Genomic DNA, 72089 nt, shown 5'->3' on the forward strand with positions numbered 1-72089 from the left:
TGGTAAAAGGTTGAAGAAATCGCCCTTCTAGCCGTCTCCGATGTCTCAAAATCGCACTTTGCTCTCCAAAATCCTAACCCTTGTTCTTCAAATTGAGTGCAGTATTTATAGAAGTCATGGGCCTGACCCATCAAAATCGCGCCGCGCCTTGTATAATGGCGTGCCGCGATTTCCTCTTTACAGGAAGTGTGTAATTTTGCTTCAAAAATCGCAGCACGGCTTGAAATTGGCGTGGCGCGATTTCCTTCGAACAGACTTCAAATTTTAAGCTTTTTGCACTCCAGAATAGTATAAATTGCATGAGAACTCTATCAAAATGTCACAATAAGTCCCTAATATTACGTAATGACAGGATGTCATCACAACCCCAAACTTAAACCATTCCTTGTCCTCAAGGAATTTGCTTGCAACAGTGACAAATGACAGTAAAATAACAGTTACCTGACAAAACGATAGTACCCAAAAGTTCATTCTCCTTCTAGCTAAAGATGAGCTAGTTTGACTTGTTCGCATCCACCAATTCACAACTCCTCGCATCAAATTGAAATAGGGTTCTACCAGTCGACATGCAGGTCTACATATTACCATACGCTTGAAAAGTTTCTAAACATCAATCAAAGTCAATATCATTACACACTTTTGAGGTCTTTAGGGTTATAACGGGGCTTAGGTGAAAGGTGGGATATATTTGGATAAGTAGGCTACACAAAATTTGAGTTAGGCATTCCTACGGAAATTAAAGCACAAAATTCAATCCTTCAATCATTCACCTTGTGGAATAACAATCAATGCAAAGGTACTAGAGAATATTTTTAACATTTAGGGACAATCGAGTTTGAAGTTACTCGGATTTTCAATGTTTTGTCCCTTTTTCATCATTCAATTTCCTTTTTTTTTTTTGATACACCATTTTTGTGTGTATTTTGCATGACAATTTCATATTTCTTTCATTTTTGTTCTCTTATTCTCTAGTACCCCCACCCCAAACTTAGTTGGTTGCAAATTCCAATAGCAACCCCAAACTTAATCTTTAGCAACATTCTACAATGCCTTAACTCAGAAAATACATTAAGGGACAAATCCTAAAAGTCTCTAGGTTTGTAATGTAGTTTGTCACCGAACAAAAAGTTCTAATCCTACCGGCTCACAATTGGTTAAGAAAGGATAAATTCAATTAATATCAGGGTAGGCTTCAAAAAGGCTCACAGGACCAAGCACTTTTGCCTCAGTGTGTAATTGACAAAGACCAATCAATAATAGAGAAACAATGCAAGTTCTAGAAATGTAGTTGCATGGAAAACTAATCTAAATATAAGTAAATTGAAAAACAAATTTGGCAATGAACCTTATGGCTGAGATTTCTGGGAGTATGTGACTACCTAGCAACGCCGTATACTTCGCCTTTGAATCAAGTCACCCCTCCTTTAGAACTTTTGGAATACCGTTTCATCAAACAACTGTTACTAAACTGGAATAGGTCACATGAAACAAAACAAATTCATTAATAAAACAAGTGCAGGAGCAATTACAATAGGGAAATAGTTCAATGGACTTCGACATTAAAAAGAAAATAAAGAAAATACATCAAAAGAAAAATGACTGAAAATAAAATACAAAGCAGAAAATGCTAATCCATCAGTAGATCAGCCCATGTTCACATCATCATGGTAACATCTCAGCATAGGTAAGCATCCGGGACTTTTTCCAAGTCGACCCAGGCCTACACATCGTGGTAATGATGTCTTCAAATGTATCCTCTGTCATACCAAATCTCTCCCTCCTCAGTTTCTCAACCCAACACTCCTCCGGTAGTTGAACATTCAGCCATTCATTAAGCGCTTCAGGGCTGAAATCAATGGTCTTGCCCCAAACAAAAGATTGAAAGGGTGTATCGGAAACCCGTGCATTTCCAAAGAATTCAACGATCACGGTTTTGTTGTTCGCTTCTTCGATCACCTCATTCAACTTCGTCCACCCTCTCCTTCGTAATTCAGCCTCAAAGAACGGATACTTAACAAGCCTTGTGAAGTCAAACTTTCTCTCCCCCACAACTTCAAAACTTTTCATGGATTGGTGGAACTCTTGGGCTTGGTCATTGATGAAATGAATGGCGTTTTCGGGTGGTTCGGATGCGGCACGAGGGCGTTTGGATTTGCTTGTGGATGGTTTTGGGTTGGTGGTTTTCTTTGAGCGGGTGTTTCTTTGGTTAGAGGCCATTTGTGGTTTAGGAAGATGGTGAAAGGGAAGTTTTGTGAAGTTTGGGAAAGTTGGGAATGATGGTGGTTTGGTGGTGGTTTGGATTGATGAATTGATGATAGGATTGTGGGTAGATGATGTTTAGGAAGTGAAAAAGGAGATGAAGATGAGAAAAATTTGTGAATGGAAAGTTTAGGGAAGTTTTGGTAGAGAAAGGTAGGAAGAATGGAATGGGAAAAATGGTGGAAAAGCTGGGTTTTTATAGACTGGTAGGCAAAATCGCGGCACGCCATATAACAAGGCGCGGCGCGATTTTGATCAAACAGGGAGCATGCTTTGCTTCCTCAGGCCAAAAATTTTGTTTTCTTGAAAAATGCCTGAGTTCATTGAATTTTTGAAAAACTTTTGAGGAAAGAATCATGCAAGACATCAGTACCTTGCATGATTTTCTTTGCAGGAGGTATACTTGAACAAATTTTTTAAAACTTTCCTGCCTCGTATTAAAAAGAAAAGAAAAATATTTTTGTATTTTTGTATTTGAAAGCAATAAAATCATACCTGAAAAATAAATAGTGGGTTGCCTCCCACCAAGCGCTTTCTTTTACGTCATTGAGCTTGACGCTTCAACCACTGTTAGGGTGGCAAATATGTCAGAAAGAACACATCATCCTTCTTCTTCCTCTTGTTTGGTAGGAATTCCATGAATTTGTAGCAAAGAAGTAGATGCTCCCATGCTCTCACTGTTAAACCTTTAGAGTTTAAGCTCTCCCACCGTAAAGAAGGACGTGCATCCATCTGCACACGAGTGATTTCCTCAACCTCCGTTGGTTCAGACTTCGGGAAAATGTCAACACTCCTTACTTTGGGATTTTCTTCCACAACAACCTTGTGACATTCAGTCTCCATCTGAACTAGCTTCCTCTGAGACTCATGTGCTTTCTCAACAAGATCACCACACTGAACATCAAACTTCTCAAATGAAACTTGATTTGACACCAAGAAATCATCTAAAATATTCTGAAGTTGAGTATTGTAATCGATGTTGATCACCTCTTTCTTCCCTTCACCATCACTACCTGGTTGATTCACCTCATAATGACCACAACTCGAGATTTTGTTGTCCAAAATTTTGATCTTAAAAGATAGCATATATTTTTCATACTGCAACTTAGCAATCTCTTCGGTGTCATAGAGGAGTAACCTGTCTATCATAGCTGCAAAACTTGGATAAACTTTTCAGTAGCACAGTACAATGAGAAGAAAACAAAGAGCATAATATTTTTTTTTTTATAAATATATATACAGAAATATAAATGACAGAAATCCTAAATAAAAACGTAATTGCCAAATTGAAATGACTCAACAGTCCCCGGCAACGGCGCCAAAAACTTGATAGACGTTTGGCAAGTGCACCAAATACTATCGAAGTAGTAAAAATATCGATCCCACGAGGACTGTTTTAACTTCAATAATTCAATCGCGTTATAAGAATAGGATGTGTAAAAGTTTATTTTGATTTGCCACTAGGCGGTAAATTTGGTTTGATTTTAATTAAATCAACTAACAGAAAATAAAGATTTGGTTAAGAAAATATGAGAGAAAGATGAGATCAGATCCTTCGAATCCTCTAAGTTCCCCTAATTGGTCTACTGCACCTATTTGTTATGAACCCTCTTCTAGTTTACGATGATTAACAAATTAGCCCTAATCAATCCCTTGAGTTAGGACCCTCTTCTTAAACTACAGCCCCTAATTCCTTAGGTGGTCTAATAATTCTTGAAGGTTTTACCGAACGTTAACCTATTATCACTAACAAACGATTATCTATTCCTAGACTAACCCTGTTTATTAGAACAATTCAATTAGGTCTAAGTTGAAAGCCATGGTCAGTGGTCATTCATTCTCACGAAATCAAGTTATATGTGATCAAGATATAAAAAGCATTAAGAACAATTGAATTGAATAAAATAGAATTGAATTCATAAACAAAATAGAGTTTCACAGCAACATGTGTCAATTAGGGTTACAAAGATTCATCTCGGATCTAATCTCTAAGAGATTTAGCTACTCATAATCGAGTTTACAAATAGCATAATCAATGAAATAATTAAAACATACATGAATTGGTAAAAGGTTGAAGAAATCGCCCTTCTAGCCGTCTCCGATGTCTCAAAATCGCACTTTGCTCTCCAAAATCCTAACCCTTGTTCTTCAAATTGAGTGCAGTATTTATAGAAGTCATGGGCCTGACCCATCAAAATCGCGCCGCACCTTGTATAATGGCGTGCCGCGATTTCCTCTTTACAGGAAGTGTGTAATTTTGCTTCAAAAATCGCAGCACGGCTTGAAATTGGCGTGGCGCGATTTCCTTCGAACAGACTTCAAATTTTAAGCTTTTTGCACTCCAGAATAGTATAAATTGCATGAGAACTCTATCAAAATGTCACAATAAGTCCCTAATATTACGTAATGACAGGATGTCATCATCTTTCACCAATGATCTTTTGCCTGATTTGGTTGTTGTCCTATGAAGAACAAATTTGAAATCCATTCCTTATCCAAAGGAACATCTATGCAGGCGTAACCGTATTCTGGAGCTGTTTTCTTGTCTTGTAGCGTGGACACAAAACAGAGTAGTGGAGAACGTGGTTGTACAATTCGTACAAAGTACAATGTCAACGCTTTCGTCCAAATTGCAAGCACAAGCCTTCAAACACCTTTGAAATGACCGTTGCAAAATTCCACTAATCCTTTGTTTGTGTTTTCGAATCCAATAGACAGCTTTTGCATTGATAATTCTTCAATTCTTGAATCTTTTGCAAATCCAGTTTGAGATTCAGCTTCTGGTGAAATAGCTTCTGATGAGGCAGCTTCTGATGATGCAGCTTCTGATGATATGACTTCTGCAGCTTCTGATGATGCAGCTTCTGATGATATGACTTCTGGACTTCTTGTCTTCAGGAGCACTATCCTTACTTCAGAAGCGACTTAACTTCAGGAGCGCTTTTTCTCTTCAGTAACAAGTTGCCTTCAGGAGCGTCCAAGCTTCAAATTTTTGTTGTTTCCTTTGCTCTTTATTTGCTCATTCAGAACCAATGATGATGTAACTTTATAATTATGGTCCTGTACACCTGAACAAATATTAGCTAGTCCAATTTACAATTTTTGATACCTTGTTATCATCAAAACTCTTTAAGGTTCATTGTTAAACACATTTTGTTCCAACAGAGCCAACCAACCTACAAGCCATCATTACCTGCAAGTTACCCATACGATGGGCAACATTTTCAAGCAGAAGGGGAGAGAAACACATTCAATAATAATAATATATAATTCATCAAAATAATGAAACAACAACATCTCATAGCAAGCATCATTAAGAATGTATATAAACGTATACATATAGCACAACATAATCATCTTCAACAACAACAGCAACAACTTCGTGATCAACAACGACACCGACAACTCGACAATGCGACAACGACAACAACTAATGCATCATGCATGTGGTACCAATCTACGTGCGTTGAATGCTAAGTATTCCAGGGCATAAGCCCCCAACAATTTGGATGGTTAAAGCATCCCAGGGCATAAGCCCCCAACAGGTGAATGATAAACATTCCAGGGCATAAGCCCCCAACGGTTTGAATGATGAACATTCCAGGGCATAAGCCCCCAACAAAACATGAGTATGCATATGGACTCAACTTGTGTATATCAACATACAACTTCAACAACGACTACAACAACAACATATGTGCCTACAACAATTATGACACACTCCCCAACTTCGACATTAGACGATACATCAACGTCAACAACGAAAATCAACAACATAGCAAATATATAAATCAATTACATTCATCTCAAAGTCCAAAACATCCTTCAAAAGCAATTAAGTTTGGATCAATAGGACATAAGCCAAATACCCATGAAACACCTCAACTAAATCCCTAACACTTAAGTTTGAAGTTGGGAAACCAACCATAAGTTTTTGGACTAACTTGGGATTAGTTATGCTAAGTTTTCTTAAAGTTTTCTGAATACCCACTTTGACTATTTTCATCATAACTCAAAATCTACAAATAATTTTCTATTCACTCCAAAGCCATTAGAAAGCTAACTCAATTATCTACAACTTTCATGTTTACACCGAAAGCTAATTCAAAACAGAAACGGGCGAAAAAGTGAGTGTTTTCCAGTTTTGGCTGACAGGAAATCGGGGCCCGATTTCGGCAGTTCAGGGCCCGATTTTTGTCGAACCAAAGCTGAAAAATCAGCTCAGAATTCGGGGCCCGATTTCGGCAGTTCGGGGCCCGATTTTGGACACTCATAGCTTACGGGAAAGACCAGTTTTCACTCCAAAAACCCAATTTTTGATCCCCCAATCACCCAAAATGAATTAGAACAATGTTTACAGGTTCTATATACAACATAACAACCAAAACCACATAGAAACATGCATCAAACAACACAATTCATCATATTTTCCTCAATTAACCTAAAACTTCTAAAACCTAAAACCAAGAACACAACAATTCATCAAATTTCAGAATTATACATATTATTAGTGAAAGGAATCCCACCCTTACCTTAATTCAGCAAAACGAAACGAAAATCTACAGCAATTGATTCCTTCCTAGCTCTCTTGGTTCTTCTCCTCCTTATCTCAAAAACTCACCTTTTTCTCAATTGTACGTGAAAACAGTTTTTGTCTGACGTTCTTTCTTTTACTCAAAACTATAACCTCTCCTTTTCTCACTTAACTCCCACTAAACTCACATAATTACTACTTAATTCCCATTAACCAAAATAAATATATTTCTATATTATTTCTATTTTATTAAATAACAAAACAACATATATTTAAATAAAACACATCACACCCAAAAGTCATATATTTCACATAAAATCATATATATAACCAATCAAGTCATATAAAAATATTCACACATCTACTAAAAATAATAGAATAAAAAATGGGGCGTTACATGCTTGAGCATAGAAGTCTCTTGATTGTGTTCTTGAGCATAGGAAGACTCTTGCAAAGTGTGCTTGAGCAAAGGAAGTCTCTTGCTGTGTGCTTGAGCAATTGTAATCAGATATTATATTTTAGTGAACTCTCCTTGGAAGTGAAAGGGGGACAGGACTACTTCCGGTTTGTGGAAGGAACCTGTATAATTGCTTTGTGTCTTTCTTCTTCTCTCTCTCTGTATTTATCCGCTGCATTCAGATTATGAATATCACTTCAGAAGCTGTCTCACTTAGCTTCTGATCAGTGTGTTCAGTTTAGGAGAATTGAAGAATTTTTTAAAAACACAATTCAACCCCCCTTCTTGTGTTTTTCTCACCTTCAAAACCCTCGGTAAATATTTGGAGGTATTGCTTGTCGATGAATTCATGGTTAGGACATCTCTTTAGAAGCAAGTTGAATCGCTCCCAAGCATCATATAATGACTCACTCTCCCCTTGCCTGAAGTTTGATATCTCTTGCTTTTTGTCAAGATATTTGGCCATAGGAAAGTACTTCTCTAGAAATTTTAGATCCAGTTCATCCCATGTCTGAATTGTTCTAGTTGGCAAAGATAACAACCAATCATTGGCTCTTCTGGTTAAGGCGAATGGAAACAACCTAAGTCTTTTCTGACTCTCCGTAACATTAGCTGGAGGTACACAAAACTCGCATGTTTCGGCAAAGTGACTCAAGTGTTCATGAGGACTCATGATGTCGGTCCCATCAAACCGTTTCTCCTTCAACCCATTCTGAACAGATGTCTTGATATCAAAAGCCACAGGATTTGCAGGTTGAAAAGTATGAGTTAGGCGACCACGGTGAGTAGCTAAACCATAGTCTCCCAACTTTGGTCTCGGTGGTTCAGGTTCTCCCATAGTTGTAGATTTAGGAGAAGAGATTGTTTCAGATTCAGTAGGTGTCGGCTCCGGTATCGGTTCCCGTGCACTCGGTGGAACGGATTGAGACAACCTTTGCAACAGGACAGCTTTCCAACGTGCTCTAGCAGTCATTTCCATTTTCGGATCGCACTCTAAGTCGTCATAGCTCTGTTTGTAACAGCCCGATTTTCGCTAGTTTTATTTTATTATTTATTTGTGTGTATTATATGTGCTCATGTGTGATTATTTGCCTCTGTGTGTATTTTTGGTTGGGAATTGTAGAATTCGGTGTTAGAAGGGTATTTTAGTCATTTTGGACTTGGGGGCATTTTGGTCATTTTGAGAGTAAGGGTAATTTTGTAATTTTGGTTGAGGATTATTTTTAGTGCTTAGTGAGAGTTATTATTTCACCAAGTTACTAGAGAGGGTGTAGTAATTATTTTATTTACCAGTAAGTGACCGTTTGTGTGATGTTTTACCGTTAAGTGAGTTAAACCATTTTTGGGTGTTAGAATAGAAATGGGTTAGGCCCATTAAGGTGTGGTGAGTTAAGCCCAATTAAGGGAGCCTATATAAACTAATGTTAGTAGAGGAATGGGGTTTTACCACATTTGTTCATTTGAGAAGAGAAGAGATAGAGGCTAGAGAGAAGAACAATAACAAGGGTTAGAGCTAGAAGAGAGGATTCATCATCTAGGAGCTAAATTGAAGCTTGGGTTAGAGATTCATGGTGCTGGAGGTAAGAGGGTTAGGCTTTACTCATAATTTCATAATTTTTCCTTTTTACCCATTTTGTGAAATTGATGAATTGAATCTAAATGTTGTAAATTCGTGCATGATTGTTGTTGTTATGTTTGAGAACATGATTTGTATGATAATTGTATGTTAGGATGTGAATTAACATGTTGAAATGCATAATTGTTGGTAAATTGTGTTCTTGAACAAATTTGATGAAAAATGAAGTTGTGGTGATGATTTGTGCATGAATCCGTGTTCATTAGTTGTTGTTGATGATTGTTGAACTGTTAGAATCGAATTGGTGTAACTGGAATCGTTGTTTATGGATTCATGAGGAGATTTGTGGTTATGTTGGTATTTTGAGAAAATTTTGTGATTTTGATGAAATGAGCTATGTTGTTGTTCCTAATGCTTGAATCGTGTTTGTTTAAGTGTATTGAACCTCTTTTGACCCATAAACACTTTCTGGAACTTGGTTTGGGAGTTGGGGGATTTGAAAAATGGGATTTTGGGTGAAAATGGTGTGAAAACCCGTAACTGCTGAAGAAATTCGCCAGAATTTCGCTAATAGCGAAACTTTCTGGAGTTTTTTTGCTAATAGCGAAAATTGAGCTAATAGCGAAATTGCCCAGAAACAGTTTTTCTGTTTTGTTTATTTTGAGCTTTTGGGGACCAATCCAATACTTCTAAAATGTTTCTTTGGACTTAATTAACATCTGTTTATACCTTTAATCCTACTGGAACATGATTTGAATTAGTTTGGACTTGAATTTGTGAAAATCGTCTAACTTTTATAAAAACGGTCCAAACGTCGATTTTTTCGAAAACTCGTTTTTCTCTGGAGTTTGAGGTGGGATTAAAGTTGTATATTGTTCATATGATTTCTAAAATTGGTTGTGATTGGTGTCATCAAGTAGTAACTTGTTTTGCTTTGAAAATGAGAATTTTTGTGAAAAGTGATAAAGTGAGACGAAATTTGAGTTTTTCATGAACTCATCGTATTTGGCCGATGAAATGCTTATGTAACCTCTACTGCACATATATGTGACTTGTGAGAACACATGGCATAGGCAATTGAGCTTGTTTACTTGGTTTTGACTTAAATGCTCGATTACTTGAAATATTTTGACTTTGAGAGACGAATTTGATTAAAAATGATTTTTGAGAGCCTATTGCTTATCAACCTTTTATGAATGGATTAATATGATTATGAGATGATGTATGAATGGTTGTTGAGTGAGGAATATGATGTTTATGATCATATGTTGTATTTGTTCCTTTATTTGGATTGTAAGGAATTATGTGGAAATGTGGCAACTATATGTTGATTTATGTGAAGATGATTGTTGGTGTATTTATGTGACAACTACATGTTGCTTGTGTTGTGAATGTGTTGGTGATGGTATATATGTTATGTGGTGGATTGTTGTTGATTGCATATATACAAGTATTGTTGATGTTGAGGTGAATTGTTTGTGTGAACATATGCATTGTAGTTGAGTCATATGTTCATTCATACATGACTGATGGCGGTGGATTTTATATCCAATTGAGGTGATTACGATGTTTTTGTTGCATCGAAGGTGACGACCTGGAGGTGTTTTGGTACCACATGCATCTAGATGAGTCTAGAGCCATTGCATAAATTGTTGGTGAATTGAATTGTATTGAGATGTGCTTGATGGTTGCATTGCTAATTGTAATGGTGAATTGAATTGTTAATTGTTAATTGTCAAGGTGAATTTGTAATATGTGTATGATACACTTATTAATATGAACTTGGAATGATGGTAATGAATGATATGAATGTTGTGAATACTTGTGAGTATGTGTATAATTTGTTAATCATCATACTTGAATGTATCTTTCATTTCCAATGTTCTTATTATTTCTTTTTGGATTATGATGATGTAATGCTAACCCTCAGTGGTTTACCACCTGCCTTTCCGTATGGACGGGTAGATGGAGTGCAGGATGCTTAGATTATTTTGCTTGATGTCGCCGAGGAGTGGAGTTCCTCCTTTATGTGCAAGTGTCTAGATTAGGGCTCTGATCTAGGGTAGTACTTGCATGATAGATTTTATTTGTCTATGTATTTTAGAGTTTAGATGGTACTTGTTAATTGAGATTTGGAGAATACATTTGTATTATGTTGAGATTTGAAGATGTTTAAGAATTATATGTATGTTCCGCTGCTATGTTATGTAACATGCTCTTTATGCATGTATGTTTGAATTCGAAGACGTAGCATCTATTTCTAGAATATGTTTGTATATTCGCGCGTTTTACCGCTTATTAGAAATAGGGTGTTACACTGTTTACCTTGCATAAACAGCAAAATACCTTAGTAGCACTGCACGATACAAAGTAATTAATTAATCCTAAATTATAACGTAATTGCCTTGTTGAAATAAATCAACAGTCCCCGGCAACGGCGTCAAAAACTTGATAGACGTTTTGGCAAGTGCACCAAATACTATCGATGTAGTAAAAATATTGATCCCACGAGGACTGTTTTTAATCTCAATAATTCAATTACGTTGGAACTTAGGATGTATAAAATTTATTATGGTTTGCCACTAGGCAGTTGATTGGTTTCATTGCATAAAAATAATGACAGAAAATAAAGTTGGTTTTTAAGAATAAGAGAGAGATGAGCTTAGGTCTTTCGAATCATCTATGTTCCCCTAATTGGTATACTGTACCTATTCTTATGAATGATTTTCTAGTCTCACGATAGTTAACAAAATAGTCTTAATCAATCCCTTGAGTTAGGACCCTCTTCTCAAACTACAGCCCCTAATTCCTTAGGTGGTCTAATAATTCTTGAAGGTTTAAGCACGTTAACCTAATATCACTAACAAACGATCATCCATTCCTAGACTAACCATGTTTATTAGAACAATTCAATTTAGGTCTAAATTGAAAGCTAGGGTCAGTAGTCATTCGTTCTCACCATATCATATTTATATTTGATCAGGATATAAAAAGCATTAAGAACAATTGAATTGAATAAAGAATAGATTGTCATTCACAATAAATATAGTTTCACAGCAAAATGTTTCAATTAGGGTTACAAAGAATCATCTCAAACCTAGCCTCTAATGGATTTAGCTACTCATAATGGTGTTTACAAATAACATAATCATTAGAGGAATTAAAACATACATAAACTAGTAAAGATTGGAGCAAATCACCCCGTTCTTCAGTCTCCAGGTCTACAAATCGCACTTTCTCTCTCCAAAATTCGTAACCCTTGTTTTTGGAATAGACTTCAGCTTAAATAGGCACAGAAATTCGCCCAAATTGTGTCACGTTTTAAGTAAATCGTGACACGTTTTCACCTTGTGGAGCAAGAAACTGAATTAGGGTTTCTCCAATCGTGTCACGTTTTGCCAATCGTAACATGTTTCCTTAATGTCGTACCCATGCTTCTGGCCTTCACCAAATCGTGTTACGTTTTTACCAGATCGTGACACGTTTTTCTCTTTTGCATTTTCTTCAGTTTTTCTGCTCTTTTTGCTGCATAAGTCTCCTTGTGAACTCCAATTTGTGATAAAAATACATATAAAATTACGTAATGGCGAGATGTCATCACGTAACCGCTGCAAGATGGCAGGGATTTCAAGGATGTATTTTCTACATTTTGGACTAGTAGTATAGTGTATTTGATTGTACGAACACTCATTGTTGTATAAATTATTCATTCAATGTATTATTGTTGTAAACTTTAATGTATCCGGTATTGAGTAAACGCACATGCTAAACTTCCTAGGCACGTTTAGCATGGGTGTTACATTTGGTATCAGAGCATGTCGATTCAGATCGTGTCATGGGTCATTAAGTTACAACTAAGGTAGTGAGATCATTGGGATGTTCGAATTGTTGTTGTTAGTTGAGTCTGATCAACTCAATTTAACATTCGACAGATAGGACGGATGCCTGAGAGCTGAATAGGACCTGGGAGGAATGAAGTAGGTGATGAAGGTGAACTGAGAAGTGAGAACTCAGAGCGAGTTATAGTAAGAGTTTGATTGTGCCAGAAGGTGGCCGGTGAACTAGGAAGTAGAAGTTTGAGTCCTCCGGGAATGTAAAGCAATTTTAAGATGGAATGTTCTGACAATGTTGGGTGAGATGCTAATGATACTTCGTATACCCGAAAGTGAAGAATTAGAAAATGTCTAAGTTTGACCTGGAGCTTTGGTAGGAGTTGTTGTTGGAACGGGATTGTGATACAGAAAGGAATTGCATTCTGGAACGTAAGTGCAAGGCTACAAGATAAGGAGAAGTTGACATATGTTGAAGGTATTGGTGAGCTTTCAGGGATAGTAGTATGAGTAAGGTTTTAATGTTTGTAATGTAGTGTAAGGCGGCAGAGTAATAAGATGAGCTATTCGTAACGGAAGAAGTTAAGGATTTATGTTAAGAGTTAGAACGACTAAGGCATTAATTTCTGATGTGCTGAGAATTGTATCGATTGATGTTAATGTTGTCATGCAAGGTTATGAACTGTTTTTTTATGATGATCGGAATGAATGATGTGCATTGGGTTATTTGAGAAATAAGATTTTATGCAAAAACATGTTTTCTAGAAAACTGAGCTGAGGAAACTCGCCAATAGCGAAAATTTCGCTAATAGCAAAATTGCTCCAAAAGCATTCGCTGATAGCGAACCTGGGGCGAAATTTTTCAGTTTTTTTTTCGAAAACTGTCAGTTCGTCTCTAGGGTCCGTAGCAGCAATTGGGGGGGTTGTCTTCTCAATCTTTTACTAAATAAACACCCTTTATAACATCAAATAATGAATGCACGTTACATCCTAAGGTTTCCAAAGAAAAAAAGGCATGGACAACCATTAACGGAATCGATTCGATTTAAGGTGACTTTGGAAGTTAATGTGTCAAGAGTTAAGAAGGAGCTTAGACCAAGAGTTTAGAGGTTCCGGTTTAGAGAATGGACGTTATGGACGGGAAGACATGAAATAAGAAGTATAGTGGTGAAGAGTTATGCGAAATCGCAAGATTCTCGGATTTTGTGAAGTTATGAGTATCTCTCGAATCTATGTTTTGCTTGATTGACTTGTTAAGGCTCGTTATGATGATGAATCAAAAAGTAAGTTTACGAAGTTTTGAAAATAAATACATGCAAATGGGTGATTGGAGTTGACGTCCTTGAAATTTAAATGGAATTCTGCAGGTACCGGTCGGTCATGACTCGCGAAGAGTAAGCTAAATTCACTTGGAGTAAGATTTGATGGCACGGTTGTGTTATCAACTCATTCCGTGAATTTTATGGTAATGACTAGGACCCATATTCACTATGTTTTTATATATGATGGAGGAACATCAACGCCAACGACCCATGTGTTAATTTAAAAAAAATTCTTAAAGAGAGAAATCAACGAGCAAGCATTAGTATGATTAAGCAAAACATAGGATGCGAGAATACGAAGAAATAAGGGTTAGATGTTCAAGAAAGGCATGTACGAGTACATGATGAGTCTACCATGGGAATTCAAGATTGCTCGGAACAAGTTTAAGTATGATATTGATATATCAAGAGGTAAACCCAACCAGTGAGAATGTAAGGTCTATCCACAAGAAAGTAATATGATAATGCGATAAGTCTATCGTGAGATTCAATCTTACAAGGCAATGAGAAGTGCAAGATTACGGCGGTGGTTGCCACATGAAAGGTCTTGAGAAAAGTTCAAGAAGATGGTAAACATATAGGAAAAAGAATGTGAAGTTTCACTCGTCTCAATGGATTAGATTTTTGGTTAAAGCTAACTGGTGGGAATCAGAGTGGCGCAATGGAATTTGACATTAAGGATCTTCGTGAAGAATGTCTGGTGTAGTAATACGAATTCAGCGAGAAGCATTATGAGACGAGCGAGGAGTTCTCGAAACATTAAGTAAGTAATGAGACTTATACAGTCAGTGATGGATATGGTAAAGGTATAATGGATGTGTCCTCACCTAAGTAAGATAGAAAGCTGGAGTCACTATAAATTAAGTAATCGGGTTGCTTAATTGGTGATGTCAAATACGCGCAAGAACTGTTAGTCGGTTAAAAGAGTATGTGCTATGACAAGATAGATACATGTAAGAGTTGAAAGATTCCCTTTTCGTGACTCAAAGTAATGATCGAATCGTCAAGTATGATAACCGGTATTCAAAGAAGAGATGCCATACTGGAGAAGGTAACAACATTTGAGCGTCACCCGAATATGATGTTCCGAAGATTTAAGTTCAGTGTTTTTGGGACAGAGGAACAAGATATTGTCATGTGGGTCAAGGATCCTACATGATTTATGCTATGCAGTAATGTATGTCTCAGAGATATACATATAAGTTAAGAAGGAAGAGGAAAGAATCCACTTTTGAAGTTTAAGAATTTTATCGTGAAAGGAGATACAATTCCTGAGTTATGCATGATGAGATTCATACCTTTTTTATGCCATACTTGTTAAGTGATAATGATACTTGCTAGAATAATGTCAAACCATGATTTTATAACTTTTAAAGTTAAGATGGGTAGCAAGGGACTTGGAAACGAAGTATATTTTAAAAACATAGTATCTTTATATTCTGAAACCAATGATACACGTCGTAAGCGAGTAAGCTCACTTAAGACATGCGGGCTTCAGAACCAACTCGTCATTGGCGAGCTTGGGACGAGTTGTAAACCTTTTTCAAAAATATAGTGACTCGTCTTGTGGTTCTGAAGTACCGTTATGGGTTTGGTTTCACAATGTTCTTTTAAAAAGTTATGCATCTATTCGTTCCAAGGACCCAAATACTAAGGTTTAGAAGATTTCTTAAAGCAAAATGTTAGAACAAGTATCGTTATTATCTAACAAGATGTGACACTTGAGAGTATGCAAGATACCATGGAAGTTATGGTTTGATGAAGTCAGCAGCAATGTTTGTTTAAAGATCGTATGGAATGTACAGATTTTTGCTATGAATGTTCGAGTGCTAGCGGTCTAAGACGGAAGTTTCAAGAGCATGCAAACTAAAAGAATGGTTAATGGATGTCAGGTGTATCAGCGTGTTTGATTTCGCTTCTCTTGGACAAGTTATATGAGTTACCCATGAATTCGAGTGCAATGAGATTGTAATGAGATCGAAAGATTTCTTAAGACTCTGAAAAGAGATAAGAGATTCGTAGAATCATCAAGATAAGTAACGTAAGTAAGAGGCATGAGTCTCAAGGTACAATATGGAAGATTATGTATGAACTACGTGTATGCATGATAAGATGTTTTATATGCAATCGAGCACTGCAAGGCAAACCTTAAATCCGGTAGGACCCCAGTTAAATGGAAAATCCTGAGTGTTCCAGTTAATGATAAGTTGCTCATATGAATGGTTAATGTTAAGCAGTTAAGATATGGATCCGAGATAACCAGTCCAACCTACCGTAAGAATATGTTTTGACCATGATGTTTTAAGTTAAGAATAGACTATGAGAGAATCATTTCCGACAATATGAGGATTACTTCAAGATGCTATGCTTTGAACTCGGTAAATATTAGTGATCTCTAAATTTCGAGGACGAAATTTTTTTAAGGGGGTAGAGTGTAACATCCCGCTCTTCAACTATAAGAATTTTATCCATCGGATGTATCAGAGGTTAAGTGATACAGAATGTTAAGTACGACGGAAAATATTACTATGAAATATCATTCAAGCAAGGGTTAAGTATCAGTGTCAGGCTAAACATGTTTAAGACGAAGGGCATTTTGGGTATTTGCACGCAAGGAGTATAAAAGCAAGTTAAGACACAAAATATTCATTTGTCCTTGCTCTTTCTCTCCCTAGGTTTAAGAGAAAGAATTCTCTCCTCCTTCTCTCTAGAGGCCACCCCTTTTCCCTCAATCTTCTTCCATCGAAGCTTCTAAATACATGAAATTGGTGGCTTAGCAAGCACGAAAGCAACAAGAATTGGAATGGTAACTCATTGGAATATCACAAGCAAGAACATCAAGGACTAGGGTTTGGTGTACAAGAGGAATTTTAATATTGAAGCTTGGTGTTGTTGAATCATGCTAGGTGAGTTCTTAGATAGCGTAACCTTCCTCTGGGTTATGCAATTTTAGCAAGAAAACATGATTTGTGATAGTTTAGTCATGATGAGAACTTTAGTACCCCCAAAGAAATTCTTGTTGATTATATGTTAAATTGCCATGAAATATGTTTAAAAATGTCTCTATATGTTGATGGATGTATATGGTGCATTGCAGGATCGATTTGGATGAGTTTTGGGTCAAAATTGCAAAATCTGCACCACAGACCCGAAGAAACTCGCTATTAGCGAAATATTTCGCTAATAGCAAAATTCCTCAGACAGCCCAGGTCGCTATTAGCGCAAGTGTCTGTCCCAGTCAACATGCTTTTGGCTTGTTGGCTCAATGTAAGGCCAGTGGTGCATTCCGAAGCTTTTCTTTCATCGTTTTACAACTTTAGGCAATGCACATAACATCAAATGATTCTTGAAATGAAAATCATGGCAATCTTAGCATGTATGGCAAGGATGGCACAAGAGTGTTAAGCCGAGTTAATCAGGTAGTGATGAACTAAGAAATTGAATGAATGTAGAGCCTCGACATAGCTTGTCGAGAATTAGAATGATGTGCATGAGTCCTATGTATGTTAAGACGTAGAATGATTAGTGTATTCTCTACACACATGAATTAGGACGACCATGCACGCATGTTAAGCCGTGAATAGATAATTTAATCCCTTCACTAAGAATGATTACGACTATGTAGGTAGTTTACCGCCAAACGGGTAGTTCACGGACCCGTGGTAAACGAGTAAGTATGTAGTTTATCATTAGTCGGATCGAATAAGGACCTGAGGTAAATAAGAAAGCATGTATAGGTTAAACCTGTCATGAATGATTAAGACCAAGACTTTAATGAAAGACATAGGTGTCGTGTCTCTTGTGATCCATACTAGGCTGGATTTCGAGGGGTTTCCTCTAGGTGAAACAGGATAAGCTCCGCAAGGGGGGCCCGCACGTCACTGAGGGAGTTCTGATGTACCTTAGATAGGTTTCATCGATTAGATAGGGATTTGCTTGGGTTTACTCTATCCCAAGGCTCTCCGTAAAATGAATTCAGATAATGTTATTGCTCAACGCTAACCTTTAACTTAATGAATGCATGTGATTATGATCACGAGCATGAGATGACATTAGACACGTACAAGTTTATGAAATAGAGCAAGATATGAATGAGATACCGACGATGATCTTAGGTTTCCTTAATCGTCCGGTTTAGGACCGTGTCATGAATATGTTATGAGTAGACCTCGATGCGTTTATCGTATCTTTGCATAGTGGTCTTAGGTTCCCTCGACCGCCATAACACGTTTGGTGTTAGTAAAGACCTATGATAAGAAAGATGAAACCTATGACGGATCTAGTATGCACGACCGTCTAGGCAAGCATGACCACACACGTATAATCAACCGTCAGGTTGTATTGTAGACATGTGGTGACCGTAGGATTCCCCCGAGGTTACCTATAGCCTAGGATTAGGTAGAACTCACTGAGAAATTATGTCTCATCCCAATCCTTATTTGTTTCAGATAAGCAGGATGGTTTTGTTAGCTCGTAGCCGGATGGATATTTTAGCAATTGATCATTCGTACCCGCTGCAGGATGGCAGGGATTTCAAGGATGTATTTTCTACATTTTGGACTAGTAGTAGAGTGTATTTGATTCCACGAACACTCATTGTTGTATAAATTATTCATTCAATGTATTATTGTTGTAAACTTTAATGTATCCGGTATCGAATAAACGCACATGCTACACTTCCTAGGTACGTTTAGTATGGGTGTTACAAGGATCCTTGAGAGAGTTTGTGAATTTGGGAGGGAGAGGGGCGATGGGTTTCTAGAGAGAAGGAGGAGAGAAATTTCTCTCAAAACCTAGAGAGAGAAACATCCCAAAATTATGAAGATTTTGCCCAAAAAAATCACTTATATATCCCCTTTGCATGAAAGTACCAAAATGCCCTTCGTCTTAAACGTGTTTAGCTGACACTGATACTTAACTCGTATTTAGCTGACATCACATAACAAACATTTCTCGTCATACTTACTTTGCATAACATTATCCTTTGGTACGATCGACTGGTAATATTCCATTAGTTGATGAGTGGGATATTACATCATCGGTTATGCTATTTAGAAAATATATGGTGATCATATAAGTACCTTCACTAGCAAGCCCCATAAAGTATCGTGCTCTTGAATTTAAGAGTAAACAAGCCTCCGCCGTAAATGCTTTTAAATGAATACCTAAGACTAAAACAAATGTAAGCATAAAAGGAAAGATTGTATATGTAATGCAAAAGAACTAAAATTTTATTAGATAATGCAGGCTAACATCATGATAATGTTCATGTGTACAATCACTCCTTTGTCCTCATATCTATATTGAACATAAGGCATAGATTTTGTCACCCTTGTATAACTCAATATTTATATTTCTTGATCCCAAAATATATTAAATAACGAATAAGCCCAATATATCATATTGACTTAATTCGGCATGGTCATGCATCTTTACAATCATATTCCATAAAGAGGCCTAAAGTTATATCTAATGTTATGAAGGAGGGACAAATCCCATATAGAACACTCATGCCCCTCAGCATGATTCATCAAGTGCCCATTAACCAACGTTATGGTTATCCTGTTACAGACAACATTTGAATGACAATAAAGCACTTGAGTCCACATCTAGGGATCATAGTGGTTTCAAGTCTAAGAGTGGTATACACCATTATCATTGGGAGAATACCTTATGACACTTTCATAACATACTATGTAGTATTCTCATGGTGGGTCAATCCAGTATAAATATTACTCCTAATATTTATAACTGTGTATAGACTTAACATCTCATATTCATGACCCATGAGATGTGGTCATCAGTTTGCATGCATAATAGTCTCTGCGCTTTATTATTATCCCAATTATATTAAAGCTTGATTACAGATAAATTTAAAAACAGTGTTCTTTATGTTAATGTAATCTCGTGATTAAGTCACACTTAAAATTCCATCACACGAACTATCTATTCTAGGGACTTTATTAATCTTGCAACAATTATAATAAAGAATGTTATATATTATTTAATAATAAAAGTCATGATACATAACATTTAACGTAAACTATTGGCCTATAGGGCTTACACCAACACTTATAACCTAGGTTCTTAGAGTTTTAAGTTGCACGGAAATCACTTTGACTTCCCAAACCCCAAATAGTATGTTTAAAATTTTTCTATAAATAAAATAGTGGAAGGAAAATAAAATACTATTTTGAAAATTCTTTTCATGAGGTAATGGACATCTCCACTCTTTTACATATTCCTCAATTGAATATTTGATGTTTTATTGTGGTGCATATATTCTCCTACCTGATGCAACCTACCAAAGCAAGACCATTTCCTAAATTTACAGAAAAATGAAACAGAGTCTTCAAAGAAGGAATTTGCTTCACTCCAAAAACACAACATGTAGAACTATGATCTGCAAATGCAGGATCATGCCATACAAAAAAACAACGACGAGGTAAGTTTCAAAACAAGTAATAATGTAAAATAAATGTGAGAATACACAAAACATCAAAAAAAATATCGTCAAATTAATTATCACACTAACTCACAACATCAAGTTAATACAATTAGTCTACACTCGGAGTACTTTGTTGGAAATTTGATAGTAATGTACCTCTAGGTGGATGGACAACAATTCAATGGTCTTACTTCATTAAGTTTATCTTCTAGTCAAAGACTTTCTACTCAACATGAGACACTTACGTGACTCACTTGGAAGTATTTCCCCACTTTTCTTAGGCTTCTATTCTACATATATGAAGACTAAAAAATATTTACTTGAAGACCCCTAACATTTAGTTTCACCCTCATTATCCTAGGATACTCCTTTCAAGCTATATGTTTAGTTGCGTGAAAATTATCGTATTTCAATTTATGGGGTAACCTCAATTTCATTCGTCAAGATTTCAAATACATAAATTGTCTTTCTTATTAAATTTTCATCAAATTCATAACTCACAAAATTCTCATAATATTAATTCATATTATCGACATCGCATATAAATCACAACACATGTTCAACATATTAATCAAATACCATGTAACAATAAAATAACCATCCAAAGTTCAACCGTTCACAAATATCCAATCAATCTTGAACATATTGTCAACTTATCAAAGGTTTGTCTAAAAGTAGTAAATTTTCATATTTTTTTGACAAAAGTAGTAATTTTTCATTGAAAAACAACATTTATTTATTTAAAAGCTACCTCTTCAATATAAAATGCACAAGTTCTAAGTCAAAGTTACAACTTTAAACTTCTTAACATGTGCAAATTTGCACATGATAGAAAAACTCATTTACCAATTACATCATTTATCACATGTTTCAAATGCAACTTATAATAAAAACAAGAAGTTAATGTTAACAATATTCTAAATGTTATCTTACAATTACTTATTTTCACATTAATTTTATTATCTCTCAAATGGATATTGTTGTATGTCCTAAGCCCCAAATGTATTTTGGAAAGTTTGATATTCCTATTGCTGTCATATATTTTACATTTATTGCTGAAATAAGGTATATAAAAAGTACTACAATAAAAAGAAGCTCAATGATTTATATCCATTACTAAAATAAACCTCAATTTAACTTTCACAATAACTCCTAGTACATATATGTATACATATTTATAATATATTCAAGGTAAGTATTTATAAAATTTATCATTGAAATATAATGATATATAAAATAAATTAAAATTTAATAATGCATACAATTATACCTAAAAATAATAATGCATACAATTATTATTATTATAATGCACACTAAATCACCACATTAATTTTCAGCACACATATACATGTAAAATTACTTAAAATATTAACTAATGACTCATTAGATGAAAACACACACACACACAGATATATATATATATATATATATATATATATATATATATATATATATGAAAAATAGGGGTGTTGCATTTCTTCTTTTGTTAAATAAGTTTTGTCCTTAAAATTTGGGATAAATTTGAAGAAGGGAGAGACATTATAGATTTAAAAATGAAGGAATCAAATGTCTTAAATACAACGTGTTTTCTCAACAAAAAGTAGAATGCAATTTGAAAATAAAAGAAAAATTTTAAAAGATAAATTTTACACATCATTCCATAAAATTTTAAATACAAGTCAAGCACAACATTAAATAACACAAAAACCTTTTAAAAAAAATTGAACCACATTTTAACCCTACAAGTTCCCTATTTTACAAATTAACCAAATATTTTAACAACAAAAGAGCTCTACTCCATGTGTAATAAACTTTAGATGAATCTTTGGAAATTATATCATTCATGTTCATGCTTCATAGCATGATATTCATGAATAAAACTCTCTTATTCACTTACCTCAACAAGAAGAGTTTCACTAATCATGTAAGTAGGCTTGAAAATGCAGCTGAATCAAGTATAAATCCTCTGCCATACATAACATAATATTGATTAGTTTCAAAATTAAGCATTCAAGATAGTTTTGAATACGAACAAAAGACAAACACAGTGTTCTTCAAAAAACTTTTGCGATAACATCGATGATGACGGATCTATCGCAAATTCCGACGAAATAGTAATGTAGTTATGGTAAGGCGGCAATTCTTTAGCATGCACTAGTCTTACTATGTTAGGTACCGAAAGGCGGATCTGGACTTTCAATACTAGTGGGCCAATTTTTTTGTCAAATAATTAATTAATATGAAATATTTTTTATTTGTTGAAAATGAACTAAAATTATATCATTACTAGTTGTCCTAAGAATATCTCTTTCTATATAGGTTACAAGAGATATCAAATGCTCTAGCAACATGCCTGTGCATACGGACGGGTGAACGTGTTGTGCTCTTTTTTTGGAAGCAAGTTGCAGTTGCATAGAAATTATAAAAAAAATATATCTATGTATTAATATATGAACAAAAATATAGACATATGATTAAATTGTAAAAAAATTATTTATGTATTAACTATAAGTAAAAATATAGACATGTGTATAAATTAGAAAAAAAAGGTCCCCGTATTAATATACAAGTTAAATTATAAACACATGTATAAATTAAAAAACAAATAGGTTCTCTTATATGAATAAAAATATAGGCACGTGTATAAATTACAAAAAAACAAGTCCCGTATTAATTTATGAGTAAAAATATAGACAGATATATAAACATAATAAAAATTAGATGTATGTATTAATATATGAGTAAAAATATACAATAAATCGATCAAAACAAAATTATAAGGAAAAAAAATTGGACCTGAACTGGTGTGGCACTTGCCACACCATGCCTTGTTCAGGTCCGTCCTTGTAGGTAACTTAGAGGTATTGTGTGTGTGTGTGTGTGTGTGTGTGTGTGTGGGTGTGTGTATTAGGGATTTAAACCTCTCCATATCTTCAAGTAGGATAACTAACCAACCACATGATACAAGGTGAAGGAAAAGTTAAATAAACATCAAGAGGGTTAACCGAAAAAAAAATTATATATGTTCACATTGTAACACCCCAAATTTCTCAATACTATTTTTATTTTTTGTTCAAGTCTTAATACTATAATTTAATATTTAATACTACAAAATATTATATCATTTGTATTGTGGTGAAATAATTTCTTTTAAGTGTTTGTCATAGTAATTTATATAAGAAACTGTTTTATTAAAAATAATTAGATAGATTTGTTTTAGATTATACATGTAATAAATATGATGAATACTATGGTGTTTGATAGGAATCAAATGGGTGTGTGTATATATACTTTGTTAACTTATTAGACTACTAGACGAGCGGCAACTAAATAAGCATGAGCTCATTGCATATACACTAATAACCTAATTAGCCTAGTGACTACTATATATATGTAATCCAATAGCCTTATAAGAAGTTACGATACCAGAGCAAACCAACCCAAGATATATAGTGTCGTACTATCTAAAAAGAAATTGTCATTGTAAGTACTATAGCCATTTTTAATTACGATTTTCAGTTGATTCCTCCTTTTGATTCAGGGTTTTCTTCTCTAATTTAATTTCAAGATCCTCATGGTATTTCAAATTTATTTACGTTCATAATTTTGGAAGTTTCTGAGGTCACAAATTGAAACCCTATTTAAATTACAGCAACTCAAGAAACTAAATCATAGTCATTTGAATCCTATTTCAAAATAGAAAATATGTAGTATTTTGATCAGTTACGTTTAAATTTTGAATTGATAATAACTAATTTGATTTTAATTATTGTCGCGTTATTTTGTTACCCTTGCGGATTATTAGATATGTTGATTGATGAAGACGGGAAGTAAGTTGTTCGAGTTCGTTAGGTGAATCTTCAATCAAGGTATGGGGTGAGAGAGAAGAGTTCGAGTACATGAGTGTAAAATATTTGTGATGAACGGGAAAGCTATATTTCCCAAAATTCATTCGAGGCATGCTGCGATGGTTGTAGCCCTTTGAGAGAATAATTAATTAATGTGCAAAGCTAGAAGTGTGAGGTTAAAAGAGGAATTAGAAACATTATTAAGGTCTTCATTGATTTAAATTATGTTGAATGTGTGCTAATTGATGTCATGAATAAATTTTATGTTGTGCCCGTGTTTGATCTGCTGCATTTATTCTAATTGATGAATTATTCGATGATGAATATAAAAGTGATGTTGAATCTTGTTGAAATGAATTTTTGGTATGCAACATATATATGATGATTGCGGATACTAAGATATAATTAGTTGGACTATGAATAGATTTTGTTGAAAATATGATATGTGAATATAGTTTGACAAATGAGATGTTGACGTAAGATGAATGAATATTCTTGATTACCCTTATTAGATTCAGGTAGATGTGATTAATTGGAGACGAATGAATATTATTAATTACCCTTAAACCATGAGTTAGTGTTGATTTTGATTTGTGTTTTCTCTTAAGGTGTATCCTCGGCCAACGAGGGGAGAGATTAGATGTAAGACATAAGGAGTATGGGAGCGTTTGATTCATGAATAATAATTTATTAAGAATATGTTGATGGTAATAATGAGGATTAAAAATATGATTCAGAAACCTCCAAGCTTCAGTGAATGAAATTATGTGAAGATTGATTGGTATTTTATCTCTGTGGGATCATGTTTTAATGATTAATTATTGTGCGATAGATGTGTGCGTGCAGATTTATGTTAACTAGTATGAAATTATGTTTAAAAATGCACTGCCTGTCTGTTGAATCTCTTACTGACTGGTAGAATTTGACTAGTTATAATCATGATTATATATGTTTGAACTATTGAGACTTGATCGAGATTGATTGAAATATGTGAATATGGATTTTTATTGAATAGTGTGAAGCGTACATTGTGAAATGTGATTATTGAATGAATATGGATTGAATGATATGGTATAGGACCTAGTGGAGTGTTTGGTCATTATCTAGGTAGGGTCTGAATATCCCAATATGATTGGGGAAGTAATAATGAATGAGACAAATTGTCTCGGGGTTGAGGAGGGGGTCTATGAGGGCAGGGCCAATTTTGAATAGTCTGTAATGACTAAGCCAACTTTGAATAGTTCATAAGGGCTCGACCAATCTTGAATAGTCCGCAGTGACTCGGCCAACCTTGAATAGTCTGTAATGACTCGACCATTTTTGAATTGTACATCCACCATGTGGTGGCATAGTACTATCGACCTCCTAACCAAGTACTTCGGAGTAGATGTGGTACCAAATAAAGAGATGTCTAAAGTCTAAGAGCATGCATATCATTGTTTGACTTGTGACTGTGATATTATGAATGATGTAGATTGTTTCGTGAGAGTATGCTATTCATTGTTTGGAATGTCATTTGTGATTGTTCCATTATGAATGTTTTTGATTACCTTGTGAGAATATGTTCTTGACTTTCTTGATTATTATTTGTGACTATCTTGTTATGATTATCTTGGATTGAATTGAGACATTAGGTTTGTGAAGGTTTTGATTCGTATGTGTAATGATTTTCTTGACTAATGTGAATTTGCCTAATATAGTATATTCTTAAGGTTATAAATTTTGTAATATGATATGGTTTTGACTTGATTTTTCGTGTGTTCTTCTCATTTATTTTATACTTTTACATGTTCTCGAAACTCACCCTTCGTTGTTTGTGTTTGCTGGCTTGGCGATGCGATTGCGAAATCGCAGTCTAAATACAAGTTTACGAGTCTTAAAGTTCAAGTGTGGGAAGAGTTCCGCTCTAATAGTGACACTGGGAAAGGGATATACTTACTTATTTACTTTTGTGCAAGAAAACCATCTTCTATGATGTAAAAAAAGTATTTTCAAAAGCAAAGGATTCAATGTTAATATTATTATAATTTTCAAGGAAGTGTTTATGGGAATTATGTTTGTTATGAGTCAATGTAGTATCATAAATCTTGTGGGAGAATTCTTATATTAATAACAAAGTTTTATTTTACACTCTGTGTTGTGAATCAAACTCTATTTTTGAATAAAATAATAGGAATGATTATTTTGGGATTTAGGGTGTCACACACAAGGTACACCAATATCTACCAGGGATAAGTAAATATGGATAGCCAATTCTCAACAAGTGACTCTTAAGTGAGTGGTAATAAATGGTAGTTAATATTCATTGAGTAATTTATCACATAGGATATTACATCACTTTTTTTATAGTTTTTTCTTGTTATGGTGTGTTGTTTGTTCCAAGTGTTACGTTTGTGTATAGATATTCACTTTAATATTTTCTAAGAATGTTAATGAGAGTGCTTTTTATTAACATAAGAAAGAGTTAAAAGAAAATATGTTAAGAAATGCAATGAGACTTAACCAGTGGCGGAGCCAGGAATTATACAGAGCCTGGGCGAAAAATTTATCGCTAATTCACATGTGACATAATATATATAAATTCCTTCCTTAAAAATATATATATATATATATATATATATATATATATAAATAGTCATAAATCAAAATAAAAAAGGATCGTCATATTAAGTTGTTTGAAGGATTTATCGACAGTGGCGGATCTTGAGTTATTTTCTTGGGGTGCCAAAATTCTATGAAATATATATTAAGTTGTTTGAAAGATTTATCAAAAATGTTAACTGCTGTAGTGGTATAATTTACATGAATATGGCGTAGGGGGTGTGTGTTCAAATCCCTCCATGGACCATTTTTGATAAAAAAAAAAGTAAATATATAACAGAAATATAAAAAAGGGAGAAGATAGAAGAGTCAAACACACGACGTTTGGGAGACAAAGTAACTATAACTGCTTTTCCACTGCACTAACTGGAAAATAATGTGAATAATATGCCAGATATAATATATATAGAAACCTTTGGGGGTACCAAGGAAGATCCGCCACTAATTATCGATCGAGTTTGGGCGACCGCCTGGGGTCGCCATACGGTAGAACCGCCTCTGCTTAACCTAAACAATAACAACTTTGTATGGTAGAACAACACTAACTTATTTCTATTATTTGCTATGCCAATTGTATAATAAGTGACCTTGGTTTTATTGTTCATAGACGAGTGGATGGTTATATTTAAGTTTATCATCATCTTTTTCCTTGAGTTGGTAGGGGACGTGATGTAGTACCTAATATTAGGGCATCACCAAAGTCTTCTACAGTCAGAAGGGGACATGGTGTAGTACCTATGTGATCTCGAATAGATGAAAAATGGTGAGTGATAGACCATACCATTTGTTTATATTCCACCACAATCTTTTTAGGCCCGTGTGCAAGATTAAATATTTTGAGGTATTTTGATAAGCTTATGGGTGATCTTTTTTTCACCATATGTATATTATGTTGTTGAATTTTTACAAAATATTATGTACACTTTGATGTGTGCAATCTTTGTCTGAGTGCTAGTTACTAAATGCTATAATTTACAACTATTTTGATTTATCCACTAATTTATAATAATAATCATGATTAGTTACTTAGGTTTCACCAATAAGACAACTTAGCTTTTAGGCGAGGATGGCGTTTTGTGGATTATAATGGGTGATCCACTTGCTACATCTTAGTTTTTTCATTGTTACTATGGAAATCAAAAGTTGATTACTCTTATTATGTATTTTGTATAGATAAGCTCTAAAGGTATGTGACATCTAGACATATTTTTACTACTTTCAAATGGTTCTAAAATAACAATGTTTGTGGTGTTAGTTGTTTATTTATTTATGATGGTGACATATTCAATATGTTTTGTTTTATTGTGAATTTTAATTATATTGCGTATATTTTCTACAAAAGAATTATAATTCATATATATACTCATTTTAATCATTTCCAAAATAAATAGGGTCACACACTTATCATTTAGATGTTTTTCACAATTATTTTAATACATAGTATTATTTATTAAGTTTATATCATTCAACACTATTATGCTAAATTTATAAGTAGAATAAGTAATTAATCTACATATTCATATATTGACATTATACTTTGAAATTTTATTTTTGGTTTCTTATATGAATGAAGGTAATAATACTTGTAAAATGTCACCATACAATTTTGAGCTTGTAAAAGGAATTGACACACAAATAAATCAAAATATGAGAGAAATTATGACGAACAAATAAATTACAGGCTTATATATATATATATATATATATATATATATATATATATATATATATATATATATATATATATATATATATATATATATTATAATAATTTATCATATTAATTATTACACTTACTTGCACTCACAAATAGAATTGATGCACTTTGGAATTTGAGGACTACGACACATACTTAGCGGACAATCAATGTTATATGTGCAGGGTCTTCCCTCTGCAATGTTTAATAAAAATAAAGGAATGTTACCAAAACATTATAAATTATTGTGTATAATATAAAGAAGAAAATGTGAAAATAATATCAAAATTACTTACCACCATTGATTTCAACAAGGAATAGAGAAAAAAATATTATCAAAGCTTTGAGAAAATAGGAAATTTGAGACATATTTTTCCCTCTATTACATGCAATAAATAAAAACTTGTTTGAACTCTTTATAAGTAAAATATTTGTGTTTTCATCACATCAAGTAAATAGTTTTTAACACTTGATAGTTTCAAGAAACTATTCATAAAATTGAAGTTATTGTTAAATGTCTCTATAGTTTATCAATGTGTTGTGTTTATCCTTGAACTCTCTCAATTGATCACTTAACCTTAGTAAATATCTCTAATAAAAAATTTGATGCATATCAAGATTAATTTTCTTTAAATTGAGCTCACACAGTTCATTAAATGTTTCTCCTTCTTCTTCTACCTTTTCATGATAAACAAGAGAATAATTTCAAGAAAAATATTAGATTTGAATTATGAAAATAATTAGCTTTTAAAATAATTCATTCAAGAGGTGACCACACATTTGTTTATAAAACAAAACTACTACAAGATGAATTGTTGTTGCTTACAAAATTATATTATAAAAATTAAAGCATATCAAATGCATTTATTTTTATGAACTAAGAGTGAGGTTAAATATCAAGGTGAAACTTAGACATCTCAACTTTGTTGTCACCCCCAAGAATCCCCTATCTTTTGCCATGCACTCAAAAATATCTTCAAAAAAGGTCAAAAGCAAAAACAAAATAAAAGCAAAAGCAAGGAAAATAAACACCATAAGGTAAACAAAATGCAGGAAAATTATTACAATTCCTAAATACTATCCCTAAAAAACAGAGGCAATAAATCCCATCACAATGACTTTCAATGCCGTTCAACCACCAATGGGGTAATGTCATGGAAAATCCTAATATGTTGCTATTCTACCACATTTTCTTTCACCGTTAGTGTGAGTGTTATAAGCATTGTTTTTAGCAGTCTGATGCAAGTTCTTCAGCTGATCCTCAACAACTACCTTCACCGGTTTAAGAATAGCAGCTTGCAACACTCGATCCATAATAACGGGAGTCTCTTCATTAATCATCGATTATACCAAAATAGGAGTGTAAATTTTACCTTGAACCACCATATATGTGACATTAGTCAATGTAAAGGGAAAAAAATTGATGGCATTTAAAAATTGTGTTTACCGTGTGGAATGCTTTGGTTGCTAAACATTATGTTTCATCTTGGGCAACATGTTCTTCAAAGGTCTTGAACATACAAATATCCTCATCTTTGGAGGAGTAACTTGATGTTTACTTGAATCATGTCTTCATCCTATATGTTCATCTAAATGGCATCAACAAATTAGCATGAATGTGAGCAATTACTGTAACACCCATACTAAATGTACCTAGGAAGTTTAGCATGTGCGTTATATTCAGTACTGGATACATTAAAATTTACAACAATAAAAGTTCGAATGAATATTATATACAACAAATCACGTTCATACTACAACAAAACAATACATCTCATCTATACATAGAAATTGCATCCTTGAAAATATGTAACTTCCTGCGGCGGGTACAAACGCGCACTTGTTGAAATATCCATCCGGCTTCAAGCTTGCATACCATCCTGCTTATCTGAAAGAAATAAGGATTGGGATGAGACATAATGTCTCAGTGAGTTCTACCTAATCCTAGGCTATAGGTAACCACGGGGGAAACCTACGGTCACCACATGTCTACAATACAACCTGACGGTTGATTATACGTGTGTGGTCATGTTTTCCTAGACGGTCGTGCATACTAGATCCGTCATAGGTTCATCTTACTTGTCATAGGTCTTACTATCATCATATGTGTCTTGGCGGTTAAAGGGAACCTAATACCGCTATGCCAAGAATCGCTAAATGCATTCGAGGCCTAAACATAACATATTCATGACACGGTCCTAAACCAGACGATTAGGGAAACCTAAGATCGTCATCAGAACATCATTCATATCTTGCTCTATTGCACGACTTGCTCATAGCTAACATCATATCATAACATATTCATATTCTATCATACATAGTCATATTCATTCATTCATTATGTTAGCGTTGAACAAACAATCATTATCTTGGTTCATTTTATGGAGAGCCTCGTGTGGAGTAACCCTGAGAACAATCCCATACATACCGATGAAAACCTAGCTAAGGCACATCGGACTCCCTTAGTGAAGTGCGCCCCCCCCCCTTGCGGAGCTTATCCCGTTCCCTTGGCGAGAGAACCTCTCGGGATCCCAACCTAGCGTTGATCGCAAGAGACACAACACCTACATCTTACATTATGCCCTTAGTGACGTGCGATCCCCTCTTTCGGAGCTTATCCCATTCTCACGACACCTCCTTCTCAGTGACACGCGGGCCCCCTTGCGGAGCTTATCCCGTCCCCATGAAGAGGACCCCTTGAGATCCCTCTTGCGTGGATCACAAGAGACATGGCACCTACATCATTCATTTTAGTCATAAACTTAATCATTCATGAAAGGTTTCTAACCTATACATGCTTACTCATTCACCTCGGATCCGGGGTCGATCCGATTAGCGGTAAACTACATACTTATTCATTCATGTTCATGCTTATTCATAGTGGAGAGATTAACCTATCAATCCACGGCTTACATGCTTACTTATTCGTTCTTGATCATGTGTGAAGAGAATACTATAAACACTTCGCGTCTTATCATTCTTAGGGTTATGCTTTACTTTCTAGTTCTCAACAAGCTATGTCGAGGCTCTACATTCATTCCCTTTCTTAATTCATCTCTACCCGAATAATTCGGCTTAAACACTCTTGTGCCATCCTTGGCATACATGTTAAGATTACTATGATTTTCATTTCAAGGATCATTTGATGTTATGTGCATTGCTTAGTTATTGTTTTGGGGTTATAAAGTTGTAAAACGATGAAAGAAAGGCTTCGGAATGCACCACCGGCCCTACATTGAGCCAACAAGCCAAAAGCATGCTGGCAAGGACAGACAGTTTCGCTATTAGCGAAATTTTCTGGGCAGGCTTCTGAAGAATTTCGCTATTAGCAAAATATTTCGCTAATAGCGAATTTCTTCGGGTCTGTGGTGCAGAATTTGCAATTTTTGACCCAAAACTCGTCCAATTTGATCCTGCAATGCACCAGAACATCCAACAACATATAGAAACAATAATAAACATATTCCATGGCAATTTTATCATGTAATCAACAAGATTTGGCAAAAAGGGGTAGTAGGTTTCTAAACCATCCATAACTCAAATTCATAAATTCTAACATGAATTAACACAACCCAAGGGTGGAAAACTATCTATAGAATTCACCTTAACATGTTTCTTGCAACTTCTTCAAGTTCCTAGCTTCCTCAAGATCAACCCCTAACCCAAGCTCAATCCATTCTCTTGGGTGTTTCTTGTCCATGAAGCTTCTACGATCCTTGTTTGATTACCAATTGCATGATTTTGGAAAGCTTTGAATGGATTAGAGAGGGGAGGGTGGCGCCATCCTAGAGAGAAGGAGGAGAGAATTCATTCTCTCAAAAACCTAGAGAGAGAAAGAGAATGGAAAATGAAGGAAAATAGGCCCTTGCGGCCTTAAATAGCCCTTGCGGCTTAATCGCGTCTAGCCTGACACTGGTATTTAAACCCATGCTTGACTGATATCATTTGATAAACATTCTACGTCACTGATAGTTCAACCGTATTTCACTGACATTACATAATAATGCCTTTCGTCGTACTTAACATTCTTCATCACTTAACCTCTGATACATCCGATGGGTAAAATTCTCATTGTGAAGAGTGGGATGTTACAATTACTATCTTCATTTGCATCCTGAAAAGGCTTCTTAGTAATGTCAGGATTTGTGTTTTGCCACGTTTTCAGTTTGGGACAACAATGAGAATTGTCATGTTTGGATCTACCTCCTCATCAACCGGAGTCACAACTACCCATGTTGAATGTAAACTCGTGCAATTTACTTTACCACCACTATTAACCAAGTCTACAATTTGAATAGGCTCATTTGATGTTCCATCATTATTATCGAAATCGACAAGTTTTTTGAGATTTCCGCTCTATTTTCTCTAGCCTGAGCAAGTTCTTTTACAAGCTATTCACTAACGTTCTTCACAATTTTAACCTACATGTTATCTTTCTCTCATTCTACAGGATTGACATTTCAACATTTATCAACATGGTGATAAATATTTCTGCAAAAAGAACAAAATTCTGATAGAACTTCGTATAAATTAATAACTAATATTTATAATCATATGTTGATACTATTTATTAAATAACCAATTATAATTATGTAGTAACATTTTTAGAATACATTGTGTTGTAAATTTTTTATTTTCAATGTCATATATAAATGAACATAGGTAACAATATAATGTAATACATTTTTGAGCTTGTAAAAGAAATTGACTCTCAAATAAATCAAAGTGTTGGAGAAATCATGATGCACAAATAAATTATAAGCTTATATGAAACATATAATTATTTTTTATATTAATGATAACATTTACTTGAACTCACAAATAAAATTAACTCACTTCGAAATTAGATCATTAGGAAACATATTTGATGGACATCCATTTTATTTGAAGGACCTTGAATTTGCAAAGTCAAATAACTATAAGTGAAAAGCTAATATATTATTGTGTATAACATACAAAAGAAAATGTAAAAATAATGTCAACAATTACTAAATACCATTGGTTTCAACAAGAAGTATACAACAAAATATTAGCAAAGAATCAACAAACATTGAAATTTGAGCGATATTTTTCCTCTTTTACAAGTAACAGAGAAAAACTTGTTTTAAGACTTTATAAGTAAAATTTTAATGTTTTAACCAAGTTATTGGATTCAACTAGTTAACGAGCTATTCCTAGGTCGAATCATTCAAGAGAACTTGTATTCAATTTTTAGGGGAAAAAATTCTTTGTTAGGATTTACTCTCCTCTCAACTAAACTCTAGCTTGTCTGTGAGCCTTCCTTTAAAAATCGAAGGGTTAACACAGGAAACAACATAAAAAAAATCATTCTCTCTTCACATCTAGTAAATAGTTTATAACACTTACGCATTGCAAACAATCATTCATAAAATTGTAGTGATTGATAAATGTCTCCAAAATTTATAAATGTGTTGTGTTTGTCGTTTGGCTCAACCAATTGATTACATAACCTAAGTAAAGATCTCAAATAAATTTTTTATGTCCATCAAAGATTAATTTGTTTTGTTTTCTTTTAGCCTTTCATGATAGACAAGGAAAAAACCTCAAAAGATAAATTTAATTTTGATTGATGAAAATACTTGGTTTAGAATTAATTTATTGAATAGGTTACAACACGTTTATTTATAAAGCAATCATACCATAAGATAAATTTTTTTGTTGACAAAATTATAGGATCAAAACTAACATTTCTTTTACAAAAACAACCTAAGACCACTATTTTAAACAACAAATTATATTCATCCACACAACTCTTAAATTTATAAAGTACAATTACACCACATTATTAAAATCAAATAATTTCATAAATCAATCATGTTCAAATTATAAAAAGAGAGGAAGAAGGCATGTAAATTAAGGTGTGGCATGTAAGGAGGTCATTTTTATTAACCAAGACAAAATGAATATAATAACTACAAAAAGGGTTCTACCCAGTGCAAGAAGTGCACAGATAAAACTCGAGAGTATGAAAATTACATACAATACAACAACAAAGAAACCATGAAAGAACACAAGCTAAGTGACTAAACCCAAATATAGTAACATAATCACCCACCAATGATTAAGGTCAAAATCTAACAATGAGGAAAAAGAATGTTTTTTTCTTTACACAAGAAAACAAACAACACTAGTTTATTAGGCCTTTAAATTAAACAAACGAATACTAGTTTTCATGATTTCTAAATTAATTTAATAAATACTCATCTACCTTTCCCAATAACTCAACCTATCTCCACCGCCACCAAAATCCATCTCCAATTGCTACCATTGAATCAACCAAAGTCACACACACAAAAAAAAAAACCTCAAACCAAAACTGTAACATCCCGCTTTTCAGCAATAAGAATATTACCCATCGGACGTATCAGAGATTAAGTGATAAAGAATGCTATGTACGACAGAAGATATCATTATGTAATATTAGTCAAGCATGAGTTAAGTATCAGTGTCAGGTTAAACACGATTAAGACGAAGGGCATTCTGGTACTTGCACGCAAAGAGGTATATAAGTGTTTTTTTGGGCCAAAATCTTCATATTTTCTTCTCTTTATCTCTCTAGGTTTTTGAGAAGAGAATTTCTCTCCTCCTTCTCTCTAGGACCGCCCCCTTTCCCTCAATTTTCTTCCATCAAAGCTTCCAAATACATGAAATAGGTGGTCAAGCATGGATCATGGAAGCTTCAAGGACAAGAAACAACAAAGAGATGGATTGAACTTGGATTCTTGGACTAGGGTTTGGTCTTGGGAAAGCTAGGAACTTGAAGAATTTCAAGATTATGTTAGGTGAGTTCTTAGATAGAACCCACCTTTGGGATTATGTGTTTAACTTTGCAAGAAAAACATGAATTATGTTAAGTTTAGGAAAAAATGAATTTTATACCCTTGCCTTTGATCTTGATTTGTTCATGTTAAAATTTCCATGAAAGATGTTTTGTAATGATATTTAAGTTGTTGGATGTTCATAGTGCATTGCAGGATCGATTTGGCCGAGTTTTGGGTCAAAATAGCAAATTTTCCACCACAGACCCGAAGAAACTCGCTATTAGCGAAATATTTTGCTAATAGCGAAATTCTTCAGTGCCTACCCAGAAAAATTTCTCCATTGGCGAAAGTGTCTGTCCTGGTCAACATGCTTTTGGTCTGTTGGCCCATTTTGGGGCCAGTGGTGCATTCTGAAGCCTTTCTTTCATCTTTTTACAACTTTATAACCCCAAAACATCATCTAAGAAATGCACATAACATCAAATGATCCTTGAAATGAAAATCATGGTAATCTTAGCATGTATGGCAAGGATGGCACAAGAGAGCTTAAGCCAATTTACCCGGGTAGTAATGAAATAAAAAAGGGAAAGAATGTAGAGCCTTGACATAGTTTGTCGAGAACTAGAATGTTAAGCAAGAACCTTATGTAGGTTAAGACGCGAAGTATATTCTCTTCACATATGATTAAGAATGATTATGCATGCATGATAAGCTATGGATTGATAGGTTAATCTCTCCACTATGAATAAGTATGAACATGAATGACTAAGTATGTAGTTTACCGCTAATCGGATCGATCCCGGATCCGAGGTAAATGAGAAGCATGTATAGGTTTAACCTTACATGAATGATTAAGGCTATGACTTTATGAATGATGTAGGTGCCATGTCTCTTGTGATCCCGCTAGGTTGGATCCCAAGGGGTTTTCATCATGGGAACGGGATAAGCTCCGGGAGGGGGGCCCGCATGTCACTGAGTAAGCAAGACGTAGGTGTCGTGAGAACGGGATAAGCTCTGCAAGGGAAGCTCGCACGTCACTGAGGGAGTCTGGTGTGCCTTAGCTTGGTTTCCATCGGTATGTATGGGATTGTTCTCGGGGTTACTCCACCCGGGGCACTCCGTAAAATGAACCAAGATAATGATTATTTGTTCAACACTAACCTAATGAATGAATATGAATATGTATGATATGATATGATTATGTTATGATGTTAGCCATGAACAAGTCGTGCATTAGAGCAAGATATGAATGTATACCGAAGACGATCTTAGGTTTCTCTAATCGTCCGATTTAGGATCGTGTCATGAATATGTTACGTTAGGCCTCGATGTGTATAGTGTATCTTGGCATAGCGGTCTTAGGATCCCCTTAACCGCCATGACATGTATGATGATAGTAAAGACCTTTGACAAGTAAGATGAACCTATGACGGATCTAGTATGCACGACCGTCTAGGAAAGCATGACCACACACGTATAATCAACCGCCAGGTTGTATTGTAGACACGTGGTGACCGTAGGTTTCCCCCGAGGTTACCTATAGCCTAGGATTAGGTAGAACTCACTGAGACATTATGTCTCATCCCAATCCTTATTTGTTTCAGATAAACAGGTAGGCATTGCAAGCTCGAAGCCGGATGGATATTTCAGCAAGTGCGCGTTCGTTTCTCCGCAGGATGTTATGGATTCCAAGGATGTATTTTCTATGAATAGATGAGTTGTACTATATTATTGATTGCACGAACGCAAATTGTTGTATAAAATATTCATTCATTGTATTTTTGTTGTAAATTTTTAATGTATCCAGTATCGAGTGAACGCACATGCTAAACTTCCTAGGTACGTTTAGTATGGGTGTTACAAAAACCAAAACTAAAAGCAGAAAAACTGTTTGCGCAAGCATTAATCAACGTATATCATATTCCATCAAGCCAACTCCCTAAACCTACCCTGAAAAGAAAACGAATCTGAATTACTATACTGAAGGATGGATATTTACTTCGTATAGAAGCATGCAAGAACAATCTTCATGCACGAAAGAGAAACTAAAGCCTATATGGAAGAATATGGGACCTTAGGACATATGTGCGAGTGTAAGTCTCGACTCCCAGCTAAAGTCTATATGGAAGAATATAGGACCTTAGGACATATGTGCGATTGTAAGTCTCAACCCTGGGAGTAATACGACATCTGACGTCAATTACCTGGAACAACATGAAATTATGAAGTTATTGCAAATTAGTATGGAGCAATACGACATCTGGAGGGCCTAGAATCTTAGGCCCACAAGGTTAACCATCGTTATATAAACCCCATATAGTATTTAGTTTAGGACAAGCATTAATCCATTAAAAAAAAGGCTTACGTATACTTTTGGCCCTCTAACTTTTTAAATGTTGCGAATTTGACCCTTATTAAAAAAAAGGACAAATTAAGTCCTTTACAAATCTTTTTGATCAATTTTGACTCAGTCAATGCCTATGTGGCAAACCACGTGTATAATTACTAAATTTTTAAAAAATTAAAATGCCACGTGTGTATATATAGTGAATAAAAAAAGGAAAGGAAACTGGAAAACCTAGAAAATTAAAGGGTGGAGCTTAAACCAAGCAAAACCATCTTCCTTCAAAACCAAAAACACCATTCTCTTCTCCATCCATATCTTTCTGTCGCTCTCCCAACTAAGAAGAAAACTGTTTATTCTACCTAAATTATTTTGGTCACACATAAGTCCTTTAAGTTTACAAAAAATTTCAATTTAGTCCTTCTGTTAACCAAAATGATGATGTGGCAGAAGGACTAAATTGAAAATGTTTACAAACTTAAAGGACTTATTTGTGACCAAAATAACTTAAAGGATCAATCTGTTACAAACCTCATACTTAAAGGACTTATGTGTGACCATCATAACTAAAAGGACTAATTTATTACAAGCCACAAACTTAAATAACCTAGGTATAATTTAACCTAAAACGTTTTATGCTTTTCGTAATAACTAAATCTAACTGTCAAACCACACATGAACCGGTCTAATATAATTTAACTAGTCCTTGCACCCGTGCTGCCGCACGGGTCATACAAATTGCATATGTGTAAATCCTAAAAGCAAATTTTAATAGTAAGTATCAAACCTTGAAAGTACATCTTAGTGATCACACCTCTCTCTGTTGTTATGGATGAAATATAAAAATAAAACTGTATAGTCTAAGAAAATAATGTGTTCTCTATGTATAATCTTATATGCTATATGTGTGGGATATATGAACTTCTTTTTGAGAAAACATATCAACCAATTTACGGACCTTCCTTAAAAAAAACCAATTTATGGACCGAAAATGTATACCCAAACACAAGAAATAAGGAAAGGAAAGTAAAAGGAGAACCACATCACCTTAACAAAGCAGAAAAGCATAAATGATCATGGTAGTAGAGTTGGGCAATCATGCATATATAAGATAAGTTGGGGCAAGATTTTATTGAAAAAATTAAAACGTTCATTTTTAGAGTTTCCAATCTAATGAATGGAACTTTTTTTGGATATCATAATCATTTTAATCTTCTTATCATGTTAGGACTGACTTTTCCTAAATTTTCTGACAATTTGATTAGTGTATACGTTTTTTTATTTATTTTATGTGGACATATGGATTTAATTATTTAATAATTGTAGCATACATATTTTTCTTTGAGGTATATAGTACTAACTGTCAAGTAAGTCTTTGTTTTCTCCTTTCATTTTGTGTGACATGCAGAATGGGAAGTTCCTTTTTTTTTTTCAATAGTGGAGGAAACTATTCAATTTGATAATTAATTAATTCTTTAATTCTTTAAAGATAATTGGAAAGTCAAGTTGTTAATTAATAGTGTAAATTTTTTTTAGATGTACAAATTCAAAGATATATAAATATATAGAAAATAGAGAGATAGATGTGTAATCATATCCTTTAACCTTCTCTATATATTGTTTTTAGAGGCACTATTCTTTATTCATCTCAATTTTATCTATCTTTATCTTAATTACACATACACAATGTTTATCTCTATCATTATACTTGGAGTAATATGTTTATTATTATTTTTATACGAAAAAATGGTAGACACTTGTCTTCACCTTTATAAAAAAAACAGTATTATTTATAAATATACCCCTTATTTATATTACCAATTTGTATTAATTAATAGCCAAAAATTAAAGAGTAAAAAAGAGAAGAAAAACTATAACACCAAATAGAAGAGGAATCATCCAATAGTTTCATGGAGAAAGTGACGATAAACAACCATTTTTAATAAGCTTCTTCCTCACCATCAATGATGCAACAAAATAAAAAATAGAAGCATCATTTATCCTAATTCACAAAAAAAATCAAAAATCCACATACACATTAAGGAATCAATCTAAGAGTAACTTGACTCCTTATCAATTATCATATCATAGAAACCAGTTAATAATCAAGAGATAAGAGAAAAATTGTACCTACACTAATGAATAAATCGTCATATAATTAATACCAAGAAATATTGAAAAATGGATTCAAATCCAAATCCAACACCAAAACTCACTGGTTTCTAGCTTTCATCTTTTGCAGCGAATCAAGACTACTAGCACCACATAGTATTATTAGAATTGTGAATATTGTTATTTCCTTTCATATTTGAAGCTCTATGTCTCCTCATGTAGCCACCTAAAGCTTGTCCTATTGCAAACTCCAATCCACAAATAGAACACTCTTGTTTTAGACTTTGATAATCAAAAGATGAAGAGTAAAAGTGAGTGGAAAAACAACAATACAAAATTGAAGATAAACTATCCAATTGTTACTTGAAAGTGATGATGAACAAAACCCAAAATATGATGCACAAAATCACATATTTATACACAATGTTTTCAATGTAGAAACTAAAAATATTGAGATCATATTAGTGGTTGTATATATAATGAGTGAGTGTATGGTCATAATTAAAAAATGAGTTACGGAATAAAAAAAAAAAAGCAGTCCAAAGGTTGTGATAGAAATGAATCCATCCATCCATAATCCATAATAAACATGTAAAGAATGTGTGAAGGAGGTATAACGTAAAATGAAACAAAAAGCATAACGTCAAATTAAAAGTTAATCGTGCCTTGTATTACTTGACCTTGTGTATTCTTTTTAATTGTTGATATCAACCGCTGTATTAATTCATTGTTGGTTTGTTCATGATATGCTATTCATTCATTTCAATCATAATGTATTAGTGGAAGCGATATTATAACACTAAAACAGCTACTGGTCAAGTGGTTAAAGTGCTTGGATGGAGGCTATGGGTTGCGAGTTCAACTCCTTGTAGAGACTTTTTTCAGAAAGATTTTTTAAACCTCTCAAAAAAGGCAGGATTAGGTTTAGGTTTAGGGTTTCATAATGAGCATGCATTGTGAACCTTAGTATTATATATTAAGATAAGATGAAATATCTAATCATGTTATGTGTTAACATTTTTACATAGATTCTTTTCAACAATAATTCAAACATAAAAACAAGCTCTCTTTTTCATTGTTTCACTAGTTACAAACCCGTGCTTCGCACGGGGTTCAGTAACGTATTTGACAAAATATTATATTGGAAGGATAGATTGCAAAATGACAGATAATTATAAACCATAATACAATATTTAGAGTACTCTTGCATTACGGATTACAAAATTAAATCTTCAAAATGGCTTGATCACGAGTAACAAATGAAAACATATTTAGTCAGCGGTAGAAACACTTTTCTAATAATAATTGATATCTATCTATAAACCAATGAAAATCCTATTACCAAAGCTACCTGATTTATATCATTTTGACTTTCAGCTTCAACGTATATAAATCCTTTCACATGATCTACAACAAAGGCAGATATTAACTGCAATTTAGTATCCAGTTCTTTCAGGTGAACAAACTTCTGCATTAGACAGATAGCTGAAAGCCTCTCTACCTGATTTATATCATTTTGTGTTTTAGCTTCAACGTATATAAATATTTTCACATGATCTACAACAAAGGTTAGGGATGTCAATGGATACCCATGGGTACAGATAATACGATACCCGTCCCCGCCCCGTTGGATAAATATGATACCCGTGCCCGCCCCGTATCCTTGTAGGTACCCACTATACGGGTACCCGTGGGTATTGAGGTATCCATGGGTACCCATGGAGTTTTGAATTTATTTATTTTTTGGTACAAATAATAACTTTTTTTAAATGCCAAAAAACTTCAACTTTTAAACATCCATACATAATCCACTCAAAATTTCATAAATCATACATAATTCATAGAAAATTCATGATTCTTATATAATCTATATGTTTTATGATGTGAATGAAGTGGAAACGGTGAACTTAATAAGATGAATTAAAAAAATTTAAAATAAAAATAGGTTATTATTGAGGATTTTTAGGTGGGTGGTAAAATTTTCTTCAATAAGGTACCAACTTTAAGTAATAAGATATGATATATAAAGATATATTAGTAATTTACTTAATTTATTATCGGGTATGGGTACCCGTGGGTATGGATACAATCCAATCCGTGTCTGTGTCCATATAATAATGGGTAGTCAAATAGCCGTTTATTATACCCGTGGATACTCGTTTAGTTATTCGCCCGTGATAGATTTTACCCATGGGTACCCGTGGGCATGGGTATTTTTGCCACCCCTAGCAAAGGCAGATATTAACAGCAATTTAGTACCACGTATATTAATCCTTTCACATGATCTACAACAAAGGTAGATATTAACTGCAATTTAGTATCCAGTCCTTTCAGGTGAACAAACTTCTGAATCAGACAGATAGTTGAATGCCTCTCTACCTGATTTATATCATTTTGCCTTTCAGTTTCAACGTATATAAATCATTTCACGTGATCTACAGCAAAGGCAGATATTAACTGCAATTTAGTATCGAGTCCTTTCATGTGAATTATACGTACTTTTAAAAAACTTGTTTTAAAGGAGAGATGTTCAAATTATGGAATATTACCATTCTTCGTAAATTTGAGAATGAAGGTCGCATAATCCAAATATTTGTGATGCTTGGTCTAAGGCATGAGGTTCAGTAACGTATTTTGTAAAAAAGTTGTTCTAAAGGAAAAATGAGTAAATTAAGGGAGATAGCCGCATTTTTTTAAGAGATTTTTGTCCTTTATAAATGTGAAAATGAAGCAAGCATATTGCACAAACAAATGTGAAAATGAAGCAAGCATATTGCACAAACATTAGAAATGCACATCTTTCTAAAATATTTATCAAAGCATTACAAAGCCTTAATTCATGAAAAGAGCATATATTTTGTTCATGAGAAATGTGCAAATTACGGAAAACTAAAAAATTAATTTTTAGTTGAAATTTGAAAAACTTATCTAAACTTTTCCGTTAAAGGATGAAAGTTTTAGGACAAAACTTTTTGTAAGGTTCAATCCCTTCAGAATTTGGTAACATCAGAGAGCCTAATTTGCTCATGTTTCAAGGGAGAAAGCTGAATTCTTCTATTCATAGCTCACTTTCATATTTTGAGCCACTCAACCTTCATGATCTTTCCAATAATCCCTTCATTATTCCTTCTAGTTTGTGTGTGATGCTAGTATATGTCAATTCATATGATCAAGTGATAAGTGAAAGTCCACATGGAATAAAATTATTTAAACTTTATGGTAAGAAAAACCAAAATACAAATGCAAAACTTCATTTGCAACATTTTATTACTAAATTACATAATACTGCTGAAATTAATTTTCAGCTCATATACTTCAAAAAAGGGTTCATATAGTTATATAGAAGAGTAATATTTTATATTTTCAAGTGAGCCTTAGAATGAGTAAAAGAAAAAAGGGAGCCTAAGAAGGAATATAAGTATAAGCAACATTAAAAGATTCTTAAAATTATACAGACATGCTTATAATTTCTATTAAAAGTACCTCATTGAATGAGATGTGTTTATACATAGTGGTTAATCATCGCCTTACATGCAAATTTTGTAGAAATAAGATTCAATCCAAATTTTAAGTTGTGTTATATCCACAAATTATTCGAACTTTCAAAATTAAAATGACCTATTTAGAATCTAGAGATTTAAGAAATTATAAATAAATCTAATAGACTTTAAAAGTTAAATGAGAGGTTTTTTTAAAAATAAAAAGTAGAGAAAGAATGAGATTGTATATTGAACAAAAAATATTGCCACTTGAGCTTTAAACTCAATATATTATTCAAGGAGTTGAGATTGTCACTTGATTCAAACGACCTTGGTTCTTAATTAAAATCTAAGAAACATGTAATGGCGTAACATGATTCAAGTCATTAGGCCGCACACAAGTCTCAGTTTACAATTTCATTTATATTGATATTGATGAATGATCATGTTTACAATTTTGGCGATGCCAGTAGGCCGCACACAAGTCTCAGTCTTACTTCTACAATTGCAACAGCCTATCAAACTAAGAACCCTAGAGGAATTTGTTGCCCATAATAAATTAGTAATGTGTTCAGGTTGTTTCCTGAATCGAAACATGTCTATTTATCTATCTTTTGACAGTGGTAAATTTAAGCCAGAAATGCTCAGGTCTTTGCAGAAGATACAGTAATCTTCTGGCTAGCAGAATTTAAAATTCTTCTAATAAGAATCTTCAAATATCCAGACTTTAATGCAAACTGCCAATTATAAATATGATTGAGTGCAAACTTTCTTCTCAATTCATATGCTTCTTCCAGTATAGTTCCATCCACAGTTGTTTTTGATATTTAAAACTCAAATCAAATGGATAATTAAGTGGTTAATTTCAATATGAAAAAATCAGTTCTACGTACTACAAAGATTAATTACTAAAAAGGGGAAGCTCTCCAATAAATTGGAATAATGAAGTTAGACACTAATTAGAACATAGAAAAGGACATTATGATCATGAATACTTATCAAAACTAAGAGTATCTCGAGTGGACTCTAACTAAACAACACTAACTAAAATGTTTATGGTAACTAATTATAAAGCAAGGAAGCATGAGAATATATTTAATTTATTAAAAACCAATCTAGTTGCAGAATTTAAAATTTCTAATACTATCTCAGTTGAGAGTGTAATCATGCATCACCAATGCTATCATGTATTCTTTTTTTTTTCTGCATTGTATATACTAATAGTTTATTACCAATGCTGATTAAACTATTCATCGAGACAATATAATTACAGAGTGTGTGGTGTAGGGGACCAATTTGTACTTATTTTGGAGATTTAAGATGGTGGATTAGTGTTTTTATCTATTGTTTAATGTAATAAGTCACATAAAATACAAACAAAAGTTGGAAGGATTATGCCTATGCATCAATATTAGGTTCTAGCGATAGAAAATTCTATGGCAAACACATGATCACTCCTAGCTTACCGTAGAACCGATTCCTTTAAGAACACCCACAATCGTTGTAGTTAAAGCATAATTAACAATAGTGCACAAGAACATGATGAAGTTGAGAACAATGCCCATCACCAACGAAAGAATAACGATCACCAGAAATGAAAAAGAATAACTCTACGGATGAAAAAAAATATAGTAAAGTTAGATGCTAGCTTTCACATCAAATATATCACTAACATAATAGATACAACCATATCACATTATCAGATATATCCAAACTTTTAGTCTTTCCCAAATATGTTGCAAGCTATGGTTTCTGATGTTAACCATCACAACAAAGTTTATACAATCTATGATTTATTCTCATTTGAGGAATACACTTAGCCAATGATATAATTTAGAACTGAATAAACTTAAATAGTAATTTACTTAATTATGTGATATGTTGATATTTTATTGAGTGGCTTTATTTTATTATTTATTAGACTATATTTAGTGGGAGAATATATTTAGTGGAAGAATATATTTAGTGGGAGAATATATTTAGTGGAAGAATATATTTAGTGGAAAAATATAATTATTTAGAATAATGAGGCTTTGGGGAAGAATTGGAAATAAGGGAAAATAAGTAGGTTAAGGATTTATATATAAAGAGGAGAGTCAGAGTTAGAAAATAAGGATTACGTGCAAACTGTTTTTGGGAGAAAGAGGAGAAACCTAGGATTACTATCATAGAATATAGAAAAATAGGTGTTCAATTATTGGAAAAGACCCGTCTTATCATGCCAAAATTAAAAGTTACTTCCAGCGGAAGTCTAAAACTTGCTTTCCACCACACATCAAGTAATTTCACACCCTTTCCCTATTTTTCTTTCAGCAAGATTAATGTTTCATGCCTAATCCCGAGTTCCCAGAAACTTAAATTCTCTCCAAACCTCAATCCCTCTCCTCAATAGGTAGGTGTTATTTTGAGTGAAAAAATAGGTGGAATATTAGCGTAAGACTTCTCAGACCAAACTGAGGAGGGGAAGACTGGCGCTGACATAATTTATAATTCCTTTTGAGTTTCCCAACAACTCGGAAAGACAGGCATGGGACAACGAATAACTCAAAACAGTTAGTGTTGGGGATAACCTAATAGTAAGTAGATCAAAATCAAACTATAACTAAGGCTTTTAGCAGTTTCTTTTGAAAACATTATATTTATTTATCAGATTGTCTAGATCAAAAGACAGACCTTTAGTAGACTAAAAGAAGCCGAGAGAGTAATGAATCATATCTCACCTGCCCGGCAACATCCAGACCATCCGCAAGAAGGGACACTGCCAACGAAACCGACATATAGACTTCAAATGCAGCCACGGATGTTGCTCTGTGGTGTGCAGCTAATGATGCAGCCAGTGTAATAGAAAATCTGCAAGACAATAATGAAACGGGAAGGACAATCAATGGAACTACCAATTTGAACGAAAAAGGAGTGGCACAGAGTAAATTTCTAAGACAAATTTAACGTGTCAAATTTGTGTATAAACCTAAAATAACATTGAACAATTTGTTTCTATAATATCCCCAAAAAGTATATCTCTGGTAAGAAATTAATGACATCCATTTCGTATATATAAGCATAACAAACCTTTACCATTTTTGGCAAATCGGTCGAATTGCAAATGTTTGATTAGAGCTGTCAAAATGGGCCGGGCCGTACGGGCCGGCCCGAAAGCCCGAATAAAATGTAGGGCCTGGGCCGAATAATTGCAGCCCGAATTTTTTCAGGGCTTTTTAGCCCGGCCCGTTCGGGCTCCAGGCCGCCCGCCAGCCCGCCAAAAAATACTAGTTTTTTTTTTCACTTTGTGTGGACGAGGACTCTCTTGCAGTAGTTGCAGCAAGTATGCTTTTAACAAAACCTGAAGCATATATTTATTACTTTTAGATGGGTTGTGATTGATTTTTAGATGGATTGTGATTGATGTTTCTTTTTTTGTTGTCTTCATTACTAGGACATTCAATTCTGAAACTGGACTGCAACAACATATAGCAAGGCCTCTCTAAAAAAAAAAACATATAGCAAGGCCAAGCATGCTGCTAAGTGAATATCCTAGTATATGCATGAATGTCCCTAGCTGGAATTTCCTCCCACAATAATTTGGGTGACAGTGATGTTGTAAGTTGAACTACAAACAAAGTGATCATGTTAAAACTTCAAATACACAGTGCTTCTAATATAAACCTTTCAGAAAGATAACAGAAAGGACTCTGCCTCTCAGCATAAGGAACATACAGAAAGCAAAAGAATGGAAAAAAAAATAAAAAAACGTGCGGGCCGGGCTGGCCCGTTAGCCCGGGAGCCCGTGCAGGGCCGGGCTCGGGCCCCAATTTTCCAGCCCATATTCGAACCGGGCTTTTTAGCCCGGCCCTAAAAAGCCCGTTACCCGACCGGGCCGGGCCTAAACGGGCCGGGCCGCCCGTTTTGACAGCTCTATGTTTGATGCTTGGAGGTATAAGATTAACTTGTTTGTTCAAACTCCACAGGAGTATAGCTAAAAGTAGATACCATGATTTTGTTTGGCACATATATGGTATTCTTATAACAATGTAAATTGAGCAAAATAAAATCTTTTATCATAAGCTTTCAAGTCAGTATTTGACAAAGAGACATAAAGTCACATATATACTTTAAAATTATTAGTTATATTCATCCGTTGAATATAATTATTTGTTACTTTAAAAGTCAATAAGAAGTCAGTATTTGACAAAGAGAACATAAAGTCACATATATGTTTCTTACTACCAACTTTTTAAATGTAGTTGTTTACTCTCCTTAAAAATGTAGAGAAGTTTGAAAAAAGTCGGGTCAAACGATACCTTAATCTCCCACAACGACAATGTAGAAGCAACTGAATTTGGGAGAAAAAATTGAAAAATAATTAAAAGTTATTAAAAATATAAAAATTAGAAAATAATTAAAAAAAATTGGTTAGGGGCAAAAACGGAATTTCATACGCCAACCTTAAAAAAAAAACTCTAATAATTGAATTACCAAAATGCATTTTCTAGGGGAAAAATGGTAATTTCAAGGGACATGTCTTTTTATATTAGTTATAGATTAGAGACAGTATATTAAGAAAGAAAAAAATGATGAAAGTGAGGAAATTGGAAAAAACTTCATCCATTCGACAATAACCGTATACCATTTCAAACAAATTAATTTGAAATTATTAATGAATGAAAAACATACTTAATTAATTTTATTAAATCTTTCCAAAAAAAAATTATTAACCATTGACATATTTCCATTGTCATTATCGATAAGCAAAGAATAATTACATTGAAAACTAAAAATGACCGTTATTACCGGACAAATACAATAACTTTTTTTTTTTGAAAGGGACAAATACAATAACTCTTATTTATTAATTTCACATAGCCATCCAAAATATGTAAAATATATAATAAAGTATTTACCTACTTCTACATATTTGGTGATTTATTGATAAGAAACCATAAGATTGCAAGAATCTAAGCTATATTTTTCCAACTCTGAGGTACCCCAATTCCTTACCAAAGATATCTAACCATCATTTGAGGTAGGTCCAACTTTGTTCTGAGTGACAACCAATTCATTTTCAACAGTTTTAGCTTCCTCTTTGAACTTCTTGTATATGTCCCCTTTATAAAACTCTCTAGTCCTTATCACCAAAGTTAGAGACACAAGTGCCCCAAAAAGACTAACAACAGTGATTATAATGAAAGCCAATTTGTAACACTGACTTCCATTGCAATTCAGCTCTTCCCCTGGCTTCCTCTTTAACCCTAATGCTGCCATTTGCTTTATGGCTTCTTTATCATAGAGATGGCCAGCAACCCTAACACTTAACAAGTATGACCCTATTGGACTTGACATTAACCCAACATTGTACAATGTTGAGTAATATTTAAGACCAAATAGTTCAGATATGATTGAAAATAGTACTGGCAAGTTTGCTCCAAAGCAGAAACCAATAATAATTGATGCTACATAAAGACCATTTGGGACATTAAATGCAATTAGAAGGTGACCAAAACAAGATAATGTAAGGATTAATGTGAGAATGAGAGGTCTAGGGAGTTTTAATTTGGTTATGATAAATTCTGAGATAACCCCTTGTGCAACTTTACCTAGATAGATCCAAATTGCCATTAGGGAAACAAATGTGGTTATACTATGTGAAGGATATCCTAAAGATAATCCAATTTGACTCAAGTTATTTACCACAGTAAGAGTTCCACCAAGTCCACATATTGTGGATACAAAAAGAGTCATCATGTCAAGGCTCAAAATGGCTTGAAATATTGTATGATCTTCACCTCTACTTGGAGGAAAGAGTATGTTTCCCCAAAAGGAAACTTGCTTTTCATTCTGAGTACTCTCTCCTCTAGCTTGGTGAGTTTGTGGTATCTGTGTGGTTATATTCAAAGGCTTAGGAGAAGAATCTTCGCCATTGATGTGCGCTTTTTGGTTCTTCCAAATTCTTTGTTCTTCAACAATAACAACAACAAGAGGGAGGATGAGCAAGAGAAGCATTAGAATAGAAGTGACATAATACTCACTCTTAGTAAAGTTGAAACATTTTTGTACTATGATCATTATCATGAGATACCCTGCAAGGATTAAAGTCATGTAAAGAAAATTATAGAAAGCTTTGGAATCATTTGGTTGTTCAACTCTCTTGTGATGATGCTTAATAACCGGCGTAAAAACAAAAGTTACAGCACTTGGTAACCAAGCCATAAGCAAGATTAATGATTTTGAGTCATTTCCATAGAAAGCATAGTATAGTTGAGTAATGATAGCTCCACTCAAACCAAGATAACCACTCAAAAGGCCTATAACAATACCTCTACTACCAGGGAAATTCCTTACACTGGTGACTACAACTCCAGTGTTGGTTGAACAATGAGAATTGGCTCCAATGAATGTGTATAAGCACATATTCCATATTTGAGGTTTGGAGATTTTTCTTGTGACTGCAAGCCAAATCATGAAATAGCCAAAAAAGTTGAGAACACCACCAATTGTTAAGACAACCCAAGGGGGTGTGATTTCATTGAGTAGGCCTGAGAGAATTCCTATGGAAGAGCCTAAGTCCTTGTAGAAGCTTAAGAGAGTGAGAGTGGATTGGTCATAACCCAAAACTGATTTCATTTCTCTTGAGTATAGACCAAACATGTAGCTTGCTCCAGATACTGACATGATCATAAATGATGAAAATATCATAAACCATCTTCCTGTTAGGATTTGGAGGGTATAGTCTTTGGTTTTTTCCCATCCATGTTGCTTTCCTGAAAATACCATTTTTTTTTTCACTCTTGCTTCTTACAAGATAGCTTACAGCTTAACTTGCTATAAATAAAAACAAAAGTGATGAGTCCACAAGTCATAGCTCAACCGACAAAAATGTTAAAATTGTTATATCAGATACGATGATCGAGATTCGAATTCCAACTCATCACTTGTGTGTGTGAATTTTCAATGACTATTGTCATTGCAGTCTATCTACTAAAAATAAGTGATTCCTCTGTATGTGATAGTACCATTTTTTTCACAACCCACTAAAGTGTACGACTATATGATTGACAACATTAACCAATCTCCATTTCCACCACCCACTACCACTTTCAAAAAATTGTGATAGTACCATTTTTTCCACAATCCACTAAAGTGTAAGACTATATGATTAACAACATTAACCAATCTCCATTTCCACCACCCACTACCACTTTCAAAAAATTCAATACCCACTAAAATGTACCATATGACAATGACATGCATTATTGTCCATTTCCACATCCCACAAATAAATTACAGTTAACTTACCTTTGTAACATTGTAATAATAGTCATAAACACACCACTGCGAGAAAAGGTTGAAATAACGACGAAAATTAGAATTAGAGAAAATAAAAGGGTCATTAAATATAGGTGTCTCCAAAAGTTCGGAAAAAAAAATCCTTCAAAAAAAAACTTTGGAAAAATAGAAAGGTCAAATACCACGTTTGATCCTTTTAGTTTGACAAAATTTCAAAGTTAGTTTCAAAAGTTTCAAATAGGTCATTTTAGTTGATAAACAATTTCACCGTTACCCCCTCCTATCAGTTAATAATTAATTGAGGCTGATGTAAAGTTGACTGGGATCAAAACACTGCCTTTTAAAAGCTTATAAATGTCGTTTAATACTGCTAGAAAGGCATTTGTTGTTGTAAATAACTGCCTTTCTAACACTATAAATGATCATTTGTGACCATTAAACGTAGCATTTTGACATCCTCGAGTTTTTAAAAGGCAACATTTTGATCCAAGTTAACAACTTAACAGCTACATCAACATCAGTTAAACGGATACTGACAGCAGGGGTAACGGTAAAATAAATTATCAACTAAAATGACCTATTTGAAATTTTTGAAACTTAAAAGGACTAACTTGAGAATTCCGTCAAACTAAAAGAACCTAATTGAAACTTTCGAAACTTAAAGGACTAACTTGTAAATTATGTCAAACTAAAACGACAAAAGAGGTATTTAGCCGAAAAATAAAGTCAAAATCGTTTAGCTTAAAGTGAGTTTTCTTCACTTATCGAGCAAATAGTTTTAGTCTCTATCGAGCCAACAAATATTCTGAGATATTTTGCAAGAATGTTTAGAATATTGTATAAAATATATCCACAAACAATAATAATTTGGAGTGCAGTGATTCTCAAAATAATTTAAAGTGTACCGCATGGATGAACCCTAAAAAGTTACCCCGAACAATGGATTAACCTTATACAGAAAATTGAAAAATAAGGTCAAGTGACACTGACACATAGTCACAAAATATGATTATTAGAGTATAGTGAATAAACCATAGTTAGGTTATATGTAAACTATGGTTAGTTAGTTAGTTAGTTAGCTTGGTTAAGAGTTAGTTAGAGTTAGTTACACAACAAAACTCTATATATAGGAACACTCATGTATCATTTCAGATATCTTCTTTTATCAAATCTATTGATTCTCCTATGAGTCTCTATGGTTATCTTCCTCATGAATATCGCTACGCTCTCTTCCTTGCTGATCACTATGACCTTTATCCCTGGGAGTCCATGATTCGTGACGTGGTATCAGAGCGATACCCTAGGGATGAAGATGATGATGATGCTTCCGCTTCCGACATTGATGAAGATGAAGATTCCGTTGATGCAGATTCTGCTCCTGCAATTCAGGAACCTTCAGCTTCTCATGATTGCATCTGATTCGGCAGTTTCGATTCTCCTATCATTCCGGTTTCTACTCCTTCAATCGAACCAAAAGTCAATGGATTTTCCGTCAAGATTGGTGAGATTTCTTGCGTTCTTGTTACTTCTTGCAACGACATCGTCGATGATGATGATTCTGTGTTAGTTGTGCACGAAGATGATGAGAAATTGCAAGTTCTTGAACCTGAATTGAAGAATCGCTGCTTTGATTTCGTTGTTTCTGAAGCATCGGAAGACTTCGTCATACACACTGCTCCGGTGAGATTGAGGAGCGTTGTTTACGGCGGCGCCGCCTTGAGCCCTTTTGCCTCGTGGTTGTTCGTCGGAAAACAGTATGAACAACTTGTTTTCACCATCAACAATCAGCTTCGCGTTTTCGAACTACATGACGAATCAATCGTCGTTTTCGATCCCGGCGGAAGATTTGATTTGTGTTCACTGTTCTTCGTTTCCAAAACTCTCCAACAAATTCGTTTTCGCTTGTGGTGGATACCTTGGGATAGAGGAAGGAAAACGGTTATTTACGGTGGCACATCTTCGAGACAGTCAAGTTTGAAGAATCACTTTTGGTTAATTGCATTTACAACATAGAATTACTTTTCTTGTTTCCTGTTCTGAAGCTTTCCATAAGCATGTTTTGGAGAAGTTATTTTGAATCAGATTTTGGAAAAGTTTTTTTTTTTTGGAAAGACGTGTAACAGCCCGATTTTCGTTAGATTTATTTTATTATTTATTTATGTGTTTTGCATGTGCTCTTATGTGATTAATTGCCTCTGTGTGTATTTTTTGTTGGGAATTGTAGATTTCGGTGTTAGAAGGGTATTTTAGTCATTTTGGACTTGGGGGCATTTTGGTCATTTTGAGAGTAAGGGTAATTTTGTAATTTTGGTTGAGGATTATTTTTAGTGCTTAGTGAGAGTTATTATTTCACCAAGTTACTAGAGAGGGTGTAGTAATTATTTTATTTACCGGTAAGTGACCGTTAGTGTGATGTTTTACCGTTAAGTGAGTTAAACCATTTTGGGGTGTTAGAATAGAAATGGGTTAGGCCCATTAAGGTGTGGTGAGTTAAGCCCAATTAAGGGAGTCTATATAAACTAATGTTAGTGGAGAGATATGGTTTTACCACATTTTTCAATTGAGAAGAGAAGAGTTAGAGGCTAGAGAGGCGAACAAGAACAAGGGCTAGAGCTAAAAGATGATATTCATCATCTAGGAGCTAAATTGAAGCTTAGGTTAGAAAATCATGGTGCTAGAGGTAAGAGGGTTAGGCTTCACTCATGATTTCATAACTTTTTCTTTTTACCCATTTTGTGAAATTGATGAATTGAACCTAAATGTTGTGAATTCGTGCATGATTGTTGTTGTTATGTTTGAGAACATGATTTGCATGATATTTGTATGTGAGTATGTGAATTAACATGATGAAATGAATAAATATGAGTATATTGTGTTCTTGAGCAAATTTGATGAGAAATGAGGTTGTGATGTTTAATTGTGCATGAATTCGTGTTCATTAGTTGTTGTGGATGATTGTTGAACTGTTAGAATCGAATTGGTGTAATTGAAATCGTTGTTTATGGATTCATGAGGAGATTTGTGGTTATGTTGGTATTTTGAGAAAATTTTGTGCTATGATGTTGTTCCTAATGCTTGAATCATGTTTGTTTAAGTGTATTGAACCTCTTTTGACCCATAAACACTTTCTGGAACTTGGTTTGGGAGTTGGGGGATTTGAAAAATGGGATTTTGGGTAAAAATGGTGTGAAAACCCGTAACTGCTGAAGAAATTCGCCAGAATTTCGCTAATAGCGAAACTGTCTGGAGTTTTTTCACTAATAGCGAAAATTGAGCTAATAGCGAAATTGCCCAGAAACAGTTTTTCTGTTTTGTTTGTTTTGAGCTTTTGGGGACCAATCCAATACTTCTAAAATGTTTCTTTGGACTTAATTAACATCTGTTTATACCTTTAATCCTACTGGAACATGATTTGAATTAGTTTGGACTTGAATTTGTGAAAATCGTCTAACTTTTATAAAAACGGTCCAAACGTCGATTTTTCCGAAAACTCGTTTTTCTCCGGAGTTTGAGGTGGGATTAAAGTTGTATATTGTTCATATGATTTCTAAAATTGGTTGTGATTGGTGTCATCAAGTAGTAACTTGTTTTGCTTTGAAAATGAGAATTTTTGTGAAAAGTGATAAAGTGAGACGAAATTTGAGTTTTTCATGAATTCATCGTATTTGGCCGATGAAATGCTTATGTAACCTCTACTCCACATATATGTGACTTGTGAGAACACATGGCATAGGCAATTGAGCTTGTTTACTTGGTTTTGACTTAAATGCTCAATTACTTGAAATATTTTGACTTTGAGAAACGAATTTGATTAAAATGATTTTTGAGAGCCTATTGCTTATCAACCTTTTATGAATGGATTAATATGATTATGAGATGATGTATGAATGGTTGTTGAGTGAGGAATATGATGTTTGTGATCATATGTTGTATTTGTTCCTTTATTTGGATTGAAGGAATTGTGTGGAAATGTGGCAACTATATGTTGATTTATGTGAAGATGATTGTTAGTGTATTTATGTGACAACTACATGTTGCTTGTGTTGTGAATGTGTTGGTGATTGTATATATGTTATGTGGTGGATTGTTGTTGATTGCATATATACAAGTATTGTTGATGTTGAGGTGAATTGTTTGTGTGAACATATGCATTGTAGTTGAGTCATATGTTCATGCATACATGACTGATGGTGGTGGATTTTATATCCAATTGAGGTGATTACGATGTTTTTGTTGCATCGAAGGTGACGACCTGGAGGTGTTTTGGTACCACATGCATCTAGATGTGTCTAGAGTCATTGCATAAATTGTTGGTGAATTGAATTGCATTGAGATGTGCTTGATGGTTGCATTGCTAATTGTAATGGTGAATTGAATTATTAGTTGTTAATTGTCAAGGTGAATTTGTAATATGTGTATGATACACTTGTTGATATGAACTTGGAATGATGGTAATGAATGATATGAATGTTGTGGATACTTGCGAGTAGGTGTATATTAATTAATCATCATGCTTGAATGTATCTTTCATTTCCAATGTTCTTGATTAAGTCTTATATGATTATGATGATGTAATGCTAACCCTCAGTGGTTTACCACCTACCTTTCTGTATGGACGGGTAGATGCAGTGCAGGATGCTTAGTTTGTTTGCTTGATGATGCCGAGGAGTGGAGTCCCTCTTTTTATGCAAGTGTCTAGATTAGGGCTCTGATCTAGGGTAGTTCTTGCATGTTGTTTTAATTGACTATGTATTTTGGAGTTGAGATGGTACTTGTTAATTGAGATTGGGAGAATACATTTGTATTATGTTGAGATTTGAAGATGTTTAAGAATTATATGTATGTTCCGCTGCTATGTTATGTAACATGATCTTTATGCATGTATGTTTGAATTCGAAGACGTAGCATCTATTTCTAGAATATGTTTGTATATTGGCGCATTTTACCGCTTATTAGAAATAGGGTGTTACAAGACGCGTTCGGAATAAGTGGTTTTGATTCAGTAATTGCGTTTGGACAATCGCAAGAATCACAAAAGTGCGTTTTCTGGAAAAAGTCGTTTTCAGCATCAATTTTCTGCATTGGTTCAGAAGCATGTTTCCAGAAGCTGTTACCAGAAGCATGTTTCAGAAGCTGTTTCCAGAAGCATTTTTCCAGAAGCTGTTTCCAGAAGCATTCTTTGTTGTTCAGAAGCAGAAGCATACGCTGTTCAGAAGCTGTTCAGAAGTTGTTCAGAAGCTGTTCAGAAGCATTCTTTGTTGTTCAGAAGCATATGCTGTTTTTGTGTTCAGAAGCTGTTTTGTGTTCCTCCCATTTTACTTCGTTACTTCAGTAAGAATAAATTGTAATTTTCATTGTATTTCAAACTCAAATTGGTGAGTTTCCCCACTTTGAGTTTGAGGGGGACTATTAAGTATAGTGAATAAACCATAGTTAGGTTATATGTAAACTATGGTTAGTTAGTTAGTTAGTTAGCTAGCTTGGTTAAGAGTTAGTTAGAGTTAGTTACACAACAAAACTCTATATATAGGAACACTCATGTATCATTTCAGATATCTTCTTTTATTAAATCTATTGATTCTCCTATGAGTCTCTATGGTTATCTTCCTCATGAATATCGCTACGCTCTCTTCCTTGCTGATCACTATGACCTTTATCCCTGGGAGTCCATGATTTGTGACAATGATTTCAACATATCTCAATCATAATTCAATAGGATGACGGAAAGCAATAAAGATGTATCAAATGGCAAAAGAATAGAATAAATAAACCTTGTATTCATTCAGATTATGTCGAAACTTCAACGTGGAAGTTCACCGAGCCAACAATAAAAAGAATAAATAAAACAAAGTCATAGTTGAAGAAAAAAATCTTGCAAATTGCCAAAACCATCAAAACAAAATCAAGAAGACAATATTTTGGCTCTTTAAGAACTATAAAGATAAAACGTTGGGAAATGATTGTATGCACGACAATAACAGGCACGACAATAACAGGCACGAATATCTAATGGCCCTTTGGATGTATGAAGCATATCAATAGATTAATTTTCTCTCTCCTCCCATGTATTGTATGTGAGGCGCTTTATGCCTGTCGTGTGTGTTCGTGGGCCAAAGAAAGTCGTGCTATATAGTACCTCTCTAAAACGTTATAAAACAATTTTGTGTGCAATCCTTTAAGAGATGCATGAATATTGAACGAAATGTTAATCACGAAATTTCAGCTTGTCAAAACAGATTGCGAGTCAACATAGTGTCAAACTTTATGAAGAAAGTTTTGACAAAAATTGAGAATTCAACAAAGATGGCCTGCAAGGCACCACTGAATAGTATGGCGAGTTTCGGTGCATTTTCTCTATTAATGTCGATAGTCGATAGTTGATTTTTAAGCACCTGGTGTACAATATGACTTCAATTCGACAAAATATCAGTCGACGAAGAACAATTTTGGGATATGTGTCGACAATTTGCTAAGAATAGCTCATAATCATGATCGTGGCATGTCATTATAATGGCAATTACATAGTTTCTTCTCTGTAAATTAGAGTTCTCACAAAGAACAAATGATCAAATACTTGATTTCTGAAACCTACTCCAAACCAGAAACGGATTCTAGCTTTTCAAAATTTTCTTTTTTTGTTGTAAACCGGGTATCCTCCGCGCACAACAACGGAGACTAATCACTCGATCATTGTGGGACTTAAATGGACTGTAAGCTCTCCCTAAGAGTTTTAATGCTAGTGCATGCCCGAGGTTTTCGAACCCAAGTGGTTAAGCTAAAAGAGACTCGTGTCATCTTATTTAAGCGCTATCGATAGCTTTTCAAAACTTTAACTATACCTTTTATCATCCTTTAAATTCATTTGATTTTTTTTTTTAATTTCAATCCAAAATACTCTATATTAAGAAGCAAATTTTTAGTAACCAAAAAAAAAGAAGCAAATTTACCTTTCAAAGCACTATCTTTCAATTCCTTTACTTTCTTCCCCGTTTACATTTCAACTTCATTTTAAATTCAGTAAGTTAATTTTCATGTCATCTACATTTCAGTCTTTTAACTTGGAAGTTTTTTACTTTCACGCAATTTTAATTCAATCGCCATCTTACTTCAAGTCTATAGATTTTCAACAAATCAACCTCAAACCTTTTTTAGCTAATTTCAACCTTCAAACCCGAGCTTGATTTGGTGAAATTTTTCAAAATCATCCTTCAAAATCTTGACTCTACCTATTAACTTGTTTAGACTACAACAGTCGTACTGATTAAATATTTGTTTGTATTTCAAATTTGGTTGACTTTCCTTAAACCAAAAATAGCCGTAAACAAGAAGTTTATAGTAACTTAAAAGAGAACTTTGCAAACCGTTACAAGAGGTCTACTCAAAAGATCACTTTGTTACCCCCTTCACTTGATTGCCAGGGTAGAGGGCATGTGCATCCAGACATCTATGTACCATGCAGCAAATGCTATATTAGATATGCAAACTACAATCTCTTTCTACTACAGTAATAAATACACTTTAATAATACATACAAAACAGTTCAATATTCTTATACAGGTGAGGAAGAAAGTAGAAAGTCTGGTTGTTTTCTCTGTAGCAGTATCCCACAAAAGGGACACAGCGGTTTTGAGGGTACTGCTTGAGAAGAACTATTTGAAGAGTCTGAATCTATACAAAATGAAGACATTCTAAAAAGTGGTTCTGGCGCCAACCTAAACACAAACCTATGACAACATACACAAAACCATAGCGGGGTACTAGGACAAACCTCCATACAAACCGCACATCTCAATAACTTGCGACGTTTAACATTACCAATACTGCAATTTTCACTTTGACAAAAACCAAACTCTGGTGATTCAAATGGAACAGGTGCTGAACAATAATTGCATGACTCCACTGCTGAACATTTTTTAACCACAAACCTGCTATTTAAGAGAATACAAAATACTGTGATTAGCATATTTTAAGTTCCAATTGAATCCACAACATTTTATGACTTTATCCTTCGAGCATAGAAATAAGTTCACAGTTGTTAATACTTAAATTCATGTAAGAAGCTTTCTACTAACTCTAAGCAATAGGAAAAAGGAAAGCTGTCTAAAATATACAGGTTAATGCAAGCAGTACCTTTTCTCATGAGTAACTTTTGATGCAATGGATTTTAACTGGTCATGTATGTCTTCCTGATTTAAAGCAATCCATTGTTCCATCTGTGCTAATCCGACAGGATACCAACGGCCAGGCAGGGATGGAGTTGCTTCTTGATCGGACATGCTAGTTTGGAGAGCAGAGAAACTAAGACCCACGTTCCTTTCACGAAGCTCTCTTTCACTGCCTAAAAGAACTTCTACCCACTTAGTCATTTCCTCTTCAATGACAGGACATACCCCATCCATGTTTTGAAATTTGCTATTTATTCTGGTTAACTGATCAGCATCCAGCTGTGCCAACATTACACGTCTACAAATTATATTGAGCAAGTGTAGCAGTCGAGAAGGAATGTCCGACAATCTTGAAATGACACGTGATAACACTTCCTCAGGAGGAAGATTCATATGAGATCCCAGAAATGATAATGAGAGCCATTTGACCACTAAATGTTCTACATATTTTGACTTGTTTTCCTTGAAAGCCAATAATGCTGCAATTATATCCCAAAAAACCAGAGGCTTATCGACACATTGATAATGGTTTAAAGACCATATGATATTGGCCCCCCAATAAGTTAATTCTTTCTCTGGAAAAGTGGGAAGTTCTTCAATGTTGCATGAAAAGGGAGATTTCAACAAAACATCCACTTGTAGCCCACCAATCCAGAAGTATTCAATGGCTGCCCTCAGAATCCTGTCCAAATTTGTCAATTTTTAATTCACAATAAGATCTCTATTTAGAGAAAATACAAGGGACAAAAAGAAAATAAAAGAGTAGCTAAGGTGTGTAAACATGAAGCTACCATTTTTGCTTCTTGTTTAAACTTTCAGATAAAAAACATACAAGACTATCTTTCTAATCATGTTTATACCTTCCTTCATACATTCGATTCAGTTTATCAATATCAAAGCAATGAACCTGCAATAGACAACCAAAAAATCTCAGAAATAAGATGATAGTGTTTGGTAGTATATGAATATTGATATTGAATGTGCCACTGATTTATTAATTATTCTTAGCAGTAACTTCCCATCAGAGATGGTTACAGAAAACATTATTCTTAGCAGTAACTTCCCGTCAGAGATGGTTACAGAAAACAGGGGAAATACAAAATATTAAAATGCAATAGTTAACTGCAGAAAACCAACATGCCCTCAAGATAGTAGAGTTTAGTCTCCCAGCCTAAACCACACAAAACAACCAAATGGGACTTTGTTTCCCATCCTTATTCTATCATAATAACATGTTCAAAGAAAAAAGCAAGGGAAAAAATTTACAACTCATGGCCAAAAGTGCATAGAATCCATTCAACATATTCCCCTTTGAAAAGGAAAAAAAAGCATGTATGAACTACCAAAAGGTGGAATAAATAGTAAAGTAACAATCAAACATCTATAAACAACATTACCATTAGGAAGATCAATCAATAAAAAGATGTGATATAGGAAGTTACTGCAAGAAATAAATATTTGTGATTCAGACAACAAATTAAGGACAATAGAGACTCAAGTCCTGACCTATTGTGGTTCTCATATTTAAAATCTCAACATGAAACTAACACGGCTTGAGTTTATAGAATTGTTGGAAAGTATCTACTCAGATCCAGGAAAAATATACTAGATATTTCCTTTGTAATTGGTATGAAGAGTAAATTCAAGCAATTTCCATGTGTTGAAATTTGGGATGCAATTGTTCGAATTTTACGATATATTAAGAATGCTCGGTCAAGAGCGGTTGCAAGAAAACCAGGGAATTGCCAATATTGTGAGATATTAAAATGCGAATCAGGTATGTAGACTTTGTTCACCTATTGTGCATTTTCTCTTCTCATTACAATTTACATATGGTTCAGTCATAACTGTTGCAAAATGAATGCAAACTGTTACCGGCTCAAAAATGAATACAACTCTTTGTACTCATTAAGTACTCGATAGCCAAACATCATAAAATATAACATCCAGATAATGATTACTAATGTCATCTACACTTTGTATTCAGCGTACACCGATGATTCTTCCACATTTGGGGAGTTGCCGAATCGAAACATATATGCAAAGATTAAAATTAAAATGGTAAAGAAATACCATACAGTTGCAATGACAAGATTTCCAGGGGACACAGCTACGCCAAAACATGATTCAAATGTATCTCTTGAAGGCTGCAAGGAAAAAATGCATATTTGATACAGTAGGGAAAACAAAGACAAATCGAAAACAAGATAGAAACTATAAAGGATGATGAGACCATACACAGGTTGAATCGTTGCTACGGGGCATATCAGAAAAAATTGTTATTTCATCAAGGAGGCGCTCGTGCAAAATCCAGCCACGCAATATATTATCCTACCAACAATTGAGTAATCATCCATCAATCATAAAAACATCTTCAAATACTCATAGGAAGCCGGGAAAATTATTTAATGGACATCATCACAACAATATGAAGAGAGAAAAAAAAGGAAGAGGGACATGCAACACTATGCTTGAATTATGTTAGGCTGGGGATCCACTTAAAGGTTCATGTATATTATTCACAAAGAAATGGTTGAGATCAAGAAGAACTAAACCCAAGTACAAGATGAGTACAAATTCCCTAAGGCATTCAAGAGCCCTTTTCTCTCCCACACTACATGACTTAAAAAATGCTGCTTTCTCACTACTAACAGATTCCTACTTATCATTTCCCTCTGTAACTAACTTCCTCTCTTCTACAATTATTAATTCCACCCTAAGTCCTTTTTTTTCCTTTCCCTCTGAAGCTAACTTCTTCTCTTCTGACTAACCACCTGCTGTTGCATTTCTAACGGCATTAATTCCTCCCTAAGTCCTTTTTTTTTTTTTGTCTAACATTCACCCTTTTAACTAACACGTGAGATCAAAGTCCTTGAACTGTTAGGAGTTTGATGTTTATTTTAACTAGCTAATCTTGCATTAAAACTCTTCAGTTAAGGTTAACAACAACAACAAAAAATTACTGTAGTTTTTTTCCACATTATGGAACCAGTCCTAGTGATAACTTCAATTTTGAGTTTGATCTAGATATGGTTTATGATTTTATGATAGTACATTATGGCGTAATTTGATCCTTGTAGCCGACCCCACTTAGTGGAATAAGGCTTGGTTGTTGTTGTATGGAACCAGCTGAAATTAGCTTGGACTTTCCAGTTCTATTAAGTAGATTCATCATTTTTTGGATTCTTGCATGCATAGAAGTTTAAGAGAATCAGTTCAATATAAAAACTAAAAAATGACAAAAGCAAACGACACTCTAAACTGCAAATATTCAAGCAATTACATGAAAGGACCCATCTGTAACCCATGATTAAAACAAGAAGATAATTTTAATTCACTAGAAAAATGAAAATACAAAATGCAACTGGTAGAAGATAGAAAACTTGGTATGGATTAAGGAATGTATTTGTCCGCATAATTATAATTTTTTTGAAATATAATTATAAATTTAATGATATTTCATAGAAAATTGACCAAATCACTTGAGGCAAAATAAAACCTGGCTACAGCTGCACAAAAATCTTCCATCAAACGCCCAAGTCAAACTGGTAACCTGAAGGATGTAAAAATGCAGAAATCAATAGAGGAATACATCCTGAAGTCATCAACCAACTCCAAAAAAAAAAAAAAAAAGGAAAGACTAAACTTACAGCATAATAATGTGCATCATAAGAGCCAAGCTTATCAAATTCCCTAGAAGAAATGTCGCATAGCCATATCTCAATGGAACCAGAAACTTTGCCTATGGCTAAAAGCATCTTGGAGGGGTACTGAACATGCACAGTTACTGAAAGTACTGAAACTGGGACAGCATTTGCAGTTATAACCTAATTAGACATTGAAAGTTGCATAAAAGAATTATTCACAGAGAAGGGATAGAAATGAAAAGAAATGCAAAAAATAAGTGGGACGAACCTCCTTCAATAACAAGAAGGAATTTGGATCAACTGCTGATGATTTGAGCAATTTGTCATTGTCACCCAACCATACCTTCACACTACAAACACATATATTTCAGCTTAGATCAGAGAATAGGTGAAAAGGAATAATATCATACAAAGTTAATCTATAAATAATTGTGAGGGAAGTGATGATCAAACCTTTGACTACTTAGTACACATAGATTAGGTGCCATGTAAAGAATAAAATCAAACATTCCATAAATCTCTTTAGGTTCTCAACCAAAAGTAGTGCATCTTACACACACCTTGGGTATTTATATGTAACAATTACATGAGAAATGATAGCATTGTACTCGTGAAATTCATATAAGTCTCACTATATATGTGAATCGCATTCTCTACTTAGTGGGACCCACCCCCTACATGGTGGTTCTGACATGAATTTCACCAAATAATTTGTCTTAAAAAATGTGAGTTAGAGAGTATGTTGCTAATGTTCCTCCAATCACAGATTGAGGTTTGATATTAATGTCCAAGTGTTCTTCATTTACTTTAGTATAATAAGCAAATAGAAACTCCAAATCCATATATAACTACTTTATTAAAGCACAAATAATAAATCATGGAGCACAACTCTTATAGTGTGTTTTGGTAGCTTAGCAATATAAAATAATGAAGTTAGAATACAGCACAATTTCATATGCATACCCAACTCACCTCCCATCAGAGCTTCCAGTAACTAATATAATTTGAGGATTTAAGGAATCAAAAGCAAACAACAGCCAGCTCATTGTTGTGATCCATGAATTGTGTGCGTGAAGGAGACCAATAAACTTCACAACAGCTGGGGCTTTTCTGTCCTCAATAGTATAGCAATCTGGCTGGTGAAATCTCCATAAAGAAATTTTACCAGACTTCCCACCAACAGCAAGAAGACTGACAGAGGCATTTCTATTAGGATCGGGATAAAATTCAGATGCTACATACAGCAAGGGAGACCAAGAAACAACAAGTGAGTATAGCATTGCACTACGGGAAGCATATTCATCAGCACTTATCAATGACAACAATTGGCTCTCAGGCATATTTTTTGACACTTCATCATTAGGTGTGACAGAATCCACTTGGCCTGACGCATTTTTCAGCAGACACGGTCTATTGCTGGGAACCTAAAAATCACATAAACACAAATAATGGTGGTCTTAGAAGCAACTCAAACAAAATTGTTTCATGTAGAATTTAACCATGATTTGCAAGAGAGTAATGATATAGTGATTATAGTACAACTAACTGTAGGTAAAACTTAGTTTACAGTAACACCTAGTAAAATGGTGCATTTTACTTTTCATGAAACAAGTAAAAAACAACAAAGAATCTTTTTATTCTTAACTTCAATTGAAAAACTACATCACAATTGATACTCAAACTTATCTCTAGAAAAAGTAAATGTCATTGCAAAAATATTAAAATGCATACAAAAGTTGATTGCTTACAAGGAGGAAACAAAAAACTTCTACAGATATATCAAGCAGATGCTTGTATACGTGAACTACGAAATTTAAACACTTGCTAATTGTTACAAAGGCTCGTGGAGAAATATCACTTGCATTTAAAGCAAACTTTTAATCCGGGGCTTTAAGACATCCAGTTGCAATGTTATATGAAAGTAATGGGATTGAATGTTGGACCGAAACCAACAAAAAAGCTAAGACATTGCAAAGTGAGAACGTTATGACTTAAGATGGATGAGTGGACACAGAGAAAGTTAGGGAAGCTTCCATTGTAAGAAAACACGGTAGAATATCGCTTAGGTGGTTTGGACATGTGCGGACACGACCCAAAGAAGCACTAATAAGGAGAGTGGACCAAATGGACGATAGAAACGTAGTTAGAGGGAAAGAAAAACCAAAACTAACTATAGACCAAACTATTATCCACATTTCATTGATCTATACACAGACATGGTTTATGATATGACCTCATTTGATCCATGTAACTCACCCCACCTAATGGGAAAATTTCTGGTGGTTGTTGCTTTTATACATGTATATCTATATTTGACTAGTTACATATGAAATAATGGTATCATAACATTAGTCCACACATATGAAATCCCTTCCTTAAAACAGTTTATTGCATGCTATTTCTGCATGTTAGCTTTCCAACTGTTATCCAACGGATGATACCAGAAGTTGATCAATGAGGATAAAGAGTAAATGGATCATACCCCATGGAGAATTATTAAACAAAATCAACAAAGAAAATGGATGAATGAGATAACTTACTTCAGAAAAATCTAATGAATTACTCCCTCCTGTGCCTTGAAACTCAGTACATCGGAAATATTCATACAGCCTTTGAGTTATGTCCACAACCTAAACAGGATACAAATAGCATATTATACTAGCAACAATGTATGGATAGCATCATGTTAAAGTTTATAGCCCCCTCTGGATTCCAATAGTTTAAAGTTTCAGCATCATGTTCAATTATAAGCCAGAACAGATAGCATCAAATCAAATTCGACAAAATTAATCACTTCTATTGCACATACCTCAATCCATTCAGCACAAAAATCACAAAAGGGCGGACGATAAACTTTAACGTGTCCATCAGAGGTGCAAACAGCAATCAAGCACCTGTAGCAAATTAAATCTCAAAATAATATTTAAATGAATAAAAAGTAAAAACCTAACTTTACACATGAATGAACAAACTATGACTTCCAAGCAAAGTTATACTACGACTCCAAGAAAAATATATCTTCAATTTCAATTGTATACAACCTAGAGTCAACATGTTGTAATAAGAAAAAGCAAGCTAACCATCAACACCAATCCAAAACGGTGTAAGCTATTTGATAAACAACAACGAAACCTTGTCTCATTATATGGGGTTGGCCATAGGATTAGAAGACACCATAATTCCATAGATAGACCGTTTACCTCTAAATTTCTCATAATGGTTTGACCTATAATTTTTATTGGTCTCCTTCTCACTCATACTTCGATTGGTCTTTTGCACACATGTTCAAATCTTTAAGGTAAGAATCGACACCCTTTTCTACTGTGAAAGCTAGCCCAATTTTCTCGCTAGTGATTATATTTCTTAATGTCATTTTGTCTAGTTTGAACAATTCAATATGCACCAACAGAAAATTGAGTCATGATTTAGGGAACATAAGAACTCATACCCTGAGTTGGGAGCCATGCCAAGTGGAGACCATGATATTGATCGAACAACTGGTTTATCATCCCGATACAAAGATGTAGGCAGGAGGCACCCAGAGTGTAAATCTGTCCATTACCCAATTCCAACATGTTAATACTCTATTTAGCATCATAACAAGTGAAAAATTCAAACTCTAGTTTTACATTAGCACATGAATTTGTAATCATCATAGACACAAAGACTCATAAATACAACACACAGTTCAATTATCATAGAGATACTTCATAAAAAAGTAAACGTACACCAATGTAGCTTCATTAACACACGCAAATCAAACATGATCATGCTAGAGTTCAAAATAAAAGATGCTGGCATTAATTCAATTTGAAATACTACTGCAATGATCAATTTTAGGATAAGTCTTTCCCCTAATGACATGAACACTGATTCACTACAGTAAAACAAAATCCCACATTCATACCGTCACCATGTCAATGACCGTTGGATCCAGATCAGACTGTTAAGATCTCAAGCAGATCTTTTTTAGTCAAAAAACTAAAATACCAACCTTTTAATTTATAATCCCCAATCTCAATCAAACGATCAGCAACATGCTGACTGGTGATTGCGGACTTTTATGACTACATGGTTGAATTTCACACCGCTATTTCCCGCCATTTTTTCTCATTTTTTCTCGACAGTCTTCCACAAGATTTTTACTGGTTTATTTTCTAGTATCTATTGACTTTAAAAACTGAACTTTGAAAATGAGAATTGTAAAATTAAAGTATCTATCTAGGATTTAATTCGTATGCACTGTCATTGTAAAATTATTTTACACATCATTAGATGCACTTGTAAAATAAACTTCACATTGATGTTGTATATATAGAAACTAAACTCATCTATCTATCTATCTATCTATCTATCTGTTTATTAGTTCTTAGAAATATGTGTTCTTGAAATGACACGTGGCAGAATATTATGCAGCTGCCAATTTTTACACACAAAATCTTTGAAATTTCTTCAACAACTAATCATTAATGAAATGAAATGTGGCAGAACAGAAATTCACACGATTATTTCCCGCCAATTATTTAAATCAACTGTAAGAAAAATAATTTGCAGAATTTGAAGGTAGTTAACTTAAAATGTACCTTTTCTATCTATAAACCCTAAAATAAGAGGCTCGTTTGGGATGACTTTAATCAAGCCACGTGGACCGTTAGGCAAGTCTGGTCTCTGAAAAAAAAAAAAAAAAAACAGGTACAAAAAGAGTTAACTGAAGAAGAAGAAGAAGCAGAGAGAGAGAGAGAGAGAGAGAGAGAGAGTACTAACGAGAATGGTAACGAAGTGACCAGAAGCAGCAGCAATGAGATTATCATCAGACCAAGCAAGTGCGTTTGGAAAAGAAGGCGAACCCATTAACATAGCTGGCTGTAACGGACTCGGTTGACTACCCATCTTCTGTGGCGTAGCGGTAACTGCCCAAATTTTTGAAGAGAGATGTTGGAAGTAGAAGATGAGGGTTCGAATCTGCCGATCTACAAATCAAAACCAATTAAATAAATCATTATTTAATATTACTTTAATATTACATAGGGGTAACATCCATTATAGGGGTAACATCCAATAATTACATAGGGGCAACATCCACAATGGAGACATCCATTACATAGGGGTAACATCCACAATGGAGACATCCATTTTTGTGTATAGGTTATAGGGGTAACATCCACAATGGAGACATCCATTTTTGTGTATAGGTTGTACATATCACTTATTTTTAGAATTTTTTACATAGGGGTAACATCCACAATGGAGACATCCATTTTTGTGTATAGGTTGTACATATCACTTATTTTTAGAATTTTTTAATCGTAGTACCTAATAAGAACTCAATGTCTCCAACCCAAGATCTCACAAAAATCTTATATGAGACTCACTAATCAACTATCAATAATTTTATATCACTACATTATAATTTTTTAATATTAAAAGAGTGCGGGTCCTGCTTAATAGTGGGAGTCTTAAGTAAGACCTCAGGTCTTATAAGATTTGGGTCCTTAAATGGGTCGTATATATCACTTATTTTTAGAATTTTTTAATCGTGGTACCTAATAAGAACTCAATCTCTCCAACCCAAGATCTCGCAAAAAATTCTTATATGAAACTCACTAATCAACTATCAATAACTTTATATCATAACATTACAATTTTTTAATATTAAAAGAGTGCGGGTCCCGCTTAATAGTGGGGGTCTTAAGTAAGACCCCGGGTCTTATAAGACCCTGAAAAAGATTCTCCCCAATGAGGGTACAATGAAGGTACCTAATAGGTACCAGGTCTTAAATGGTTAAGACCCTCCTATTGGAGATGGTCTTAAGTAAAATAATGTTGGTCCTGTTTTTAATTTAAAAGTTACACGTGTTTACTTTTTCTCTCGTAATAACAAAACTTACAAAAGAAAAACCGACCATGTTAATCCTGAGTTTAATGGGATCTTGAGTTTCATCAAAAGATAAGTAAAGTTTGATTAAAATTTGTTCCACTAAAAATCAAACTTAGGTTCATATAAATAATTCGTCTTTAGTGAATTTTATTAATCACTTGAGTTTAATTATTTGGTTAATCTTTTTTTGTTTTTTGATAGATTAATTGTCTGGTTAATCAATTAGTCATTTCATTCACAGTAACAAATTTATTATAGAGTGAAATATGATAAAAACAAAATAATAACAATATCTAGAATGAAATGAAATTGATTACGCCCTCAAAATGACTAAAATACCTCTAAATGAAATGAAATTATGATTATATCTAAAATCTTTTCAATCTCATGATGGGTTTGATCTGCTAAAAGATGAGTATTGGATTGCACAGCGTTAGACACACTTTTAAGGTATCTAACAACTTGTTGTCTTATAAATGTTAGATGGACAAAAAGTTATTTTGGTATTTTAGACAATTTGTATTTTGGCCAAAAAGTTGTGATATGGTTTGGTGAGGGACAAGAATTTCAACTCTTGTCTAGCCCAGTTTTAAAATCAAACAAATTTCAACTAGAGTTGTCATGTATAGTCCCTTATTTTTTTAGCAGATCAAACACACCCTTAATCTACTTTGAAACATTGAAATCTAGTTCATGTATTCATGTAAATTAAGTATGTGGTGGTGTTTGTATACTTAGTTTACGCAAGTCATGTAAATTGAGTTTACTACAGTGTACGTAAATTGCATTTACGTAAGTTGCGTGAACTGAGTTTATGTAAACTTATTATATGTACACTTCATAAACTCAATTCAGGTAAATCTCTAAAATTATAAACTCAAACAATAAGAACTCATGAACAGTTCCAAACACAATCCACAAAAATAAATTAAAAAAAAAAACATGAAAACACATAAAATCATCATCAAAGCTGAACGTTCACTTACCTATGCAATAGAGCGTAAAAGAAAGACCTTGTAATACAATCTATAATTTTTCATTAAGATTAAGCACACATCAATGGTTGTCTATGAGAGAGGATGTGAAGATGTAGAATGAGATCTAAAAGAAGGTTTTTGACAATGGGCAATTTCACTATTAGCAGCAAAGTTTAATGAAATTTGGGTGCAGTCGGAAATATCTGAGGTTTAAATAGAAAAGTCTAACGAAACATACAGTAAAGTTTGAAAAATGATTTAAAATGTTAAACCAAGATCTAGTATTGTAATATCCCGAACTCCTGAAACATTACGACTTGAATTTTAAACTTGAACCACCACCAACCGAGAATCGATTGATTGCTTGACCAAAATTAATATCAATTAGTATATTATTAATATTTTGACTTTTTACTTTTTATAGTATTGACTACTTTTTTTTAACGCATTTAGTATTGACAATTTGACTATTCAACTACGATGTTGCCTTAAAGTTTTGTTTTCATATTTTTATTATTGTGTTTGTTTTCTTAACTAATGACTAGTTATTAAACTTTATTTAAGGTTTGTAATCATATGGGCCTAAAAGGCCCTATCGAATTACCTCATGAAAATTGTTGTATACATTTCTAACAAAGCTGAAACACACCAAAAAAAGACGTAAATGTTCATCGGCAGTTAACTGCCGCAAGTTAAAATTCATCGGCAGTTTGTTGTCGATGAGGTTATATTGGTAAATTACTGGTGTTTTTCAGCCAAACTCTATGTGTGAACAACATTCTTCTTACCTCATGGATTGTTTAACAAGAAAGCCCACATCAAGAACACTATAATTGTAATATCCCGCTCGTCAGTATTGGCATATTACCAGTCAAACGTGCCAGAAGACGAATATTCATGGAAAGCAAGTACGTGATGTCAGTTAAACACGGGTTGAATCATCAGAGTCTGTGCAACACGTTTTAAGACGAAGGGTATTTCGGTAACTTGGCCACAAAGGGGTATCTAAGAGAAATTGGCCCAAAATATTTCATTATCTCAAGCTCTTTCTCTCTCTAGGTTTTGAGAAAGGAAATTATCTCCTCCTTCTCTCTAGAAACCGCCCCCACCCTTCCCTCTTCAAGCAATCAAGTAAGCATCATGGTAGCTTCATGGCCAAGAATCAAAGAGAAAGATGAATTGAAGTTGGATTGATGAGCTAAAGCCATGGACGTATGATGAATCAAGAGCTAGGGTTCATGGTTAGAGGTTAAAGTTGGGATTAAAGCTTGTAGAATGCTGCAAAACTTCATGTGAGTTCTATAGATAGATTACCTACCTACGGGTTTGTACAATCTTATGAAGAAAATATGATTTATGTTAGTTTAGTTTTGATGAAACTTTAGCACCCCTAAAGCAAATCCTTGTTGATTATATGATAAAATTGTCATGTAATATGTTTATTAAAGTCAATATATGTTGCTGGATGTGTATGGTGCATTGCAGGATCGAATTGGACGAGTTTTGGGTCAAAATTGCAAAATCTGCACCACCAACCCGAAGAAACTTGCTAATAGCGAAATTACCCAGATGGATTTCGCTAATAGCTAAAAAAATTCGCTATTAGCTAAACTCTATGCTCTTGCCAACTTTCTTTTGGCTTGTTGGCTCATCTTGGGGCCGGTGGTGCAGTCCGAAGCCTTTCTTTCAATGATTTACAACTTCATAATCCCTAAACAACAACTAAGCAATGCACATAACTTCAAACGATTCATGAAACGAAAATCATGGCAATCTTAGCTTATATGGCAAGGACGGCTTATGAGAGTTTTATACGAATATGATGGGGGTAGAAATGAACTAAGAAAGGGAATGAATGTAGAGCCTCGACATAGCTTGTCGAGAACTAGAATGTTAAGCATGAAACATATGTATGTTAAGACGCGAAGTGATTAATGCATACTCTTCGCACATGAACAAGAACGACTATGCAAGCATATTACTCCGTGAATTGATAAGTTAATCTCTTCACATATGATAAGTATGAACAAGAAGGTAGTTTAGCGCTAGTCGGATCGATCAGGATCCGAGGTAAATGAGTAAGCATGTATAGGTTTAACCTTTCATGAATGTATAAGACTAAGACTATAATGTAATATGTAGGTGCCGTGTCTCTTGTGATCCACGCAAGGTTGGGATCTCAAGGGGTTCTCGCCAAGGTAACGGGATAAGCTCTGCAAGGGGAGCCCGCACGTCACTGAGGGCATAATGTAAGATGTAGGTGTCATGTCTCTTGCGATCCTTGCAAGGTTGGGATCCCAAGAGGTTTTCGCCAAGGGAACGGGATAAGCTCCGCAAGGGGGGCCCGCACGTCACTGAGGGAGTCCGGTGTGCCTTAGCTAGGTTTTCATCGGTCATGTTTGGGATTGTACTCGGGGTTACTCCACCCGGGGCTCTTCGTAAAATGAACCAAGATAATAATGTTTGTTCAACGCTAACATCTAACCTAATGTATGTATGAATGAATGAATGAATGAATGAATATGATCATGATTATGTATGAATGAACTTATGTATGACTATGAAATGATCAAGAACACGAGATGTTATTAGACATGTACAAGTTTATGAAATAGAGCAAGGTATGAAAGTTTTACCGAAGACGATCTTAGGTTTCCCTAATCGTCCGGTTTAGGTTCGTGTCATGAATATGCTATATTTCGGCCTTGATGCGTTTAGCTTATCTCGGTATAGCGGTCTTAGGTTCCCTTGATCGCCATGACACGTATGATGTAAGTAAGACCTATGACAAGTTAAGATGAACCTATGACGGATCTAGTATGCACGACCGTCTAGGCAAGCATGACCACACAC

The 72089-nt window shown here is 34.2% G+C and overlaps 3 protein-coding genes and 2 long non-coding RNA genes across 9 annotated transcripts; 2 read left to right on the top strand and 3 right to left on the bottom strand.

Annotated features, from left to right (window-relative positions):
* Nucleotides 1–19956: 19956 nt before the first annotated feature.
* LOC146955118 (uncharacterized) lies at nt 19957–33054 on the bottom strand. Of its 3 annotated transcripts, XR_015016219.1 has the most exons (6): nt 32175–33052; nt 30019–30459; nt 28868–29944; nt 28673–28766; nt 22324–22392; nt 19957–20381 (listed from the first exon to the last, which is right to left on the bottom strand). It is a non-coding gene; the product is annotated as an uncharacterized LOC146955118 (long non-coding RNA). The 3 variants fall into 3 exon arrangements; XR_015016218.1 differs by having other exon boundaries at nt 28868–30459; nt 32175–33054; XR_015016225.1 differs by having other exon boundaries at nt 28868–30160; nt 32175–33043.
* Nucleotides 33055–34426: 1372 nt separating this feature from the next.
* LOC146955119 (uncharacterized) lies at nt 34427–37813 on the top strand. Of its 2 annotated transcripts, XR_015016231.1 has the most exons (3): nt 34449–35374; nt 36234–36428; nt 36958–37813. It is a non-coding gene; the product is annotated as an uncharacterized LOC146955119 (long non-coding RNA). The 2 variants fall into 2 exon arrangements; XR_015016229.1 differs by lacking the exon at nt 36234–36428 and having other exon boundaries at nt 34427–35374; nt 36958–37131.
* A 10210-nt stretch (nt 37814–48023) lies between these two features.
* Nucleotides 48024–50391, bottom strand: LOC146955120 (protein NUCLEAR FUSION DEFECTIVE 4-like). The gene has a single exon (XM_085720135.1). It carries the CDS (start codon nt 50054–50056, stop codon nt 48293–48295), a length of 1764 nt encoding a protein of 587 aa, XP_085576261.1. The 5' UTR covers nt 50057–50391; the 3' UTR covers nt 48024–48292.
* Nucleotides 50392–51754: 1363 nt separating this feature from the next.
* Nucleotides 51755–52582, top strand: LOC146955121 (uncharacterized). The gene is made up of 2 exons (XM_085747714.1): nt 51755–51949; nt 52067–52582. The coding sequence occupies exons 1-2, from the start codon at nt 51755–51757 to the stop codon at nt 52580–52582; spliced, it is 711 nt and encodes a 236-aa protein (XP_085603840.1).
* A 5436-nt stretch (nt 52583–58018) lies between these two features.
* On the bottom strand, nt 58019–67345 carry LOC146955122 (uncharacterized). Of its 2 annotated transcripts, none has more exons than XM_085720151.1 (14): nt 67146–67345; nt 66965–67049; nt 65830–65932; nt 65191–65275; nt 64922–65011; nt 63354–63805; nt 62650–62731; nt 62385–62561; nt 62234–62287; nt 60973–61065; nt 60813–60881; nt 59595–59641; nt 58700–59416; nt 58019–58494 (listed from the first exon to the last, which is right to left on the bottom strand). In XM_085720151.1, the coding sequence occupies exons 1-14, from the start codon at nt 67269–67271 to the stop codon at nt 58119–58121; spliced, it is 2556 nt and encodes an 851-aa protein (XP_085576277.1). In that variant the 5' UTR covers nt 67272–67345; the 3' UTR covers nt 58019–58118. The 2 variants fall into 2 exon arrangements, with proteins under 2 accessions (XP_085576277.1, XP_085576273.1); XM_085720147.1 differs by having other exon boundaries at nt 58019–58497.
* Between the last annotated feature and the right edge of the window lie 4744 nt (nt 67346–72089).

Source organism: Medicago sativa, chromosome 1 (genome assembly GCF_051527215.1).
Source record: "Medicago sativa cultivar Bolivia chromosome 1, Bolivia_mono, whole genome shotgun sequence".
NCBI classification, from domain to species: Eukaryota; Viridiplantae; Streptophyta; class Magnoliopsida; order Fabales; family Fabaceae; genus Medicago; species Medicago sativa.

Coding starts and splice junctions, on each gene's coding strand:
- LOC146955121 (XM_085747714.1), top strand. CDS start 51,755: ATGAGTCTCTATGGTTATCTTCCTCATGAATATCGCTACGCTCTCTTC. Junction 51,950..52,066: donor TTGATGCAGATTCTGCTCCT/GCAATTCAGGAA, acceptor TTTTCCGTCAAG/ATTGGTGAGATTTCTTGCGT.
- LOC146955122 (XM_085720147.1), bottom strand. CDS start 67,271: ATGGGTAGTCAACCGAGTCCGTTACAGCCAGCTATGTTAATGGGTTCG. Junction 67,050..67,145: donor GTCACTTCGTTACCATTCTC/GTTAGTACTCTC, acceptor TTTTTTTTTCAG/AGACCAGACTTGCCTAACGG. Junction 59,417..59,594: donor AATCGAATGTATGAAGGAAG/GTATAAACATGA, acceptor AAATTTGGACAG/GATTCTGAGGGCAGCCATTG.
- LOC146955120 (XM_085720135.1), bottom strand. CDS start 50,056: ATGGTATTTTCAGGAAAGCAACATGGATGGGAAAAAACCAAAGACTAT.